At 45.5% G+C, this 61,696-nt stretch overlaps 1 protein-coding gene across 1 annotated transcript; it reads right to left on the reverse strand.

Moving 5' to 3' along the window:
• Positions 1-1,673: 1,673 nt before the first annotated feature.
• Nlrp4 (NLR family pyrin domain containing 4) lies at positions 1,674-38,697 on the reverse strand. The gene is made up of 10 exons (XM_057761798.1): positions 38,652-38,697; positions 24,559-24,859; positions 20,977-22,549; positions 17,359-17,517; positions 16,781-16,948; positions 15,285-15,452; positions 10,949-11,119; positions 7,190-7,360; positions 5,566-5,736; positions 1,674-1,916 (listed from the first exon to the last, which is right to left on the reverse strand). Exons 2-10 carry the CDS (start codon positions 24,833-24,835, stop codon positions 1,778-1,780), a joined length of 2,997 nt encoding a protein of 998 aa, XP_057617781.1. The 5' UTR covers positions 24,836-24,859; positions 38,652-38,697; the 3' UTR covers positions 1,674-1,777.
• Between the last annotated feature and the right edge of the window lie 22,999 nt (positions 38,698-61,696).

The raw sequence follows: 61,696 nt of genomic DNA on the forward strand, positions 1-61,696 counted from the left end.
GGTGTGATCAAAATGGGCATTTGCCTGATTTGTAGTTAGAAGGGATGAGTGGCTTCTACAAAAATGTTCTTCTCAGCTGGGCAGTGGTGGTGCACGCCTTTAATCCCAACATTCGGGAAGCAAAGGCAGGTGGATCTCTGTGAGTTTGAGGCCAGCCTAGTCTACATGAGCTAGTTCCAGGACAGGCTCCAAAAGCTACAGAGAAACCCTGTCTTGAAAATCAAAAACAAAAAACCAAAACAGATGTTCTTCTCACATGCAAAAGACCCATGTAAGCTCAACTCAGACCGAATGCTAGCACGGAGAGTCACGGTTAGCTGTTGGAACGGTCTGCGCTAAGGGAGTAGCCCCTGGCCATGCTCTAGGAAAGACCACATAACACATACTGGCACTGATGGGAGAGCCGGCTGACCACACAAGGGTGGCAAGAGGAGGGATGGGTCTTGGAAGAGTCAGAGGAACTATGACCAAAATGCATAGCATGACATCCTCAGAGAATTGATAAAACTAGAAAAGACATGCTTTTTAAATGCCTTCATCCAGAAAGAGAAGAGGAAAGAGTCCTAGTAAGACTCCCAGAGGACAAACAGAAGAATCAAGTCAGACCAGTGTTTCTCGGGCTCTCAGCATGGCCATCATCTTTGTAGGAAAGATGAGGGGTTAGAGACGGCCCAGCTGTTAAACTCAGGCACTGCTCATGGTGGTTTGAAAGAAAATGGTCCCCAAAGGGAGTGGCGCTATTAGTTGTGCTCTTGTTGGAGGAACTGTGCCACCATGGAGGCTGGCTTTGAGGTCTCATATATGCTCAAGCCACACTCAGTGAGAAAGACCACTTCCTGTTGCCTACAGAAGATGTAAAAACACTCAGCTCCTTCTCCAGCTCCATGTCTGCCTGCACACGACCACGTCTCACCATAATAATGGAGTGACCTCTGAACTATAAGCCAGTTATGTCAACGAAATGCTTTCCTTTCTAAGAGTTGCCATGGTCATGGTTTCTCTTCATAGCAACAGAAACCCTAAGACATTGCTCTTCCAGAGGGCATAAGTTCAACTCCCAGCACCTATGTTGGACAGCTCCAAGGGCTCTGATGCTTTCTTGTGGCCTCTGCAGAAACCAACACTCACATGCACTTACCTGCACAGGCACACACAACTAAGAAAACACTTGCATGTCAGTAAACTGGAATATGTAGATCAAATTCAGCTCTTAGCCTGCTTTTGTAAATAATTTTATTGCAACACACACAAATATTTGTAAAACAGTGAAAAAAAACATGACTGTGTATGCATTAACATCTGAAACTAGAAGTCAGTAGATTTGGAAAACGCGTTATTATTTAATACAAAACAGAAAACAGCAACAGTTTCCATTATCTGACTGTCGGGTCTAGGCCCTCCGCCACAGGTTTCTCATGCATAGCCAATTAGAATTTCCCCAACAACTCTCTAGGGTACCATTATTGCCTACATAACCTATCAGTGCTGCGGTAACCCAACAGGCAAATCTCCTTGTAAGAGATTTCCAAAGCATTCAAAGATAAAACACTTTATCGGGTGCTTAACATAAAAATGTCATTGTAAGGTAGCCATTTTAGCATGTAGGTCTTTGAATGGCCTGCAAATAAAACACCACATCTGTCTTATGAAACATCTGGATGGGACGGGGCGGGGAGGGGCAAAGAAATCCTGTCTCATTGGAATGTTAGTGATCTGTTAATTTTTGTATACAAGTGGGCCAAAAGAAGGGCCTCACTCTTTTGGAGGTTTCTTGGGGTCAGAATTCATCCGTGTGTCTTATATGGAAATGTTCACTCTTGATTTCCTCTTCGCTTACGATGAGCATGTAGGGATTCTTCTCCTCCTCGGCAATCAGAAACTCCTGTGTTTCCTTATCAAAGTCAGTAATTTGCAGCCTAGAAAGATACACAAAATTGACAGCTCTAAGTCACTCTAAGGTTTTCTTGTCTATGTATATGTGTGACAAGTTTATGTGCACCATTTGTGTGCAGATACCCGTGGAGATCAGACGAGGTCATTGGACCCTCTGGACTAGGGTACGGCAGTTGTGAGCTGCCATGCTGGGTGCTGGGGAACTGAAGTTGAGACCTCTGGAAGATCAGCAAATGCTCTTAACTGAGGAGTCCTTTCTCCAGCCCCTCACGCTTCCTTTTTGTGCTTTCCAACATTTCTTTTTCCCTTCATAATTTTTCTTTTCCAAGATCATGTTCAGGAGACTCTGATGTTGCCTCTAAATGGGGAGACATACCCATGATATCCAGATTTCTTCCATACAAACTGATTGGGGACTGGAGAGGTGGCTCAGTGGTTAAGAGCACTGGCTGCTGTTGTAGAGGTCCAGAGTTCAGTTCCGCACATGGCAGCTAACAACCACCTGTAACTCCATTTCCAGGGGACCTGAGACCATCTTCTGGCCTCCAAGGCTACTACATGCATGCGGTGCATACACATACATGCAGACAAAATACCCATAAAGAATTTTAATTGACTTGTTGCCCATGTTTGTATGTGCATGCACGCACCTGCCAGAGGTCAATGTCAGGTGTCTTCAATTGTTGACCACCATAGTTTTTTGAGACAGGGTCTCTTTCTGAACCTGCCAGTCACAGACTTCAGAGAGGCCCCTATCTTCACCCTTCTCTCAGCAGCAAGGTTACAGACATGAGAAGACAGTCAACTTTTGAATGTGTGGGCTGAAGATCGGAATTCAGGTCTTCATGCTTCTGATGAGAGTACCTTACTCGACTGAGCTTTCCTTCAGCTCTTACTCGGGCCATTTCTGTGGGATGAATTCTTCAACCCAACTGTGGTCTATTTCAGTTTGATGTCAACCCCCAGAATAGTGATTGGAAGCACGGATTCCATCTAAGCCTTAGGATTTTGGATAGAAGACATGGAAAAGGCTTAGGAGGTTTTTCACCCTTCAAGGCCCAAACAATTCTTTCCACGATCTGAGTGTCTGGTCTTAGCCCTCTGGCTGTTTCTTATGCATGAGCACACACCTACAATCACAGTCACAGACACCACAGATGAAAATACACATATGCACACACTCACGCACGCACGCACACACCCCCTGGTTCTGGTCTCTGTTTTGGTTCTGTATTAATTGCTTTTCTATTATTGTTATAAAACACCATGACCAAGGCAACTCACAGCAGGAAGGGTCTATTTGGGCTTAGAGTTCCAGAGGAATAAGAAGCTACCATTGTGGCAGCGAGACTGGTGGCGGCAGCAGCAGGAAGCTGAGTGCATTGCCGTAAGCATAAAGCAGAGAAAGCACACTGGGAATGGTCCAAAGCTTTGCAAGTTCAGAGCCCCCCCGCAAGAGTGATCACACTTCCTCAAGCAAGGCCACACCTTCTAAACCTACCCAAACAGCACTATCAACTGGGGACCAAGTATTCAAACACTTGAGCCTATGGGAGGCATTTTCATTCAAACCGTGACATTTGCATATTTTATGTTCCAAGTACCTCTGTAGGAAACAGTCATGTTCCTAGGGCATGTGTTAACTGCAGTACAAGTCTCTCTGAGACTTTCCATGGTGGTGTAGAAGGACAAAAAGAAACAGCTACAATGAAAACTTACTTGGTTTTGTAATATTACCACATTATCGGACACTTGTATATATTTGAATTTCCCATGTCAAATAACGACTCCTACTTTGCAGATCAAAGCCTGATAATCAGAGGGCCCCAGGGTGTGGCGTAAATGTGGCTGAACTGGAATCAAATGCAGATCTGGATGGCTCATAACATGATAGACAACTTACCTCGTTCTATACCTCCTACATTCACTCCAGCTGGGGCCACATGCAGCCAAGGACAGCTAGGAAAAGGTCTAGCACAAAATTACAAACTTACTCAAAACAGAAGATTGTTTTGTACACCAGCTACACAGGTTTGAGTGTGAACGGTGTTTGGTCATGTTGTGACGTCAAAAGCATGGACACTCCTTAAGGATTTGATTTTTCCAGAAAAGAGTGCCCTGACCTACCTAAAATAACCCGATCTTGGAGTCTGGGGAGGAGGGCTCTCTCAGTAAAGGGTTTGCTACACAAGCTTGAGGACCTGAGACTAACCCTCAATGCCCACATAAAAAGCTGGGAACAGCAGCACACGCCTGCGGTTCAAGAACCCAGGAAGCAGAGATTGGCAGGTTTCTAGGGCTTGCTGGCCAGCCGGTCTAACAGAACTGGCTAGCCCCAGGTCCCAGTTATTCAAAACTAACGGGAGGCAGATGGATGGCAGCAGAGGCTGTTCTCTGGTCTCCACACTCACATGTGCACCACACACACATGTAACTGCACACACATGTAACCTGAACTCACCTACAAGCTTTCACAAGTTACCTTGATCTACATGGGTTCGAAGACCATAGTGGGGAAATGAATCACAAAGATAAATGCTGAGGGTTATAAAAATAATATACATCTACAAACATCTTATGCTAATATAAAGTAGCCTGAATATATTTGATATATATTTATGTTTTATGTCATATGTTTATATGATAATTGCATAATACAAACCTTTATCTACACGCAGATCACCCTAGCTCGCTTAGCCTATCTTAAATATTCTCAGACCAGCCACATTAGTCCCCAGGTGGGCAAAAAAGTCAAATCACCTATCACAAAGCCCACTCTATATTAAAATGTTGAGTCTCTCATGTAACTATTGACTGTGTTGCAAGACAAAAAATGAATGGCTGTAAGGATATGCCCTCATATTGTAGAGTCGAATGATGTTAAATCCGGGCTGCCTGCATACACGTAAGTTATATTTACAAGAATCTTTATGCATTATTGTTAGAGCAATGATAGTACCAAATGTCACCAGTACTTGGGCACACACTAGTCACAGGGAAAGGAAGGGTTTTATACTTAATCTAATACTCCTGCTACACCCCCAGGTGAGAGAATATATTACTTGAATTTCTTTTTAATTTAAAATTTAAAATATTTTATGACATCTCCTCCCCAAATGCCAATTAACTACCCATAGTCCCTCAATTGAGAGACCCCTATCTGAACGATCAACAATGATCTCTGAGGTTGACACCTGTCCTCAATGAGTGGTGGGATTTCATGACAAGATATGCCTATTGCTACAGCAGCGGCATGGTTACTACTGGTGCAACCAACCACCTTATTATTGAATTCTTTGTGCGTACGTGTGTGTGTGCATGTGTGTGTGTAAGCATGCAAAGGACAGAGGTCAACATCAGATTATCATTCTTGATTTTTGAGATGAGGGTCCCCTCATTTGGCCTAGAACTCACCAATATGACTAGACAGGCTGGCCACTGAGCATTAAGGATCCTCCTTCCCGTTTTTACTTCTCCAGGACTGGGATTATGAGTGTATGTTTTTTTTTTTCATGTACTTTCTGGGGATAGAACCCTGGTCCTCATGTTTGTGTGGCGAGGACTCTACAGACTGAGCCGTCTCCCCAGCCCTTATTTCTATGTTAAATTATTATGTTATTAGCTGCACTTCAGATCTCAGTCAATTAGTTCTTAGCCCTAAGGACAGCTCACCCAAGTATACGCTGGATATTCCTGTGCTGTTGCAGGGCCTCGCACAGCATGGCCAGCCCACTGCGGTTCAAGGCATTCTCTGCCAGGATGACTGCCCGCAGGGTCTGACTCTGGACAAAAGTAGAAGCCAGATCCTCACAACAGGCATCGCTTAGCTCACAGGCTTGCAACCTGCAACAAAGAACAAGTCCACGTCAGGGTTGGAAGGCAGACAACGGGGGGAGAAGTGACTTGGTCGTTCAGCCTACACTTACTCCATAACCTTTAAGGACAGTCTCTTAAAAGCCCAGTGTCCATGACGTCGCATTGGCCCTTCTGTCAAATGTGCCCACAACTGCCCATTCTCTGTATCCGTGTCTGTGGTGAAGGAACTAGCCCTCTCCACTCAGTCTGCCGTCCCAGCCCTTGAACCTGGGGCGAAATTTTACCTGGCACAGTGGAGGGTTGGTGAGTTCTGAGCCTACACCTCAGGCACCATGATATCTTTTAATTTGAACCACTGAAGATTCATTTTGCTATGAACTAAACTATGTCCCCTCAAAATTCATATGTTGAAGTTCGAATCCCCTGTGCCTCATGAAACTGGACCTTGAGACACAGTTTTAGAGAGAAAACTAAGTTATAAGGAGGACACTAGGGTGGGAACTAATCTTGTATAACTGAACACACAGGGAGAAGACAGCCATTTTCAGGTCAATGAGCAAAGCCTAGACCGTACGCCCTGTCTGATCCTCTAAAGGAACCAGCTGACAGCAAGCCCTCACTTCTAGCCTCTACTCTTGTATCGTCACTAAGTCTCTGGTGTAGGAGCCATTCAGTCTATGTTTCTCATGGAAGCCAAAGCAGTTGCCAAATCAGTTAGTCCAGACAAATAAGTCAATGAGATGTGGGCTAGCCACACTTGTCATCACCAGTGGACATCCATCTGTGCATCCACATATGCACCCATAAATAAAACAGCTACCTATCACATGCTTCAATCCATTAATACCATATATCTATGTCTGCAACCTTCAATAACCTATCCATTCACCCACCCAGGCATCCATCTATACACTCATCCAACCAAACATGCATCCATCCATGTAATAATCATTCATTCCATGCATGCAACAATCAATCATCCACCCATCCCGGCATCCACCCGCCCATCCTGGCATCCACCCGCCCATCCTGGCATCCACCCGCCCATCCTGGCATCCACCCGCCCATCCTGGCATCCACCCGCCCATCCTGGCATCCACCCGCCCATCCTGGCATCCACCCGCCCATCCTGGCATCCACCCGCCCATCCTGGCATCCACCCGCCCATCCTGGCATCCACCCGTCCATCCTGCATCCATCCGCCCATCCTGCATCCATTTGTGTATCCATGTTATCTACCCGCCCATGCATGCACCATCCACTTCTGCCTCCATTCCCAACAGTGAGGTTGCCCCATTATCACAATTCCCTGGATGATCAAGTGTTATAAGGATGCCCAGTTGAGATAAATCATACCTGGCTAGACTAGCAATGAGCCAGTAGTAAGGCTAACTGCTACGTTGTCCCTATGGAATTTTGATTTTAATCTCCTACCTTTTGTCACCCTCAAGGACACAGCTATGACCTCGATGACACCCACCCGAGAATCTCTAAGTGGCAGTTGGGCTGTTTGATAGCATCACACAGAAACTTCACGCCAGCGTCTTCTATCTTATTGTTGGAAATCTGAAGGCTTTTCAGGTTCTGGTTGTTGCTGAGGACTTCCGACAGGTCTTGGCAGCTGCTAGCAGTGATGAGACAATGCCTCAAACTGCAAGAGAAAAATCACAATACGGTGGTTACTCCCTGTTACACAAGACTCAGCAATGCCCGAAACTGCAGACAGCACTGAGCCCTTCAGATAACACATCGTCTTCTCAATGGTCCACAGAGGACAAAGAAGTCTAGGCCCACTAAGATATTAACGATGGCAGAGCACATCAAATACAATGCACTGTAATAAAAGTTAAACCGGGACTGGAGAGATGGCTCAGAGGTTAAGAGCACATTGCTCTTGCAGAGGACCCAGGTTTGGCTGTCAGAACCCATGTCAGGAAGCTCACAACCACCTACTACATTTCCAGGGGATCCGATTCCCTCTTCTGGCCTCCTTGGGTACTTGCATGCCCGTGATACACATACATACACTCAGAAGCACAAACACATAAAATGAGGTAAATAAATCTTTAAAAGCTGGAACAAGCTGGGCGGGTATGGCACAAACCTTTAATCCCAGCACTCAGATGGCAGAGGCAGGTAGATCTGAATGCTAGGGCCAGTCTGGTCTACAGAGTAAGTTCCAGGACAGCCAGGGCTACACAGAGAAACCCTTTTCCAAAAAAATTACACACTGTTCCAAAAAAAAAAAAAAAAGGTGGAACAATATTATATTAAATAATGATTTTGAGCAATGATTGACTATGGGTGACCCCTGTGAAAATGGAGTGGGGTACTGACTATGGGTAACCCAAACCGTGGATAAGGCAGGAGTGGGAACAGCTACTGTGCAGCGTTCAAGGAGTCTACACATGGCAGCAAAGAAGAAAGATGGCGTGATGTTACAGCCTTTGCCACCCACACAGAAGGGTAGCTGACTGGGAACGCTTGAAGCCCGCTCTTTTCCTGAACTATCTTTGATCCACTTGATTTTATGAAACACCAGTGGATGAGCTTGTTTCTGAGGAGCCCATTTCTGATTTCTCAAATTCCCGTGTGAATCTAACACGGCTTTTAGAAAATGTTATTTGAGTGTGTGCCTGCCACACCTAAGGAGGTGTGCACAGAGGCCAGAGGCAACAGTACAATCCCCCAGAGCCGGAGCCACACACGGTTGTGAGCCTCTGACTCAGGTGCTAGGGACTGTACTTAGATTCTAGTCGAGAGAAGCAAGGGCTCCGACCTGCTGAGCCATCTCTCCAGCTCACACACAACAAATCTCTCAAAGTATTTGGAGTGACACTGTCTACCTCATATTCTTAAGGTGTTTTCTGTTTTTGGCTTTTTGAAAGTACCATATGAGAATCCCCTAAAACCATCTCCCAAGTGCTGGCGTTACAGGTGCGAGTAAGCTTTAGGATTTGCTCTTCAAGTACAACAACCCAAATAAACAAGCATATTTCTATTAGTGCTTCATTAAAACCACAGTCCGTCTATGGAGAAATGACTGAATACTACGTCAGTATTTGAACATCCATTTTTTCATTTACACTAAAACTTAATAATATTGTATACAAAAGTCTCACCTGTTGTGACGGTCTTATTTCTAGACAATTGCATTTTGATATTACATATGTAATTCTACAGCTTACTTCTTGTTGGCATACTGTATGTGGTGGTTTGAATGAGAGCTGCCCCCCATGGTCTCAGGTATTGGAACACTTGTTTTCTAGTTGTTGCTGGCACTGTTTGGGGAGACTTGGGTACACCTGTGCCCGAGGAACTATCTGTATATTTTTGGGATTATATATATTCATTCCTATCATCTGAATAAAATGAGTGGTTTCTTTGTAGTTCTCTTAAGGATGGGTTTAGAAATTCCTTCCCACCTACTCTCCTGCCTCAAGAAACCTTTAGTTCTCACTAGGATTTCCAGGACTCTCTTGAATGGAAGGGACGACAAGCAATCTTGTTTTGGAATGGAGTGAAAATCTCATCTCTATCGTTAAAAGCTTCATTTAGAGTTTCTTTATTTTGGTATTTGGAATTGGAGGTAGGACCTGGTGCACGAAGGGCAAGCATTCTGCCATAGAACTACTGACTAAGCCTCTTGTTACTATTGAGCTGGAACTGAGCTTTACTAATACATTAGATTTTTCTAGTCTCTCGCAATTTATGCATTTCTCTTGTCTGTCTTCTCACCCCGTCACCTGTCTTCAGTTCTGCTGACATGTAAAGTGTCTTTTTTTTTATAACTTGTCAACCCATGCCACTAGGGGTTTAATACTGATATTTATATATTTCTAGATGATCCATTTTATTATTTTTAAATTGTGTGTGTGTCTGTGGGGCTATGCACATGTGAGCACGGGTGCCTGTGAAGTCCAGGATGGAGTTACAGGTCGCCAGGAGCCACACGACACTGCCTTTAATCCATTAAGAAAACTGATACCTCCAACAGATTTTTAAACACATACTCAGTATTTTTAGAGACCTCAAGTGGTTTATACTTTTTAAAATACTTTTTCTTTATTCTTTACAATGTTGGGGAAACCTTTAATTTTTAAAATATATGCTGACATTTTCAGTTTCTAAAAATAGCCAAAGCCATCATTAGAGGACAAAAACCTCGCTTTACTATGTGTTTTCATTCTGTGCCTTAACCCCTTCTGGTGAGGATAACGTTGTGACGCTGAGGGGCCACAGCAGATTAAGTAACGTTGTTCTCCTAAGTCCCACAGGTCAGGACTTCTCACGGAAAAGCCATATGATCAAGCCATACTAATCTACTTGGCATGATCAAAACAAGAACCACATTACCCAGGCACCCTTGATCTTATGATCTGAAATAAAGAGTTCTGTCATTTCCCTTCCCATAACTGTTCATAACTGTTTCTTCTTCCCAAAGCAGAATTTTCACAAACATAAACTAATCCACACACACGTTTTTGGATCCTCTCCTCCATGTATTAACTCCTCCTTTGGGTTGAATGTCTTCTTGTAGGCTCATGCATTTAGACACTTAGTCCCCAGACAGGAGCACTGTTTGCGGAGGTTGTGGGACCTCTGGAATATTGGGTCTGACAGGCAGATGTGGGTCACTGGGTGTGGGCTTAAGGGTTATATCCTTATCTCTGCACTTTCGGTTCCACTCTCTGCTTCCTAACCCACAAAGACGTGAAGAATTTCATACACACACACACACACCGCCACCATGAGGTGTGAAAAATTTCACACACGCATGCGCCATGAGGCCACTCTACCCTTTCCTCCTCCACCAGGAGAGATTAGAGTATCCCATCCCATAACCTACAATGAACCCCGACTCTCTTAAGTCCCTTCTGTCAGGTATTTCATCACAGTCACAGCGATAGGAAAAATTACAACAATATCCTTCGATCCCAAATTTGGGGTCCAGTTTTCCATCTCTTGATATCTACTCACTGTCCAGTATCTACTCCAAACATCTTAACCATCTATTGGACCCAAGTCATAATTCCTCTCTTTCAGTCCCTTGTGTCTATATTCTGAGAAGCTGCCCCGCCACATACCAACTCTGCGACTCAGAGGTCAAGGTATAGGTTTGTCCTAAGGAACAGCTCATCTGGAACCTGATATGAGTGACCCTAACCTCCATATTCTCAGGTATAGACATTAAGGATTCCTAGGCAGGGCCTGCAAAGCCAAGTTGACAGAAACCTACTGTAGTGTCTGCAGGACACTGTCCGGAAGGCTCAGAGGCTTGCAGAGAACCTTCAGTCCTTCATCCTTCAGGTCATTGGAGCTGACGTCTAGATGTTCCAGGGTTCTGTTCTGCTTAAGAACATCAGAAAGGTAGTCCCAACACTGCTCACTGAGGGAGCAGTTAGCCAACCTGTGGGTGGGAGAGAATCATGTGAATGGGAGTGTAGCAATCCCACATACAGTAACAGAAGATTCAAGCAAGACAAGGAGCTGGCAGCTTATCATTTCTTCCGACTCACGTCAGTTCCAGTATCCAAACCTGATGGAGGTGGGTCATCTTTCTATCTGTTGTTTTATTGGTTAAGTAATAAAGAAACTGCCTTGGCCCCTTTAATAGGACAGAAAATTAGGTAGGCGGAGTAGACAGAACAGGATGCTGGGAGAAAGAAGCCGAGTCAGAGAGTCGCCATGATTCTCCCACTCCAGACAGACGCAGGTTAAGATCTTTTCTGGTAAGCCAGCTCGTGGTACTACACAGAATATTAGAAATGGGTTAGATCAATATGTAAGAGCTAGCCAATAAGAGGCTGGAGCTAATGGGCCAGGCAGTGATTAAAATAATACAGTTTCCATGTAATTATTTTGGGGCATAAGCCATGCGGGCGGCCGGGTGCCGGGGACGCAACCCTGCCGCTCTTATTACAACAGAGTGGCACCCAACGTGCTACCCAAATATGGTTTATAAATGTTCTTTTACATTTAAAGGGGGATATGATATAGATATAAATAATTTACATTGGTGTAAATTTAAAGGTCAATTTTGTTATATGTATATACATATTTCTAATCTTAATTAAGGTATTGTGATTGTATAGTTCATTTAAAAATGTAATGTATATAGGTTGTTAATGGATAATCATCAATAATTGTCAAGCTTTTAGTCATGTTAGTTAGATTTTCTAGATGTACATAGATATATTTCAGTTAGATAGGCATTCTTCATATCTTTCAAAGACTACAGAACATGGCATTTAATGTTTTAATAACTTAGGGCTTTTCATGATAATGAGACACATCTGCTCCTGGCAGCACCAATCTACTTCAAGAGGAAGATGGGCATCGAAGAGGCTCCTTACGGAGTTTGATAGCCATTTGGGCAAGAAACTGTTCTTGCCTAGACTGTTGCATAAACTGGACACAAAGAACCTACAGAGAGAGGACTACTGAACTTGCCTAAAGGTGAGATGGTCTTTTGGGGTTCCTGATTCATGAAAGAGTCTGCGAGACATTCTGCAGGATACAGCAGAAAGTGACTAAACTGTCTTTAAATTTTCCTGCTTCATGAAAATGTCTGCTGGATACTATAGGCCTGAAGGCTAAAGATGGATGCCCCAACAGTACAAAAAAACTTTGGGTGACTGTCCAGGCAGCAAGATGTCTCTGTCATTTCTAGAGTTTTGGACTTCTTGTTTGCTTAGATAATATTATATTCTTCTGGAGTCTTTGATGGAGTTAAAGAATGGTTAGTTATAGTTATAGTTTTCCTTAGTTATGATAAAAGATAAAATAGATATAAATATTGTAACTGTAATTCTTGCTTGATAACTGTTTTGTTATATGTAATTTTACTATGTCAAAGTGAACGCCTTTCTTTTTTGTTTAAACAGAAAAAGGGGAAATGATGGAGGTGGATCATCTTTCTATCTGTTGTTTCATTGGTTAAGTAATAAAGAAACTGCCTTGGCCCCTTTAATAGGACAGAAAATTAGGTAGGCGGAGTAGACAGAACAGGATGCTGGGAGAAAGAAGCCGAGTCAGAGAGTCGCCATGATTCTCCCACTCCAGACAGACGCAGGTTAAGATCTTTCCTGGTAAGCCAGCTCGTGGTACTACACAGAATATTAGAAATGGGTTAGATCAATATGTAAGAGCTAGCCAATAAGAGGCTGGAGCTAATGGGCCAGGCAGTGATTAAAATAATACAGTTTCCATGTAATTATTTTGGGGCATAAGCCATGCGGGCGGCCGGGTGCTGGGGACGCAACCCTGCCGCTCTTATTACAACACAAACCGAATAAAATTCACTGAAAATGCTTATGTTTCGAAGACCTTCCCCAACGTTAACCCAAATCATTTATATTAACAATGCCTCCATCACCTGGATTTATGATACTTTTTATAGCTACATGGTTACTGTCATGGAGACAACCACATCCACGGTGTCTTATATGATGAAGGATATGAAAAAGGTGGGTGTGCTTCCGTTTCATTTCTGTTGCTGTGACAAACATATCCTTATAGAAAGCAACTCTGGGAGCCGGGCAGTGGTGGCACACAATCCCAGCACTCAGGAGGCAGAGGCAAACAGATCTGTGAGTTCAAGGCCACCCTGGGCTACATGAGACTGATCCAGCTTAAAAGAGAAACAGAGCCAGGCGGTGACGGCTCACACCTTCTATCCCAGTATTTGGGAATCACATGCCTTTAATCCCACTACTGAGGAGGTGGAGACAGGAAGGGATATGACTGGGCAGAGACATGAATATAAGGCGGGAGGAGACAGGAGCTTAGAGCCTTCTGTCTGAGGATTCGTAGAGACGGGATCTCGCCACTTTAGGCTGAGCATTCCGAGAGGTGTAACGCTAGTGGCTGGCTGCTCTGCTTCTCTGATCCTTTCAGCTTTCACCCCCTAATATTGAACTCCAGGTTTTTATTTAATAAGACTAATTAGGATTGCCTTACATCCTCCAAAGCACCAATCCATCTGTTTTCTCCTCTGCGTTTAAAGACCCTAGTTTCCTTCTGTGTCAGCCTACCCACTTACTCTATCCACCATCACAAGAGAGGATCATTCCATGTGGAATGAGGTGCAGGGGCTCACTCACGGGCATCCTGCTCAGACTGTCCCAGCTTAGAGCCCACGCTGCATGCCAGAAACAAGTTACCAACACAGGTCCTGTGTCTGTTTCAGACACTGTAATTGAACCTAATAGCTTTTGAAGTTTAGTATATTAATCCTTTGGTATTTATGGGTAGCAGGGATGTGTATGGGAAGGCAAGAGGGCAGATTCACTGCGGATGCAAAATCACACAGGTGCTCAGAGCTGTACTGACAGTGGTTCAGATGTATCCAGATGTTGTCCACACTCTCCCATGCACCAGCCCCAACCACCTCTAGACTTCTTATAATATGCAATACAATTTAAACACCAACTGTTATGCCATGTTGACAAGGGAATAACTAGAAAAATGGTATGCAGATATTCAGGTCAAACCCAATGAAAAATTTAAACATTCTGTGTGTATGTGCCATCTATGATGTGTGCGGCACACCACAGTATGTATGAGGTCACAGAGCAACTTTCTGGAGTTGTCTCCTCCCACCTTTGCGTGGGCTCTTTCAAAAGTTGACCTTGCAATCCTCCTGTCTCATCCTCCTGAGCAGTGGGAACTACAGGGATGTGCAGCAACCAAGCCCGGTGTGTGTGTTGTGTGTGTATCTGTTTTACATCATGTGTGTGCCATGAGGGGGTTTGTCTGTATGAGTGAGGGTGCCTGTGGATGCCAGCAGAGGCTTTGTGATTCCTCGGGCTGGGGACAAGTTGCCTGACCTGGGTGCTGGAAACAAAACGATCCCTTGCATGAGCAGTATGCATGTTCTTACGCCGCCTCTCCAAGGCCTCTCGGCTTGTCTGCAAATCTTAGGTTTAGGCTTTGGAATTTCTGCTATGGGGCTCTTTCAATGGGCAGATATTAGGACTAATTAATTTCTCCGTCTGGTGTGTGAGGGCATGCCTTAGTCACCAGGCAGGATTCCTACACACACCTCACTCTGGTGAGTGGGTAAGCACAGGAAAGTACAACAATTCAGGGAAAGAATGTGGGCCCATCAAATCACCCTATGACTGCATCCTAAACCCAAACCTGGCTCCTTATGGATGCAAGCACCCCCCCCCCACTCCTGTGGAAAGTCACAGCTACCTATACAGGTGCCCGTTTTCCCACAGGAGACTGTCTATCCTTTGCTGTCTGTCAAGATTAGGCTCCAGTTTCTTTCTCTTCCGCCTGCCTCTCTATGCTGACTCAGGAATCTAACAGCGTATATGCTATATGGTGGCCCTGTGGAGGCCAGAGGCTGTCACTGCGTGTCTTCCTCAGTTGCTCTCTGTCTCATCTGTCACCAATATGGCCGGTCCTTGATCTTTAGGACGCACCTATCTTCGCCCCTCAGCTCTGGGGTTTCAGACAGTGCACACCATTGTCAGTATGGCAAGTACTCTTCCCCACTGAGCCATTTCCCAGTCACGGTTTCTCCACAGCACCCCTCCCCCCACCATGCCAGCATGGTCACTTACACTAAGTTCTTGAGAACACAGTCTGGCTGGCACAGAGCCTTGCACAGTGAGGACACTCCTTTTTCCAAGCTGTTGGATGCAATATTAAGATGATCCAATGTCTTGCTGTTGGTTAGGACGGAGGCAAAGATCTTGCAGTCCTCAGGGGAAAGCTGGCAGCCTGCCACCCTGCAGGAGAAGGAGGAGGTCATATTTTTCTCTGGCTTCACAACAATGTCCCCTTGCTAACCCCATGAAGGTTTGGAACTTCTCACACCTTGACACTGTTCTTCAAACAGACAAACAAACGATGATTTGGAATGTGTATGAGTGTTTGCCTGTATGTATGTATGCATGCCACATGTGTGCCTGGTACCGACAGAGACCAGAAGGGGGCATCACATTCCCTAGAACTAGAACTGCAGACAGCGGCATCATTGTGGGTGCTGGGACTTAAGTATGGGTTCTCTGCGCATGAGCAGCAAGTACTCTTAACTGCTGATTCATCTTTCCAGCCCAGTTTTTAAACTACATTTATTTATTGGGTGCGTGTGCGTGCATATGTATACACACGTTTAATGCCCTTCAGCTGTGGTACACGCTATACTGGTAAACTGTGATTTGCCATCTGTTGAAACTGGACTGTGGGAGTGAGGAGGGCTTTCCTGCCCCAGAGTCTAGCATGCTTATTGCAAATATCCTCTAAGACGCCTCCTTGTCCAGGAATGGGCTGGCCCCTGTGGGTCTGTAGGGAGAGGGGGAGAGCACTCTGTAGAAACACTGTGTTCTGGAACAGCTGGACCCGCTGGCCCATCCTGCTGGTTAGCTGTCATCAGTGACTAAGGTGACTGAGTTTGCGCAGGAAGGGTAGAAGGACACGGATGAAAGTGTGCAAATTAAAAACTGTAGTCCTCGTGTGACAAGGTGGCTTTTTTTTTTTTTTTTTTGTCTTTTTAAGACAGGGTTTTTCTGCGTAACAGTCCTGGCTGCCCTGGAATTTACTTTTGCAGACCAGGCTGACCTCAAACTTGCTGAGATCCACCTGTCTCTGCCCTCCCACGTGCTGGGATTAAGGCATGAGCCAGCACCGCCCAGCCCTCCTGTTGACAGTTTTAATCGTCAACATGACACAATCTATGATCACACAGAAAGGTGTCTCAAGGAGGGGTTCTCTAAATAGGGATGACCTGTGGGCATGGCTATGGGCGGTGTGGGGGGCACCAGTTCTCAGGAAGGACAGTCCTGAGCTCTGTACACGCAGGGAGAGTGAGCTGAGCACTAGCAAGCGTCCATTCAGCTACTGCTCTTTGCTCTCGACTGTGGATTAACGGGACTCTCTGCTGCCCTGACCTCCCACAGCAGAGCCCTGTGAGCTGGAATTTTGAATGCAATATCCTTTTACTCTGACGCTGCTTATGCCAAGACTTTTTTTTTTTTTTAAATCACACCCAGATGGACCAAACTTTGATGCCTCCTCTGCGGGGCGTGCAAGCTGGCAGACACACACAGGGACTCACAGCAGCTTCTCTACGATGCACTCTTCCCGGTTCAGCACCTCACACAACAGTTTCACATCGCCACGGGAGAGGGTCGTGAAGCTGAGGTTCAAGTAACGCAGGTTATAGTTCTGTGCCAACAGCTCAAAGAACATGTGGTTATTGCACAGGAAGGACACGTTGTTGACCCTGCAGAACAAAGAAACCCGTCAGTTCCCATCCAGCCGACCGTCTCCTCCTATGTACTGCAAAATGACTGGGTATTCTAATTTTGTGACCTAGTGATACCGCTCATTGGCTCTCAAACTGGGTGATTTTCCTCCTCCATGTGGAACTCTGAGAAATGTCTGCAAGCAAGGTTGGCTGTCAGAAGAGGAAGCATCTAGAAAGAGGAGCCCGCACACACTCTCGTCATCCTACAATTCACAGAACACCCCCAGTGAAGAATGGTCAGCAACAGACATTAGTGGTACCACAATGGCTAGACTGACCCGACCTTAGACGGTAAGCCTCCATCTGTGCAGGTGGTGGGAAGATGGCAGGGAGCTGAGTCCCTTACTTCCATGACAGGACCCGACCAAAGTCGCCCTTTAACTTACTCGAGTATTTGAGGGGTACAGTTGGGATGCTTGAGATGATCATACAAAATCGAAAAGGCCGACTCGCCCAGATTCGTGTCCTTCACCTGGAGTTCCTGGACTTGCTCACTGCTCACCAGCGCGGAGCATACATGTTGCCAACAGATGAGTAGTTTCTCCCTGTAGCAGAGGAGAAAGGAATACAGTCCGTTGTTGAAAAGTTAACTCAAGGGGCTGGAGAGAAGGCTTGGCCTTGGCGGTTCAGAGCCTTTGTTGTTCTCACAGAGAACCTGAGCTCACTTCCCATGGTAACTCACAACCATCCCTAACTCCAATTCCAGGGTAATGACTCCCTCTTCTGGCCACCACGGGTACTGTATGCACACGATGGACGTGCACAAACGTAGGCAAAACATTTATACACACAAAACAATGTACTGGCTTTTTGGAACCCTAGTCTATTTGGATGCAAAGCTTCCTAGGCCTGGATGTGTGTGTGGGGGGGGCTTGGACTTCCCACAGGGCAGGGTTCCCTGCCCTCTCTTAAGGAGGGAGGGGGAGGGAGAAGGGTGAGTGGAGGAGCAGGAGGGGAATGGGAGGAGGGGAGGAAGTGCAAATTTTTGAATGGAAAAATAAATAATAAACAAAAACAAAAATAAATAAATGATAAAAACTGTCAGGGCTTTCAGATTCTACTCATTTACAAAATAGTTAAGGCAAAACATCCACAGCACACAAACACAGCAATGCAACTCCCCGAACAGTGTGAGGGTAGCCAGCTAAGTTCATGCCTGCAGTTCTTAGCCAGACACAGGGCAAGGTCTGTGGGGTAGAGGTACAGCTCGTATCTATTGGGTAAGGGCTGGAGGTGTTTGAGAATCTTAAACATTTGGAACCAGGTATGTCTGGAACTTTGTTCTACACTCCCTGCTCCCACAGCAGAACAAGCAACCTGGATGGTTGAGAAAACCTGCCTTACAGACAACCTTGCTGGTTTCAGAATGGGAATGGGACAGGACGCCAGAGTCACCGAGTCAAAAGCTAGAGCAAGCGTCTCCTGGGCTCAGACTCAGCTGTGGCTACTTGTGTAGTATATGACCTAGGATAACATACTTGACTCCTGCTCACTGTCCTCATCTCTAACAGGACAATCAAATTTGCCTCCTAACATTCCTCCCCCTCCCTCCCTCCCTCCCTCCCTCCCTCTCTCTCTCTCTCTGTGTGTGTGTGTGTGTGTGTGTGTGTGTGTAGGTCAAAGGACAACTTGCAGGAATCAGTTTTCCTACCATACCGACTAAGGAATCGATCGTAGATCATCTGACTTGAGTGTGGCCACCTTTAACTGCTGAGCCATCTTGCCAGCTCACCTTACAAGATTTCTGAGTATGAGTCCATTTATAACAAGTTTTTGTGTATAAATGTGAGTGCATGCACACGTGCATGTGCATGTGTGCGTGTGTGTGCTTGCGTGTCTCTGCCTCCCTAGTGCTGCTATATACAACCTTTATTTTTTTTTAAAATGTGGATCCTGGAGACAAAACTGGAGTTCTCATATTTGTGCAGCAACTGAGTTAACCCCATATTCCCTATGACATTTCTCTTTGATGGTTTTTCAAGACAGGGTTTCTCTGTGTAACAGTCCTAGATGCTCTGGAACTCACTCTGTAGACCAGGCTGGCCTCAAACTTAGAGATCCACCTGTCTCTGCCTCCTGAGTGCTCAAATTAAAGGCGTGAGCCACCACCCGGAAACATTTAACTTTTAAAAGGCAGTTTGTAGTTAGGATGTGAAGAAAGTCTGAGGAGGAGGGGAGAGAAGAACCTGAGTGCGATGCTCAGATCTTAAGAGGGGCGGAAAACACAGGACAGGTGCCATCACACTCCATCCTCACAAAACAGTGGGTTAATACGACTGCTGCTCTGATAATGAGGCCACTGTCCCCGAGGAAAGCAAAGTCCCAAGGATAAATTCCCGAGCTCCTACACAGTCAACCCAGACTGCTTACTGCTGCAGAAGTTCGAGGGCAGCCTGGAGAACACGAAGGATACAAGGCTAGACCATGTCTCAAAAAAAACCGAGCTGGGGCCACAGTTCCTGGCAAAGTGCCAGCCCCGTATACACAAGGCCCTGGATTCTAACCTCAGAATACAAAAAAAAAAAAAAAAAAAAGCCAAGAGATCAAATTATACACATGCATTTCTACTGATTTTTTTTTTTTTGTGTGTGTGTGTGTGTGTGTGCGCGCGCGCGGAAGACAGGATCTCACTCTTTAGATCAGACTGACCTGGAAGCCACTATGTATGTAGCCCAGATGAGTTTAAAATGCTCAGAGTTCCTCTTACCTCAGTTTCCCGAGTGCTGGGGCTACAAATATGAGACGTTGCTCAGTTTGGCTAATTTTTTTTATTCCTTAGATATACTATCTTATGTATTCTAGGCTTGCCCTGTACTTATTATATAACCAAGGATGAGCCCGAGTTTCTGATTGAATCCACTACCTGAGGGACTTGCATTACAGGCATGCACCCCTATGGTTACAGGCATGCACCCCTATGGTTACAGGCATGCACCCCTATGGTTACAGGCATGCACCCCTATGGTTACAGGCATGCACCACTATACTCAGGTTTTATATGACGCCAGGGAGCAAATCCAGGGCCTGCATATTATTATAGGCACTATAGGCCCCGTATACCAGAACTGATAGACCACTGTTACTCTATAACTATGCACAACTAGTTAACAAAAAGGCACTGTGGCACATGCCTTCAGTCCAGTGCTCTGGAGACAGGCAGATCAAGACCTGAGTTCCAGGCTTGCCACAGCTACTTGTCCAAAAATATTAACAAAAATTGAATAGTAATAAGATCAAATAGCATATCTTTTAAAGAAGATTTATTATGTATGTGGTTGCTGGGAATTGAACTTGGGACCTCCAGAAGAGCAGTCAGTGCTCTTAACCTCTGAGCCATCTCTTCAGCCCTCCAACTGGCATATCTTTAAGTGAGTCAATCCAGGACTCACAATGGAGCCTGTTGGACTGGAGACAGTTCAGTGATTATTTAAGAAAGCTTATATTTCTTCAGAGAATAAGAATTTGAATCCCAGAACCCACATCAGGGCAGATTACAAACCACCTGTAATTACAGCTCCAGGGGATCAGATGCCCCCTTCTGGCCACCGAGATAATCTCCACATCCGTGCATACCAACACAGTCACATACACATAAAATTAAAATAAATCTTAAAAAGTGTAAGTCATTGACAGAAAGTGAATTTTTGCATTTTCACCCTTTTTAAAATTTTGATTTTGTTTTAAAATTTATTTTAAAGATATATTTAATTAAAATAGAATTCTATCACTTTCCCTTTCCCACTTGCCATGCCCTAACCCTCAAACCGATAGCCTTTTCTTTATTATATATATACATGCATGAACATATATACGCACACGTGTGTATATATATATGTACATACACAACCTGCGGAGTCTGTTTTGATTGTTTGTGTGCATGGGATTTCTGGGCTGGACACTCAGCACTGGACAACAGGATGAGTTTTGAACCAGGGTTCTATGTAAGCCGGCAATACACAGGGCATAGTCTGAGGAGACAGAGGAGAGAAAATGAGTGGACTCACATGTAGCTGTGTTCTTGTTCAAGCTGCAGGACAGCTTGCATCGAAAAGGAGAGTTTCTTCAGCGTAGAACAGTGCTTTAAGCAGTAGGCAGCAACCATCAGATCAGAATAATCCTTAGCCACGAACTTCACCTGCTGCAGGAAGTTCACCACCTGGACTACAAAGGCCTCGTCGTCCATCTCAAACAGACAGTAAAACAGCTTCATGCTGTCTACTTGTTCCTGAAGGTCCTCATTGACACTTATTGTTTCCAGGCACCGATACAACTTCTGCTTCACCTCCTGGGACAACTGATAGCCAAAAAACGCCTGTAGCTTTTCTTGTTCGGATTGGTGTAAAAGGCCAAAGATAAAACAGCCCCCAAAAATCCAGTGTACATTGACTTTCTTTAGAAATGTAAACAGGAGTGTCTCTATACACTGGACGTCTTTACTAGGGTGGTCTGTGTGGTTCTTCACCAGATAAAAGACAGCAGCGCAGAACTCCTGGACGGACGGGTGGAGGAACGTGTAAAAATTCTTGAAGTCCCTGCTCTTCAGAAATATCTTGATGTTCAGCAGCATGGGGATGTCCGAACTGACGATGCCATTTTTCCTGAGATCTTCCTCACTAAATGCAAACCTGTCCGTCCACATGCCCTCTGCGGCCAGGGAACACAGGCCCTGAAGCAGGTCTTGGCTTTTCTTACTTGGACCATGGGCGCTCTTGGGAATGAGCAGGTTTAAGATGTACGTGGTGTATATGGAGGTGGCGCGTCGGCAGACGGGAGCCGGGTCTCTTCCCTTGTCTATCTCGTTTTTCAGGCAAGTAGCCACCGCCAAGCAGAGCAAAGGGACCTGACACAGAGTGAACACCTGTTCATTTTCTCTCACCAACCTGAAGGCTTCCTGGGCTCTGTTCTTGTCGGGGAACAAGTCCCGGAAAATCGTTCTCCTGCTGCTCTCGTCGAATCCCAGCATGGCCCTCATTTCTGTGTAGTCGATCCTGTCCTCCAGTTTATCAAAAGTCTCCGGGGTAGCTGTGATGAGGAGAGAGGACTCTGGGAGTATCTTCCTCCTGAGCAAACTGCTCAGCAGTATATGCACCGGCCGTTTCTCGATCCAGTTATGACACAGCTCCAATTCTGGTTCAGTCAAATCACAATTCAGCCTTTCCAGGCTGTCAATGATGAACAGGAGTTTCTCAGGTTGGGATATTATCTCCATGATGGGAGCTGAGGGGCTGGGCCACTCTCTGGACATCAGTTCGGCCAGGCTGGCCGTCTTCAGCTGCGTCACTTCCCGACAGCAGAAGTAGAAGACGTAGGAGAATTTGTTCTGAAATACCAGGCCTTCCGACCAGGCCAGCATCAACCTTGCCAAAGTCAGTGTCTTGCCGATTCCCGCCATTCCCTTCAGGAACACCGTGTGTGGCTTCTTCTCAGTTGTCTTTGATATGAAAAGATGCTCGAAATGACTGTATTCGTCCTGGTTGACTTTCGGCTTCATGAAATCCTGAATTGGGATGTCGAATTTTCTGGACCAAATCCGGGTCAGCTTCTTCTTCAAATGAGCTTGATACAGTTTTGTGTATCCTGAGGTCAGTGAGCACAGGAGGAAAAAAAAATCCACAATGCATCAAAATTAAGCATTCACTCATATATGACCCGACCTTGATATTTTAATTCTCAGGAGGTACCCTTCAAAAAAAACCATTATTTTAAATTATGTGTGTGTTAGTGCACTCTCAGGGAGGTCAGAGGAGTTGAACTGCCACCTCATGGAGCTGGAGTTACAGCTGGCCATGAGCCAGCCCCCATGGGTGCTGGGAATGGAGAGTGCTGGCAACTGAACTCAGGTCCTCTCCAAGAGCAGGGCATGCTCGCAACCACGGAGCCATTTCTTCAGCCTGTTTATGATGGATGTCTTTAGGAATCGGTAAGCTGTGGGCCCAGTGTTAGCATCCAGGCACAACTTGGCCCTGCTCTTGGGAACCTGGCACAGTGTGTCACCCCTCTGTGCATGGCAAGCCGTTCCTTGGCTGTACACAGGTCTCTTTAGGAGACAAGTCCACCTACTCCCTCTTCCTGCTGTTCTGAAGAGGCAAGCAGGTCTTTCCCTCTCTTTCTCCCCTCCCCTTTCCGTTCTCTCGGTAATTGCATCATGCGATGGGACCCACTGGAGTCCACTTAAGGTCCTACCTCACGCTGTAACCATAACACCGAGAACAATATGCTGGTTAATGGGAGATTTTCACTGGTCCTTGAGCACAGCTTGCGTGTGTGCATGTGTGTTGTGTGAATGTTATAGTGTTAAATTGTCATGGGCTATTTCAGAAGCTGGCACCAGAAGTTCGGGGCTCCCTCTCCCCCATTTCAGCCCAAACTGGGTTTTAAAAAGATTCTTTAAAATGTTCAACAAGTATAATTTCCCACATATATGGCATGAATGCAAAAAGGAGTCTATTTAGGGGATCAGAGGGAATTAGTGTGGGGGGGAGGGTCACGGTGGGGGAATACCACAAGCAAAGCACCATGACATACATACACAGGCGTGCGTGAAAACTTTACACTGAAACTCATTTTGTATGCCAAGTATAATAATTTTTAAACGGTGTTCAATAAAAGTAAAAGGCAGGCTGGGCAATCAAGGGGGGACTGAGGAAAACCGAGGCAATCTGCATTTTGTGAAATGTCTTAAGTTTAAAGCTCAAAGGATGAGGGCCAGTTAGGCGCCCTAGGAGGTAAAGGCACTTGCCACTAAGCCTGATGACCCGAGTTTGGTCCCTGAGACCCAGATGATAGAAGCAGAATTAACTATCAAAAGTTGTCCTCTGATCTCCACTTGTGTACCATGGTGTGCAGGTGTACGTGCGCATATACAGAAAGAATTATGTCAAAAGAAAAGCCAATAGGTGGATGTGCAGTTAATCAGAAGGAGCTAAAGAGGGAATGAAGGAATTAAGAGGTTAGAAACAAAAAAGATACACACAAGACATCACATGAAGCTCTAACATGAGGCTCAAGACACGGCTCAGTGGTTAAGACTTGGGTTCAGTTCCAAGCATCCACATGGCTGTCCAGTACCAGAAAATCTAAATGCCCTCTTCTGGCCTCTGCTTCTTGAGTGCTGTCTCATTTTTTGAGCCAAGTTTCTTTCCAGCTGTCTAGAACTTGCCACGCTGAAGGGCCAGCTTGCTACAGTGCCTGGCTTTCATGTGGCTGCTGAAGTCAGATTCTCACGCTTAAACAGAGGGAGCCATCTCCCTGCCAACCATGATGTGATCTACACAGCAGGTGTTTTCAGTTGCTGCTGGCCCAAATCCACGGAGCTACCACTTCTCTCTAGAGTTAAGTTCCCAGTTTCGATGCGAGGGTGAATTACTGATGTCCTGGGTAGAGGTTTAACCATTTAGGCAGGTTAGGGCACAAAACCCTACACATTTGACTACAAAGAGCTAATATGTCTACATGAATCTGCCTCCTTCCTAAAGAAGAAAAACGTCCCCGACATCTGCTGGTCCATGGTAGATGGGTATGAGGAAGAGTCAAATCATCCAAACCATATGACCATCCTCACCAGAAAGCAGCTTAAACCAACTCACCAGCAATCTCTCTCGCTGCCCGCTCACTGAGATCCTTCCTATTGATCTTCTGGAAGATTCTGAAGGTCACATCCCAGGCTTTCTTCTCCTCGTAATATTTGACCAGTAAATTGGCGAGGTCTTCTCGAGACGCCTTCTTCACTTTGGTCCAAGGAATTTGTTTCAGCCCATACTGCACGATGTCCTCCTTGAGGAACTCTTTGAACTTCATGAATTCCTTCTTGTTCAGTTCTTCCAGGTACCACATAAGGCCATAGTCAGAAAAGAAAGATGCCATTCTGGCTTAAGAACAGATGGGAATCTGTGGGAAAATCAGGCAAGCAGTGAGTTATTAAAAAACGGGATCAGTAAACTAGACCCCCTGAATGTGGGTGACAGTTATGTGGCTTGATCTGTTTTGGGGGAGGCCTGGCAGTGGCACCAGGGCCTATCCCAAGTGTATGAACTGGCTTTCTGGAGCCCATTCCCGATGGTGGGATACCTTGCTCAGTCTTGATACAGGGGGAAGGGCTTAGTCCTGCCTTAAGTTGGTATTCCAGCCGTTGTTGACTTCCCAAGGAAGGCTCTACCCCTGCTGAGGAGTGGATGGTGAGAGCTGAGGGGGGCAGACCAGGCTCTCCTAGAAGCCTGACAGAAATCTAAGCCTTGTTTCAGTTCACTATAAAGGGACAGAGCTAAACAGACAGATCTTAGAAAAAACAGCCTTCTGCTGGCTTAGCAAGCCACCAAAGCCCCTTTGCTGGCTCAGCAGGTGTGCCCCCCCCCCCCCAAGTCTCCTGATATCTAAGGATAGCTTTCCTTACCCTGATGCTGAAAAGTTAAGTCTCTAACCACTAGGACCTCTCACCAATCAGCCCCAGATTAATCCCTCCTCTCTGGAATTCCCCAACTCTGCTTTGGGGTCACCAAGTGCCACCCCAATGTTGGAATTAATAAAGTACTCTTTATTGCATATGTGGCTGTTGGTCTTCTTTGGGGACCTCTCTCAGACCATAACAATTGGTGTGCTGTCCTGGAAGCCCCCCAGAGAGCCCCACCATGTTGAATGCATGATAACCCAGCCAGCCAGTGAAGTGAGCGCTCTTTGTCTTGGTCTGTTCTGTTCCTTGTTCTGTGTTTTTTCCCCCTACTTGGAGGCTCGAGCTAACTGAATCTGGAGGCCAAGGTTTGCCTGGCAGAAACACTAGAGGCACCTCCACCACATGGGCCAGGAGATATCTGATTCACTTGGTAGGGAAAACTGGGTCCCATTGGCCAAACTGGGACAGAGGGTCCCTTTTGGTTGAAGGGGGAACACGGTTGTGTCTGTTGCAAAATGGAACTCCCCAGGGAGACATACCATTAGCCTGTTCTGGTTCCCGGTTTCTTTTTTGTGTGCCCTACTGGTACATTTCTGCCAGTGTTCTTTGTGTCTTCCTGTCTGTTGGTAATGTTACCTCATTACTTCTCTTCAGAATGGGTCCGTCAAACTCAACCTTCTCCCTTGAGTTATTTTGGACCATTCCAAGGACTTTTAAACCTAAGCTGTTGACTTGCAGCTTACTGTCTGGAGGGGACACGCTTGATAATGACATGGTGAGACTTTGAGTACCTGGTAGAAAACCTGCAGCTGATCATTGTGGTGGCCCGTACGGGGAAGCTGACAATCTTTTTGTGTGTGTGTGTGTGTGTGTGTGTGTGTGTGTGTGTAGGTGTGTGTGGGTGTGCAGGATACTGACTGCCAGGCAGGCACTCTGCCTGCAAGCTGCCCATGCACATAACTGCTGCACACCCCATCCCTTCCTTCCTGAGCCCAATTCTTCACTGTAGACCAAGGTCCTTGCTGCCAGTTCACCCTTTCCTGTTCTGACACTGCCTAGGAAGAATTATGCTTTTGTTTCTACAAAAAGTGTGGGTTTTGTTCATTCATATCCAATGGGTTATGATTTCGAGGGGTTGGTTACAAATTATCACTGGTTAAGGTAAGAGAAAAACTGCTAATCTCAGGTGCTTCTTGTCGCTGCAGGTTTTTATGTGGAGTTATTTCTGTTACGGTATGTTTCTGTTCTTGTTTAAAGTATTATAGGCATACAATACTCGAGACTGCTAAAGGAAACCACAGAAAGGACTTTGATAAAGTTTTCACGTTGTCTGAAAAAATGCAGGAGACTAAAATAAGACTGAGTAAGAACGTCTGGCTGAAGCAGAGGAACAGCGATAGGAACCGAGAAGTATAGTGAGTTGTAGAAGGCCAGAGGAGGTAAGAGATTTGAGCATGCTATGCTAATTCTGGGTGGTTTTCTTCATTAAAAAACAAAGCTGATGATTCCCTACAAAATATTTGTGTTGGGAACGGGGTCATTCTCTTTAAAGGAGAGAGGGGGACAGGCCACCGCCTACTGCACCCCTGTACTGTCTTTCCTTCTCCAGACGAGTTGGAGGACTTCTTTTCTATCCCACCACCTTACCCCCAGGTCCCCCAGGATGAGAGGTCCTGGAGGACAGAGGGGGAGAATGGAGGAGCCCCCCACATATGCATGCATTCTTGGAGGAAGGAGCTGCCAGCCGGAGCTGACTCCCTTGTGGGCTAACCTGATGCTGAGGGTAGGCAGCAGCTAGCAACTAGCCACTAGCAACCTTTAAAATTAGAAATTACAAAATTCTAAGTTCTCTGAGAATTCTGACTTTTAATTCACCAGACCACATGGGATGACTGTTTCCAGTGCTCCAGGTCCTCTTTACTACTGAGGAGAGGGACCGGACTGGAACAGAGACTTGGAAATTGGTTCCGGGCCCAGATGGAAGACCGCCCACCAATGCAGACCTCATAAATGTTGGGTTTCCAACATGGAGAAAGGTAGGGAGAGGCTGGACATCTACCACCAGACCTAATGGGGGGAGGGTTTCTGGGCTGCCCCGAGGTGGCCCACAAATTTGTCCAAAGTCACTCAGATACGCCAGGGGCCTGAAGAAACACCAGGAGCATTCCTAGAAAGGCTGATAGAAGATTGAGACTTATCCACCCTCGAATCTGGAAGTACCAGAGAACTGATCTGCAGCTGCCCTGGCTTTTGTCAACCAGTCAGCACTAGCGATCGGCCTCAAGTTGCCGAGACTAGACGGTTTCAAAGGCAAGAGGTTGACTGAGCTCATGGTGGTTGCTGAGAAAGTATTCAACCCCAGAAGACAGACAAAGTTAGGGCTCACAACAGCTTTAAAAAGACAGATACATGGGGCTCACCAAAGTCCTTCTAGCTGTGTCAGGCATCCCAGAGGTTAGAAAACAGGCACTGGCCTTTGGAGACTCACCACGTAAAGGGAAAGGCCCAAAGCAGGGACTGCGCAATAGGCCTAGTACTACTGCAAAAAGATCAATGTGCCTATTGTAGGAAGTTGGGTCATTGAAGAATAAATGCTCTGAACAGGGCTCAAAAGTAAAGGTACTGAAACTGGGAGAAATAAGGGATTGAAGGGGGTGGAGCTCGGAGCCCCTCCCCGAGCCTTGAGTAACCCTAAAGGTGGAGGGGAAAGCCATAGATTTTCTGTTAGACACAGGAGCACAACACCCCATTCTAAAACAACCTAGGCAAAATGTCACCAGAACAACCCAGAGTGCAAGGGGCTACAGGGATGAACCGGTATTTGTGGGGCTACAGGGATGAACCAGTACTCATGGACTACTCAAAGATCAGTGGACATAGAAAAGGGCCAAGTAACCCATCCTTTTATGGTCATCCCTGACTGCCCACACCCACTGTTTGGAAGAGACTTAGTAACTAAGATAGGGACCCACATCCATTTTGACAAATGGCTTACAGGCCCTCCAAACCAAAGACGCAATAGAAACATGCTTCAAAATTGGCTCCAAGAAATTCCCCAAGCAGGGGATCACTCCCCATATTAAGCACCTCAGAGACCTGGGAATTTTGGTCCCTTGCCAGTCGGCCTGGAACACACCCCTGTTAATGTGGATGACCTCCTGATAGCAGCGGACACCTTGGAAGCCTGCAAAGCTGCCACTACAGGGCTGCTTAGAACTTTGGGAGACTTGGGGTATCGTGTATCAGTAAAGGTGGCTCAACTCGGCCAAACTGAGGAAACTTACTTGGGGTACATACTCAAAGGGGGTCTAAAGATGGCTGTCAAAAGCAAGGAAGGAGGCCATCCAGACCCAGCAACTGCCGAGAGGTGAGAGAGCTCCTGGGGTCTGCTGGGTTATGTAGCTCTGGATCCCTGGGTTTGCTGAATTCACCCGGCTTCTATATGAGGCCATGGTGGGGGATGATTCCCCTCGACTGGACCTCACAGACGGAAAAGGCACTCAATGAAATTAAGTCGGCTCTACTGAATGCACCTGCTCTGGCACTACCCGATCTACCAGGTGCCACCAAACCCTTCCACATGTATGTGGATGAGAAGAAGGGAATGGCCATGGGGGTACTGTTGCAAACCCTGGAGCCATGGAAAAGGCCGGTAGCCTACTTGTCCAAAAAGCTGGATCCAGGGCTACTGGTTGGCCTCCTTGCCTCTGCATAATTGCAGCATCAGCTTTACTAGGTAAAGACCCAGGCAAGTTAACTTTGGGGCACCATGCTATCGAGGGGGTCCTTAAACATCCTCCTGATAGACGGCTGACTCATGATCAGGCTTTGCTCTTTACCCACCCAGGATCCCATACACCCACAGCAGTGCCTTGAACCCTGCCGCCCTGCTCCCAGACCCGGACCTGGATCAGCCTCTCCACGATTGTCTGGACATCCTGAGCCATCTCCGTGAGATCAGACCAGACCTCAAGGACGTCCCTTTGTCATGGGCTGAGGTAACATTGTACACAGATGGCAGTAGCTTCATCAACATGGTATCAGGTATAGCAGGGCAGCAGTTACAACTGAGGAAGAAGTCATAGGGACAGAGGCTCCACCTCCTGGGACATCAGCCCAGAGGGCCAAGCTGATAGCTCTAACACAGGCACTGCAGTTGGGAAAAGGAAAAAGACTTAATGTCTATATTGATAGCTGGTATGCGTTTGCTATGATACATATCCACAGTGCCATCTACAGGGAGAGGGATCGGTGACTACAGATGGAAAGACTATTAAAAACAAACAGGAGATTTTAGATCTTTTACAGGCCATATGGCTGCTCTAGGAGATAGCTGTCATACACTGCCCTGGGCACCAGAAAGGAGAGGACCCAATCTCGAGGGGGAAACAGCCGGACAGACACAGCAGCAAAGGAGGCTGCCCTCCAGACAGCAGCCATCCTGCTGGCCACACCAAAGATGGTCACCCATGTTGCCAGAATGTCCAGCTTACACTGACCAAGATCTCCAAGGAATCTACTCCTGCACCAACACAAGGAGAAGGATGGCTCAGGACCCGAGGAATGGATCACCTTCCCACACTCTGCCACTCAGCCAGTCTAATACATCAGAGATACTTGAGAGAAGTAAAGATACAGGACCTCCTGAGAAGAGCACCTCCTAAGGGTTATGACCTTAGGGCCAAAACAGCAGAAGCTGCAGGCCGATGTCCTACAAGCCGTCTTGTCAGAACAAAAGGCGGAGTCATGAGAACTGGACACCGGGAGAGAGGAGCTCAGCCCGGCATCAATTGGGAGACTGACTTCACAGAGGTAAAGCCAGGCAGGCTACAAGTACTTTCCAGTGTTTATAGGCACCTTTCCAGGATGGGCTGAGGCTTTCCCAGCTAATCACAAGATGGATGCCATGGTGGTCAAGAAGCTCCTGGAAGAAATTATCCCGAGGTATGGCCTCCCTGTGCTCCTGGGCCCAGATAATGAACCTGAATTCCTCTCTCAGGTAACACAAAGACTAGTTACAGCTATGCGGACCAACTGGAAACTTCATTGTGCTTATTGTCCCCAAAGTTCAGGCCAGGTAAAAAGGATAAACCAAACCCTAAGGGGGACATTAACCAAATTAACCCTTGAAACTGGCGGTGCCTGTGTGTCTCTCCTCCCCTATGCTCTCTACAGGGTTTGCGATTCTCCTTATACCCTAGACCTGACCCCATCTGAGATCATGTATTGTTGGGTCCCTAGAGGACAGGCCTTCGCACCCCCACTTGGTCTGTTTTGCACTCTTGCGGTTGGTTGAAGACAGGAACAAAAACAGGAACAATCTGTTGTTTTCAGCAATGTTTCTAAGGATGTTCACCCCTAAGCCATTGAGTTACGGTGATGAGCTTCCTGCTATTGCTGGTTTGGCCTCCCCTGCTGAGGGCTATATATACTTGTGAGAAAGTGGAATAAAGGGCTTGTCTGCAGAACCTGAAGTTGTGTTGCCTGTTAATCCCGACGTCCCTCGCTCAGAAGAACGACAGTTGCCGTGCTGACGCGGCAATGTATGTCAGGCCACCGCCCATTCTGTGTAATCTTAGGGCAGAACTGGTGGCTGACTTTGATGACCAGAGATTTCTTTCCTACCTACAGGTTCTGTATCGGATGTTGAAACAACTCTGGCCAAGGCAGAGCCTCCTTTGCCCCACGGGTTCCCACCAGGAGACCTGGTGATCGTCACAGATCTCTATGTCCAGCTGATGGTTCTGAGACAGCGGTACAAGCCTGCAGATCCAGAGAAAACATCTCCAGGATTCGAGATGACCCACTACTCAAGCGGGGAATGAGAGAGCTGAGGGCAGACCTGGCTCTCGTAGTAACCTGACAGAAACCTACGCCTTAGTTTTGGTTCACTAAAATGGGACAGAATTAAACAGAGAGTCCTCAGAAAAACCACAGCCTTTTGCTGGCTCAGCAGGCCCCCCATGGTCCCTTCTGCTGGCTTAGCAGGTGTTCCAGGTCTCCTGATAACTAAAGACAGCTTTCCCTACCCTGCTGCTGGAATGAAAGTCCCTAACCACTAGGATCTCCCACCAATAGGCCCCCATATTAATCTTTCCTCCACCAATCAGGCCCAGATTAATCCCTCCTCTCTGGAATTCCTCCAACTCTGCTTTAGAGGAGCTTGTGACTTTCTTTGGGGGTCACCAGATATCACCCCAACATTGGAATTAATAAAGTACTCTTGTTATTGCATACGTGGATGTTGGTCTTCTTTGGGGGCTTCTCTCAGACCCTAACAATGGAGGGCGGGATGGGAAACTGGGGTTGGTATGTAAAATGAAAAGTAAATCTTTTAAATAAAAAATATGAAAAAATGGCATCAAGGGGCTGGGGAGATGGTTGAGCTGGTACGGTGTTTGCTGCACAAGTTTAAGGGCACGCGTTTGGCTCCTCAGCACTTGTGTAAGAAGCGGGGTGTGGTGGCATAGCCCTGTAATCCTAGCACTGGAATAACCAGAGGCAGGAGGACTCCCGGGGCCTGCTGACCAGCTAATCTAACCAAGAACCAGACTGGGTTCCCAGTACCCACACCGGTATGTACGTATGTCTGTGTGTGTGTGTGTGTGTGTGTGTGTAGGGGGGCGTCTCACAGCTTCCTGTAACTTTACCTCCAGGGCATTTATAGACTACTCAGGCATGACACACATGTGATATGCATACATACACTCAATCACATCCATACACAAAATAAATCTTAAGAGAGTTACTGTCATCTCTGACTCTGGCGGCACTGGGTGCTAGGTTAGTATACAGGACAGTATTTATGATAATGGTATAAGATATATCTGAGGCATATACCAGTTATTAATGTAAACCAGTAGATGAGTCCAGTGACATGGGCCTGGAGCCCAACTACTTCAGAGGCGGAGGATTACAAGCTCAGGGTCTGCCTACAAAACACAGTAGTCAAGGGGCTGGAGAGATGGCTCAGAGGTTAAGAGCATTGCCTGCTCTTCCAAGGGTCCTGAGTTCAATTCCCAGCAACCACATGGTGGCTCACAACCATCTGTAATGGGGTCTGGTGCCCTCTTCTGGCCTGCAGGCATACACACAGATGGAATACTGTATACATAATAAATAAATATTTTTAAAAAAAAAAAAACAAAACAAAACACAGTAGTCAAGTCAAGGCAAGCAACTTAATGAAACCCTGTCTCAAAAAAGTAGGGCTGGAGAGATGGCTTAGTGGTTAGGAGCAGTGACTACTCTTCCAGAGGTCCTGGGTTCAATTCCCAGCAACCACATGGTGGCTCACAACAAGGGTAGGAGCTTGGAGTTAAAGGAGGTAGGTGCAGCTAAGGAGTTAAAGGCACTTGCTTACCAAACCAAACCAAATAATAAAAAAAGGCGTCAGGTGGTGGTGGTGGCGAACATCTTTAATCCCGGAGCAGAGACAGGCAGATCTGAGTTCAAGGCCAGCCTGGTCTACAGAGTGAGTTCTAGGACAAGCTTCAAAGCTACATGGAGAAACCCTGTCTCAAAAACCCAAAGAATCAACCCCCCCCCCAAAAACCCAAAACAAAGAGTACCTGTTGACCCTGTAACTCCATTTCTAAAGCACCCAGTACCTCAACACACAAAATACAGAATTTTTAAAGTATATAAAAATAACAAAGAGGGCTGGGTTATGGATCAGTGGTAGAGAGTTTGTGTAGTGTGTGCACTGTACTAGGTTCAATCTTCAGTACTGCAGAAAAATAACCAAACCAAATCAAAGCAAAAATCCCCAAACCAAAGCAAAATCAGATATGCCAAAACCATCCAAAGGAAGGTTTAATAGAATTATGATGTATAAGACTTTTAGCTCTAAGAAAAAAGTACAGAAAGGATGACTCTCACCAGGTATTACATGCAGAAATAATATAACAAGAAAATATGAAAATCTTAACCTGTGTCCACCAAGAATATCTACAATCTAAAACAGACTTATCCATAATAGTGGGAACTTACAAGAAGGAGTGTCTTTTCCCCAGATGGTGCTACAACAGCACAGTCCACGTGCAAAACAGAAGATGAACTGGCACCCAAGAATGACTCTGGAGGTTGCTTTCTGGCCTGCATAGACACACACACTTACACACACTTGCGTGCGCGCACGCACACACACACACTTATCCACGCTCCCACTAACGAAAAGATGCTGAATATTTTCATCATTAATAAAATGAAAACAACAAACTAGCCCCGTATACCTATGGAAATGATCGAGGGACTGAGGCTATGACTCAGGTGGTAGAGGACTTGGTTACACTCTACACCACATCCACAATCAATCAATGAATGACCGATTCCTGGGTCGTCTTAGGGTTCAGATTGTGTACACAGTGGGAAGAGAAAAACCAGCTTGTAGAAGCAGGGTTCTGACTCCACAGACACTACATGGCATGTGTGCATCCCCACACATGTATCTACACATACACCAATGTAATAAAATTAAAATTACACATGTATTTTCAATTTATAATACTTTCCAACTCCACTGGGTTTACTAAGATACGACATCAGTATAAGTTGAGAAATTTACATATTTGAAAAGATCACTACTGGGTTCTCTGAAATGACTATGTTGTGATGAAATCATCAACTGACTATATTGAGAAGCCCAAGGAGGGAAATGAACCCACATCTAGGCTTGTAACAGGGAAACTGAGAAACTAACATAAAAAAATGGAGAGGCTTCCAGATTGTGTTTACTCCTGGCTAAATTAAATTAGGCTGTGTTTTCTCCTGGCTAAAATAATAATCTTGATTTTCTAGAACTCTTCACACCTGTCCTGGAAGATGGCCCTCAAAATGCCAGATGTGCTGAGAAAAAGCCTTTAATATTTAATCTTGTTACAAATAACATTCTTTTAAAGGCATTTTGAAATCCCCTTGTGTGTCTGTGTCGTGACATGATGTGTGTGTGCACACACGTGTCTGTGTGTGACATGACTGTGTGCATAAACGTACACACACACACACACACACACACACACACACACACACGACCATGCAGTTGTCTGCAGAGGCCAGAAGAGGGCATCAGATACCCTGAAGCTGGAGTTACAGGTGGTTGTGAGCCATGCTTGTGGGAACCAGACTCGGGTCCTCTGGAAGAGCAGCATGCATTCTTAATCACTGAGCCATCTCTCCAGACCACAAATTACACTCTTTGGGTGGTGCTACAAAGAAGGGGTATGGGGTACTTTTTAGCAATTTGAGCACCACAAAGAGCCTATGAATACTCACTGAAAGAAACCCGAGTCTCCTTTGAGAAGCCCATGTCCTGTCTGGTGTGTCCCACCCTCCTCTTGAGGACTTCTTTAGTTTAAACAAACCCAACTTTCTATCTCATTTGGTCTTGCCTGGTTGTTGGGGGCCTCTGAGAAGAGTTCCTCAGGCAGCTGCTGCAGTGTGGAGCTATGTTCCTATGGTTAGTGACAATCCAAGGGGATCGGACACTGTAAGGAGAGGTGACTTAGAATCCAGACCAGAGTCCTGCTCAGGTGGCCACGCAGGCAGCAGTCCTTCCTCTTGCAGGGACACTGAGAAATCGCTAGGGTCTATTTTCAGTATGCTGCTAACTGAGAGAGTATCATCTGGAAAAACAAAAAAACCAACCACAGATTGAAACCAGGGGGCCCTGTTCCCCATTCTAACTGGTGGCTGGGAGTCTTCCCTGTGATCAGAAAAGGGGGCACTCTCAACCATGAATAGCCCTTAGATGAGGCTATGCTCCCTGAAACATGATGCTGGGGGATTTGGGAAAGAATTTAAAGGCCAGGAGAGCTATGCAATGCGGTCTCCTGGACGTGCGCTTGTTACCTGCACAAACACAGCAGCTGTGCTGGTTGCCAGACCAAGTTCAAGCCAGACATTCTAGCGGGGAGGGGAGGGGGGTGATATCACCCCACCCCTGACTGAAGAGCCCTTGACAGTTACTGAGGAGACTCATTTGTCCTTGGGGTGGGGTGGCCTTTGGTAGGTTGCCCGTGTTCAAGCGAGTGACCCCACAGCTGTGCACATATGTGCAACACTAACTGCTCTACACTTAGCTTGAAATTTCAGGAGCAAACTACATACTTTAAGAGTAACAACAGGCAAACCAAAGTCAGAAGAAAATAACGAATGAGGTTGAGAGAGAGAGAAAGGGGGAGAGGTTGAGAGAGAAATAGAAAGCGGAAGAGGGAGGGAGAGAGCCTGACTCCAAGTCAGTAGATCTTTGAAAACACCCAACAGGTCTAATTAAAAAAAAAAAAAAAAAAAGAACAGGTAGTGGTGGTGCACACCTTTAATCTCAGCATTTGGGAGACAGAGACACAGGGAGCTTGAGCCTATCCTGGTCTATGGAGCAAGTTCCAGGACTGCCAAGGCTACACATAAGAAACCCTGTCTCAAAACAAAACAAAAACAAAACAAACAAACAAACAAAAAACCCAATGAAGAGGCAAAGGCAGTAGACTGAAAAGCTCCAAATAGTCTAATTAAGAATAAATATAAGGCCAGGTGGTGCTGGTACATGCCTTTAATCCCAACACTCGGGAGGCTGAGACAGGTCAATCTCTGAGTTTGAGGTCAGTCTGGTCTACAGAGCAAGTTCCTGAGCAGGTTCCAAAGCTACATAGAGAACCCCATCTTAAGAAACAAACCATCCAACAAAGAATAAATATAAGCACTTGGGAGGCAGAGGTATATTTCTGTGAGTTTGAACCCAGTCTTGTCTACAGATTGAGTTCCAGGACAGCCAATGCTACACAGAGAAGCCCTGTCTCAAAAAACCAAAATAAGTAAATAAGGTTACCATGGTATCTATCACACACTTTTAATCCCATCACTCAGTAGGCTCAGGCAGAGGCAGGAGGATCTCTGAGTCTGAAGCAGGCCAGGGTTGCAACATGAAATCCTGTCTCCTCCAAATAAATAATAAAGAGGCAGGAATGAAAGACAAAAAAGGAAAAGAAAAACAAGCAGGCATCAGCCAGCTTCCAGAAACCTCACCACCTGCCCTGCAGGAATTAGAAGCAGTGCCATTATAATTTTCAATTTGATCAAACGGAATGATTTTGTCCCGATATATGGGTTCTTAGAAAATGACTGCCCTCACCTTATTTCTTTCTATTTAAAGAGTTTTTGGTTCCAGCTTTGGAGATCCAACCCAGGTCTTTGAGCAGGCGAAGCAAGCCTGCTCTCCACTAAGCTAAACCTTCAACCCCTGACGATGGAAAGGTTGAAAAGCTAACTTTAACAGGTGAAACAAATTCCTCCCTAAGACTTCAGATTCCAACATCATCTTCAATAAGCCAGGTAAAAAAAAATCCACCTAATGCCACACAGAGCCTAGTGTACACCCACACCCTCGTACACAAACCCAAACATACTCATGCACACAACTCACAGACCACACACACGCACACACAAATACACGAGGTGGGGGTTGTGAGCAAGCACACAACCGAGTACCAGAACACAAACCGTTTGAGGCACCGGCTGCGTGCTGGAAGTGTTAAGTCTTTAATGTAAAAACACTTATGAAAACACACGTGACCATTTAAGAACAATAAACTATAAACATTAAAAAGCATTTTGTTCTTTCTCTCTCTTTTTAAGTCAGGGTCTTACTATATAGCCCCAGCGGGCCTGGAACTCACAAAGCCCGCTCCCAGGTGCTTATACTTATTTTTTTTTCGGTTTCCAAGACAAGGTTTCTCTATATAACAGCCCTGGCTGTCCTGGAACTTGCTTTGTAGACCAGGCTGGCCTCGAACTCACAGAGATCTACCTGCCTCTGCCTCCTGAGGGCTGGGATTACAGGCTTGTGCCACCAAAGCCCAGCGACTTTTTCGCCCCCATTCACTATTTTATCTGGTTTCAGGTGCTGGGTCAAGGGCATGCGCCACAACACCAGGCTAAAATAAGGTTTTGATGTTGGCCAATGGTACCCTGCTGGTTAGTCTCCTGACTTTGATAGACCGTGGCTTTGAAAAACAGCATTTTTAACTTTCAGAACATAAGCCTTGAAGTAACTGTGGTAAATATCAGAGGTAAATTTGCATGGGTCTCTGCATCAAAATGAGGTAAACTAAGTGGATTAAAACGACAGAAATCCGGTTAGGGGTATGGGCTGATTGGCAGCATGCCTGCGGAGCCCTGGGTTCAATCCCCAGCAACACAGAAAATCAGGTGTGCTGGGGCGCACCTGTAATGCCAAAACGTGGGAGGTAGAAGCAGGGGGTTAGAGGTTCTGGGTTGTCCGTGGCTATGCTGCGATTTAGGGGCTAGCCCACAGTACTCGAAACCCTGTCTAAAAAGTCAACTCCAACAACAACAAACATTAAGAATTGTATTGCCTCAGGTGTGTGAGGCTACAGCTTCAAAGCTACGGGTCAGCTGGGAGGTGGTGGCGCATGCCTTTAACCCCAGCAATCTGGAGGTAGAAGCAGGCGGATCTCTGTGAGTTCAAGGCTAGCCTGGTCTACAAAGTGAGTTAGGGACAGCCAGGGCTGTTATACAGAGAAACACTGTCTTGGAAAACAAAACAAAATAAAACCAAACAAAAAGTTTTACAAAGTCAGGAGTCAGCGGGATCACCCTCCCTCCCTCTGGGAACCCCTGGCCTGCCTGTTCTGACCTCCTAGTGTGTTGAAAATCTTTGTCTTTCTTTGCAGCTACTAAACTCCAGTATCTGCTCTGATTAGCACACTGCCTGGAGAGAATGCAATGGTGCCCCACACGGTTACTCTTAGGGTGACTAAGCCCACAACAAGCCTTCTGCCACCTTTGGTGTATCGGAGGTCAGATGTATTTGTTTAGCCCAGAAGCTACAACTGTAAAGCCAACAGTAAAGACCAGCGTTATTGATATGCAAAACAGCCTTTGCCCAAGCTTTTACCTCTGTAGCCAAAAAAAAAAAAAAAGAAAAAAAAAAAGGCGGGTCTTTGAAGGATTACACGATTAAGCGCGATTACGCCCCCCCCGGGGCCCCCCCCCGCGAATGGAACACAAAAGATCTCTCTGCCCTACCAGAGAGAACTCACGCGAACCGCTTAGATACACGGACAGGGTTTGTCCATACCCGCCTGCTTCTCTATGGGTTCTCACATCCACGAAAACAAATATAAACAGATCTCCACCCTCTAAATTCTCAGGTATCCAATCTTCACGATTACCTACGCAGGTTATTATTTCCTCTTTGTATCTCGGAGGCCTCACGAGCACCCGCTCCTCTGGTCCCTAGCTCGGCCTGCAATCTCTTGGGGCCCCTGTACTTACTTCGAAGTCGGTGGGGGTGGGGTGGGGGAAGCTGGATTAACTTCGGCGGGATAGTGGGTGGATCCAGCCGGAGCACGTTTTTGAGGGTTTGGTCTAGTAGCGAGTTTTGTTTTTCCTTAAAAAGAAAAAGAAAAAAATTAAATGTAAGTACCGCAAAGTGTCTTGGCTACCCTGCTAAATAAGTCCAAAGTAGCTATGGCATAGGACGCCAACTGCTTCTGGTGGGTCAAGGCGCGAGGGAGGAAAAAGGAGAGAAAAAAGGCAAAGCTTGCAATACCCCCTTAAGAAAATAAGCGTACAAGAGAAAAGCGGCCCCACAAGATTTGCTGACTCACCGCCCCGGGGCGTCCAGGTTACTCCTCAATATAAGGCAGCTGGAACTGGGCAGAAAGTCTATGGTGCCATGTGATTGGCCCATTTGTCACTCCCTCTCATTGGTCCAGGGGAGCTTTTGGCGAAAGGAAGAAGGATGTGATTGATGTTGGATGCTGGGTGTGGCTCTGAGCCCTTGGTTCCTGGTATTGTACAGGGTAGCGGATATTGCTGTGAATCTGGGAATAGGATCCCGGATGAGCCCCGGATGTGGGATCTCCGGGGGTTCTGCCTCTACGGAACCCCTTCAGCATCTCCCGAAGGGAAGCTGAGCTAGATCTCTTCATCATCTTTGCATGTTGTTACCATTTTATATGTGTGTCATCACTATCTAGCATTTAGATGTATATCAATGAGGGTAGGCAGTCTCTCCCCATGCCCCCAACGCACTACGTAGACTAGGCTGGCCTTGAACTTGGGTTTTTCCTGCCTCAGCCTCCTGAGTGAGCGCTAGGACTGTAGGTGTGTACGATCACTTGCAGCTACGTCATTGTTGTGCTGTGGCACTACCTCCCTGCAAAAAGCTGCTTTGAATCTTCATAGTTTTCCTATAGGTTGAGAGGATTTACATAGACTTTCAAATTATCTCAAATAACACTATTGCTTCAGATCCTGTCTCCTCTGGCCCAACAGAACTGGCTGCATGCACATTTAGCAATATGCTGATTGTCCGTGAAGTGAGAGAGCACGTTAGTCTTTGTTCTTTAAGAATGGCATCTTGAGCTGGCGAGGGCTCAGCAGGTAAAGGCACATGGCTGCCAAGGCCTAGGACCTGAGTTTGATCCCCGGCACTCACTTGGTGAAAGGAGGGAACTGACCCTTTGGTGTTGTACTCTGCCCCCCACAGATGGACAGATGGACACCCCCTCCCCACACACACATGTTAAAAAAAAAGGTATTCTTTAAAATGATCTTTTCTTTCATCATGAGGTTTTTTGATGTTTTTATTTTGAACCACTTTCTGGGGTTATTTCCTAATCTACGAAGACCTGGGAGTATGCACAGATGCTGCGTCTTCTTTCTCTCCCCCTTGTATGTCTACCAAGAGGAATACTATTCCTCTTTTGTTGTGTATGGTGGGAGAGTCCCAGTCCTCAGTGGTACCCAGAACAAAAATTACAATGATGAAGTAGTAGTGAAAATAATCTTCTGTTCAGGGGGTAATCACCACAACATGAGGAACTATATTAAAGGGTTGCAGCAATTGGAAGGTTGAGAACCAGTGCTCTAGATCCTTAAAATTCAGCAGGCTAGAACCACCTGGGTATCTGTAGAGAGGCACCCTCGTCCCACCTGCAGCAATCTGCTGAAATCAGCCACGTGTTCTGTGTTTATATAGAGCAAAACCATAGAATTATCATAAGCATATTTGGCTAACAGTGATTGGTCTAGCCGAAAACACAAAGGGACAGAGTTTGGGGACTTTCCATGAGCTCATTTCCTAGTAGGGGGGGTATTTTCTTAGAAAAACCACAGGATATCCTCTGACCATATCTGAAAGTCCTACCTGTTCTTGGGATGGTTATAAGTTCCTGGTTCCCACTGGCCCTAAGTTAATTTCTTCACCTCCATCTTGACCATCCCATTCCCCCGAGCTCTCCCCTTCTCCCTTCTCTCTCCCCGTCTCCCCTTCCCTCCCATCCCACCCCCACCCCCGTGCTCCCAATTTTTGCCCGGCAATCTTCTCTACTTCCAATATCCAGGAGGATAACCATATGTTTTTCTTTGGGCTCACCTTCTTATTTAGCTTCTCTAGGATCACGAATTATAGCCTCAATGTCCTTTATTTACAGCTAGAAACCAATTATGAGTGAGTACATCCCATGTTAATCTTTTTGGGTCTGGGTTACCTCACTCAGGATAATGTTTTCTATTTCCATCCATTTGCATGCAAAATTCAAGAAGTCATTGTTTTTTACCGCTGAGTAGTACTCTAATATGTATATATTCCATACTTTCTTCATCCATTCTTCCATTGAAGGTTGTTTCCAGGTTCTGGCTACTACAAACAATGCTGCTATGAACATAGTTGAACAAATGCTTTTGTAGTATGATAGGGAATCTCTTGGGTATATTCCCAAGAGTGGTATTGCTGGATCTTGGGGTAGGTTGATCCTGAATTTCCTGAGAAATCGCCACACTGATTTCCAAAGTGGTTGCACAAGTTTGCATTCCCACCGGCAATGGATGAGTGTTCCCCTTCACCACATCCTCTCCAGCAAAGGCTGTCATTGGTGCTTTTGATTTTAGCCATTCTGACAGGTGTAAGATGGTATCTCAAAGTTGTTTTGATTTGCATTTCCCTGATCGCTAAGGAGTTTGAGCATGACCTTAAATGTCTTTTGGCCATTTGAACTTCTTCTGTTGAGAATTCTCTGTTCAGTTCAGTGTCCCATGTTTTAATTGGGTTAATTAGCATTTTAAAGTCTAGTTTCTTGAGTTCTTTATATATTTTGGAGATCAGACTTTTGTCTGTTGCGGGGTTGGTGAAGATCTTCTCCCAGTCAGTAGGTTGCCTTTTTGTCTTAATGACAGTGTCCTTTGCTTTACAGAAGCTTCTCAGTTTCAGGAGGTCCCATTTATTCAATGCTGCCCTTAATGTCTGTGCTGCTGGGGTAAAACATACATATTATTAAAATATTTTTGCACTCGGGTCTTATCCATAAGTCACCATGCATAAATTTCATGTAAGGTGTTTGGACATGCAGAAACAAGCATTTGTTCTCAAAGCTGGCAGAGCATGGATTAATGATGAGTTAGTAAAACAACTTCTCTACAAAAAACTGAAACCACAAGATGACATGGGCGAAAGGGACCTTGGCTATAGAAGGGCCATCATCATATTCCTTCATTAGAAATTTAGCCCCCTCTATTGCTTTCTCATTCCTTGATGTGTATAGAATTTCTAGTCACATTTCTTCCTTTATTCCCCAGAGCCTGTGTAATTGCTGTCTTCATTTTTTTACTTTTACCCTCTTCCCCTATTTCAATTTAGCTACATTTATTACATTAATCTTTTAAAAATATTTTGGGTTCCTATTTGTTTGTTTCTTTTTTCATTCACTTAAAAGTTGTTTCAGGATAGGCTCTCAAGTGGCACAGGCTGCCCTTGAGCTCTCTGCACAGCTAAAGATGACTTTGAACAGATTCTCCTACAGCGAGTGTTTAGGCCACACTCGGGCTTTGAACTCAGGACCTCATGCGTGCTGGCAAGCCCTCTGCTGAGTTACAACCCAGCTCCTCGGGTTTTATTCTTCTTATTCACTACTTTTTCTTTTTCTTCATTCTTCTCTCATGTACTACATCCCAACTGTAGTTTTCCCCCTTCTCTCCTCCCGTTCCCTCTCTCTCCCTCCTCCCTGAAAGACCCCCGCCCAAGCTAAGCCGCAGTAACGCCATTTCGCAAGGCTGGTACTTTCATAAGTTGCAAAACGGAGTTGATGTTTGAAAAGAGCAAAGGTTCAGGGACAGGCCACCGCCCAGGGGGAACCAAGCAGGATATCTGTGGTTAGACATCTGGCCCAGGGGGAACGGAAAGTTCTGTTAAAAACCAGACTGTGCCCTAGATAGAGCGAGGGGAGCTGTTATCTGATTTCCTCGTATTGGCAATACCCTGACCTCGGGTGCAACATAGCCTCATTTAAACTAACCAATAGTAACTCTGTAACTATGCTTCTCGCTTCTGTACCGCGCTTTTTGCTATAAAAGACCCTTAGCCCAAACCGAGGGCGCGCTAGTCTTCCAAGAGACTGAGCCGCCCTGGGTACCCGTGTATCCAAATAAAGCCTCTTGCTGTTTGCATCCGCAAAAGTGGTCTCGCTGTTCCTTGGGAAGGGTCTCCTCAGAGAAAAGATACCCTTTAGGGGGGTCTTTCACTCCCCTCTCTCCCAGATCCACTCTTCCATTTCCCTTCATAAAAGAGCTGACCTCCCAGGGACATCAACCAAACACGGCATAACAAGTTACAATAAGACTAGATATACCCCTCGTATTAAGGCTGGATGAGGCAACCCAGCAGGAGGGATAGGATCCCGAAAGAAGGTAAAAGAGTCAGAGACAGTCCCCGCTCCCACTGTTAGGGGTCCCACAAGAAGACCAAGCTACACAACCATAATTAACATGCAGAGGACCTAGGTCCACCAATACAGGCTCCCTGATTGTTCATTCAGTCCCTGTGAGCCCCTATGAGTCATGGTCAGTTGGTTCTATAAGCCATTTTCTTGTGGAGTCCTTGGCCCCTCTGGCCCCTACACTCCTTCCTCCCCTTCTTTTGCAGAATTCGCTAAACTCCGCTGTGGGTCTCTGCATTTGCTTCCACCAGTTGCTGGATGGAGCCTCTCTGGTGACGACTATGCTAGGCTCTGGTCTTCAAGTACAGCAGAAAATCAAAAAGAATCATTTTGTTGACCTTTGTTTCTCCACTCCTGTTTGGTTCCAGCCTAGGTCTCTGGGCTACCCAGCCCCTGGTTCCTGCTGTCGCGTGCTGCGGCAGGTGTGGGCTCCCTCTTGTGACAGAGGTCTCAACTTGGGCCAGTCATTGGTTGGCCAGTGCAAAAAATTCTGTGCTATTAATCTTTATTTATTTCTATTTACTCTTTCATAATCTTTGATTATTAAAATAACTTTAATTGTTATATCCATTGTACTTGGCGGTGTTACAAAGGGACAGTTTCCCCTCCCTTCTCTTTTTTTCTCTTGCATTTTGTTTTCATGCAATCACGTAGCACATTAAGCATTTTCTCTCCCATACTGCCTTACCCTCTCCATTGTTGCCCCTCCCTAGTGTTTCTCAGTGTTTTTGAAATATTTTTTGAGTTTTAAAAATTTTGTGTGCATGGATGTTTTTGCGAGTCTCTGTACCCCTTGCATGCAGTTTCTGTAGAGACCACAAGAGGGCATTTTGAAGCCCCTGGGACAGGCGCTTCCTATATGGTTGTCCGTGTGGGGGCTGGGAATCAAGTCCTGGTCCTCTGCGAAAGAAGCAAGTGCTCTCAACTTCTGAGCCATCTCTCCAGCCCCAGGATTTTTGAAAACAGATTTATTTTATTATTTGTGTGTATGTACGCATGTATGTGCGAGGGGTGTTTGAACAATCGTGTGGGGGTGCCTGCAAAGGCCAGAAGACAGCATCGAATTCTCTGGAGCTGCTCTTACAGGTGTGAGAGGCCGAGATGGATTTTGAGGGCTGAAACCTGATACTCTGCAAGAACATCAAGTTCTCCTAACTTTTGAACCTTCTCCCTGGCCCTTTAAAGTAAATGTTTTAGTTAACATTTGAATACTGGGGTTCATTACAGCATTTTATACACGTGTGTCATGATCCTTTGTTTTGTTCATCTTCCTCCCCAATCCCTCCTCCCTGCCACATGCTGTCTCTTTCAGGTTACTTCATTTAGTCCAAAGACTACCTCCTGCTTGCTTACTCTCTCCCTCTCTCCCCTCCCTCTCTTCCTCCCTTCCTCTCTCCTCTTCTCTCTTCTCCTCTCCTCTACTCACTCTCTCTCTCTCTTTCCCTCCCTCCTTTTCTTTCTTTTTTTCCTTTTATTGAAAAGGATTCTTTATCTCACATAACATATCCTGATTATGGTTTCTCTCCCTTTACTTCTCCCAGCTCCCCCTCCCACCTGGATCCACTCTGTTTTAAAGGATAATAGTAAGGTATACAAAATAAAATATACTAAGATTAGAGAAAGAACCCATCAGAGCTGTTACACTGAGAAACCCTGTCTTCAAAAACAAGCCAGCAAACAAACAAATGAAGAAAAAAAAAGAAAGAAAGAAAAGGTGACTCTGTAAGATATACTGGGGCAACGATGCCTCAGAACTCAGAATGGCCGACCGATGTTTGGTTTAACTTGAGACCATGCCACAAGAGGGAGCCCACACCCACACTACCTGGATGCCCAGAAACTAAAGACTGGATAGCCCAGATACCTCGGGTAGATGCAAACACAACAGACAAAAACCAAAAGCCAGTGATTCTTAATGATGTTCTGCTGTACTCATAGATCAGTGCCGTGTCCAGTCCTCATCAGAGAGGCTTCCTCTGGCAGCAGATGGGGAAATAATAGCAAATCTTAAAAAGTGACATCATGGGATTCACAGGTAAAGAAATGGAACCAGAAAACAGGTCATCCTGAGTTGGGCAACTCAGACAGAAAGACAAATACGATATATATTCGGTTATATGTGGAAATCAAGACTTAACAATAACAATTAGTTAGCTGGACCTTGAGCCTGAATCACCACAACACCTGGGAGAATGACCTTGTGTGTTTGTCTCTAGGGTAAAGCCAGAATTGGATTCGCTCTGAAGTCTGAAGTTAGTTAGCTTGTCTGTGTGAAAGACTCTCTTTGTGACTGAGAACACTGTGCCGTCTGAGCGTGTAAGATATCCTAGTGCTCTTCCCATCAGTATTTCACAACTAAGCAGAGAATCATCCTCTTGCCATGCACAGCCATATGTGTGCCCAGCAAGTATAAAACACCACCAAAGGGCTGTGGAAAGAGCCCCACAGCTGTTCTTATTAGGGAGGCAGAGCCATGGTACCTGAGAAAGTTACGGGAACAACCCATTATTCAGTCAACAAGCTCACAGCTTTGCTAAGTAGAGGCCCCCAGTGATGTCCTGTAAGGCGGCTTCGCCAGGTAGGACTCTCTGACAGTGTCTAGTGCGTCGCCTTGTTAAACACTAGTTGTCACTGCTGTACGGTCCCACAGCCCTCAGCAGAGACTATTAACTTCTTCAGCCCCTAGTTGTGACACTGTCCTACCAACCCTAACTCTCCTACCTTTCCTGGCTTGTCATCTACTCTACCCAACCCTTTCAAACCCTTTCACAGGTGTCCATTGTGAAAAGCAAGCACGTGGCCATTCACACTCCTCATTCCCTGCAGACAAGGCCTGCCCTCGGGATTTTAGGCGAGACAGCTTCTTTGCAACCCTCGGTCTCCACTGGGTTCCAAAAAAGAGCGTATTTGAAGGAAGCATCCCCGTTAGTTCATCCAGAAGATGAGATTTTGTTCACAATGCTGCCAACTCAACTGGCTACAGTTGCCACTGTCATAGGCAGTCAAAAGACCATCTAACGACAGAGGCCTCGTCTCTGCCACCATGGGAACACCAGGCCCTCCCTTCATCCAAGAAGATGACAGTTATATTATCTGCCACAAGCTTACCTGAAGAGGATGAGAGCCTCATGAAGAAGAGAAATTATATACTGTGGAGAAATTGTAGAAGAGATTTTCTCCTCATGGTCGGACATAAAGGACAAAATGCTTCCCAATTTAGATAACGGGGCCCGAGGCCCACAAGGGGACTGATAGCCCTTCAGATCAAAAGAATTAAAGCTGTGATATATTGAGACAAGGGATTTCTTCCGTCAGAGGACAGAGAAATTTACAACAGAGACAAAATCCTACAACTCCTAGTTGATGTCAGCCTCCCCCAGCCCCTGGGCTGTGGCACTGGTGCCTTGTGAGGGTCACACAAATAGCCAAGGTGGAGTTTGTGAAGATACAGCAGCACCACAGTCCCCTCCATTACCCCTAGAAGGTATGTTTACACTCTGGCTGTGCCCAGAGCTCCCCTCATAGAAGCCAGAAGAAAGAAAGAAAGAAAGAAAGAAAGAAAGAAAGAAAGAAAGAAAGAAAGAAAGGAAGGAAGGAAGGAAGGAAGGAAGGAAGGAAGGAAGGAAGGAAGGAAGGAAGGAAGGAAGGAACAACGGAAGAAGGGGCTACTGGAAACCAGGAGGGCTGACTCGTTGTCACGAGAGGAAGCAGTGATTCCTGAGATGACCGCTCCCAGCCTTCTCTACCAAGCTCATGGACCAACCCATCTGGAAAAACTGCCGTATAAGAATTATTGCTGACGTACTTGGTGGCCTGGTGGTTGCCAACACTGACCAAATGAGTTGATAAAGCCTGCCTGCAGTGTGCTTGGAATGATCCCAAGCAGGGACCCAAGGTCACAAGCTGATACAAAAGTGGGGGTCCTTCTTACCCATCGAGACATCTAGCAGTGATTTCACTGACATCCCGCCCAGCACAGGGGCTGGTACTTGCTGGCTTGGCATGCACTTCTCAGCGGAGTAGGAGCCTTTCCTACCACACAGAGGATTAATTTGGATTTGTGGTCATGCTTCCGCTCATCATTAGGATGGGTTGAGAGAAATGTATAATTTTGAAATGACACCAATTAAACATTACCAAGAAACAGACCTCCCTTGGGCAGAAATTCTTCCACTTTTACTGGTTAGGGTACAATGTTCCCAAACACCTCAGGGGACCTCTGAGAGTATGGATATACTGGCTTCAGCAGTTCTTAAAAAACCTTGGCTGACATTGTACAAAACATTGCCAAATCCTCAGCCCTCCCTTAGCTCTTAAAGTTGCGGGTATCAAGCCATGGATACACCACACCCATGCCAAGGCTGCTGTAGACAGGAACCAGGAGAGGACCACGAGAGCTGGCTTAGAGCAGTCTCTGAAACTGGCCATCTCCAAACAGCCTCACAATGGGGACTATGGCTCAGGTCCCAGTCTGCATCCTGATGGCTTCCTGAGTCTGTGGATTTGCACCTATGCAGTCCCCACTCAGTCTCTCTGACCCTGCTGCATAAATCAGTCTGGAGAACCTTGTCCCAGGGCATCTCCAATTCCTGAACAGTCATCAGTGTCTCTTACTGCACCTTAGAGGGGTTCTGTCTTATCTCCTCCAGGAAGTGCTACTTGGGAAGATGCCAGCCACTTACCATCCTCAGACCGCATCATACTGTGCACCCAAACAGACTGGGATGTCTTTTGGAGATGACCCTAGCTGGTTTATAGACAGGTGGCCAGGGGACAAAAGATCAATTTCAGGGGAACCTGTTGTTCAGGAAGGCATAGTCACTGTGCAGAATCAGGTCAATTCACGGGCAGCAATGCGCCTCCAAAGCCATAGAGGACTTGATAACAGCTGAAAGGGAGGCTTAGCCATGGTTTTAAAAGCAGAATGCCATTTTAAGCTGACCAGTCAGAAATAGTATGAGAAAATGCCAAAAAGTTATAGGAACGATTAAGGCTTGAGGTCCAATTGGGAGAGAATGAAGTACAGTATGGACATCACGGGGACCCTGGTGGCTCTGCTACGTGGCCTCTTAAGATGACACTAGGACCCCTGTTAGGACCATGCCTCCTAAACACCTGTCCAGGTTCATCAGAACTAGAATAAAAACAGGAAAGCTGTAGAAGACGAACCAGGGTGTCAAACGTTTCTTTGAGGAATATTCATAAGGTATTATGAAAATAAAGAGGTGGAATGAAGCAGAATGAGGTAGAAAAGCCAAACTATTAGATGTTGGTCTATTGGATTATTTTCCTAATTACTTAAAAATTTGCTTGTATTGCTCATGTTCCAAAATGACTTCAAGTGGAACAAAATGACCTGGAGTTGTGGCTGTAAACAACATGGGTCATTGCCCTGAATGACCTGTGACCACCACGCAGCTCCTGTAAAATCTTGCTTGCTTGACTACTCCAGCGTGTGGTTCTAGAGTATAAAAAGGGAAAGCCAATTGGACTTGGGGCCAAAGCCTTTTAGGGGTTATCCTGGCTTCGGTCCACCGGGGACGCTCCTCTATTCCACCCCCTTTGCTGGTGGAGTGCTCCAAAACTGCTTTGTCACATTTAATTCTGTCAAAATCCTACCCGTCTCAATTCCCACACCTGTGTAAGTTCTGTTCTCCCGGCAGCTCTAGAGGACTGTGCATTGCCCTTTGCTCTGCATTGTCAGGTGGGCTCTTAGCAGCTTCCTCTGGAGCACACACGGGCCACTTACACACAACACCTGGGTGAGCCCAGTGACATGGAGTGCCTCACTGAAGCCCACAGCTGTGTCAAGACACAGTACCTTCTTGTTCAAGGGGATTGATTCCAATACAGGCTGATTTCGTTACTGAGGAATCTTCGTTCTTTGCTCAGAATTTTTTGGTGAAAGACAATGATGTCATCACAGTGAGCTACACTAGATCAGGTAAGAAAAGTGTGTGTGTGTGTGTGTGTGTAACTTTGGAGGGTTTGGAGGTTAATCTGTGTCTTAGTTACTGTTCTTTTGATGTTAATAGACACCATGGCTAAGGCAACTAATAAAGGAAGATATTTATTTGGGGACTCGCTTACAATTTCAGGAGGTTAGCAAATAATCATAATGGTAGAGGACATTGTGGCTGACCAGCAGGCATGACACTGTAGCAGAAGCTGAGGCTCACATCTGATCACAAATTTTCTATTTATTTATTTATTTATTTATTTATTGAAAAAAAAATTTCCCCCACCTCCCAGCCTCCCATTTCCCTCCCCCTCTCCAGTCCAAAGAGCAGTCAGGGTTCCCTGCCCTGTGGAAAGACCAAGGTTCTCCCCCCTCCATCCAGGTCTAGGAAGGTGAGCCTCCAAACTGGCTAGGTTCCCACAAAGCCAGAACATGAAGTAGGATCAAAACCCAGTGCCATTGTCCTTGACTTCTTATCAGCCCTCATTGTCCGCCATGTTCAGAGAGTCCGGTTTTATTCCATTCTTTTTCAGTCACAATCCAGCTGGTCTTGGTGAGCTCCCAATAGATCAGCTCCACTGTCTCAGTGGGTGGGTGCACCCCTCACGGTCCTGACTTCCTTGCTCATGTTCTCCCTCCTTCTGCTCCTCATTGGGACCTTGGGAGCTCGTTCCGGTGCTCCAATGTGGGACTCTGTCTCTATCTCCATCCATCGCCAGATGAAGGTTCTATGGTGATATGCAAGATATTCATCAGTATGGCTATGGGATAGGGCCATTTCAGGTTCTCTATCCTCAGCTGCCCAAGGAACTAACTGAGGACATCGTCCTGGGCACCTGGGAGCCCCTCTAGGTTCAAGTCTCTTGCCAACCCTAAGATGGCTCCCTTAATTAAGATATATACTTCCCTGCTCCCCTATCCACCTTCCTTTTTCCCAATCATCCCGTTTCCCCAAGTCCCCCCCATCCTCCCCTTCTCACTTTTCTCTCCCCATCTCCCCTTACCCCCATCCCGCCCCACCCCCAAGATCCCAATTTTTTGCCTGGCAATCTTGTCTACTTCCCATAGCCAGGAGGATAACTATATGTTTTTCTTTGGATTCACCTTCTCTTTTAGCTTCTTTAGGATCACAAATTATAGACTCAATTGCGGCGCGCAACTCTGCCAGCAGAGAAGACGACCACAACAGGATTCTTCTTGGAACGTACTTTATTGGAGAGCAGAAGACTGAAGATAAGATGGAGGCGAAAAGACCCCGAGCCTGACTGCGCGGGGAATATATACAGTGCCTGGTCCGCCTATGATGTGTCATTGCTTGATTGGCTCGGCCCACACTGATGCAATTGCGTGAGCAAGACGTGTGAGCAATTGATAGGTGGATTCAAACCACTCTTGGGCCGGTAGTGAGCGTGCGCAGAAGTTGTTTACTACTAGGGACACTAGCAAATGGCGGCAACGGGCTTAGTGCCAGACCCTGTGAACATGACAGCTGACAGCGCCGAGGTGCGCAAAGCGCCTGGCGCGCAGAGCGCCATGGCGTGCTACATCGGAACATGACAGCTGACAGCGCCACGGTGCGCAGAGCGCCTTGGCGCGCTACACTCAATGACCTTTATTTATGGTTAGAAACAAATTATGAGTGAATACATCCATGATAATCTTTTTGGGTCTGGGTTACCTCACTCAGGATAGTGTTTTCTATTTCCATCCATTTGCATGCAAAATTCGAGAAGTCATTGTTTTTTACCGCTGAGTAGTACTCTAATGTGTATATATTCCACACTTTCTTCATCCATTCTTCCATCGAAGGACATCTAGGTTGTTTCCAGGTTCTGGCTATTACAAATAATGCTGCCATGAACACAGTTGAACAAATGGTTCTGTAATATGATAGGGCATCTCTTGGGTATATTCCCAAGAGTGGTATTGCTGGGTCCTGGGGTAGGTTGATCCCGAATTTCCTGAGAAACCACCACACTGATTTCCAAAGTGGTTGCACAAGTTTGTATTCCCACCAGCAATGGATGAGGGTACCCCTTCCTCCACAACCTCTCCAGCAAAGGCTATCATTGGTGTTTTTTATTTTAGCCATTCTGACAGGTGTAAAGTGACATCTCAAAGTTGTTTTGATTTGCATTTCCCTGATTGCTAAGGAGGTTGAGCATGACCTTAAGTGTCTTTTGGCCATTTGAACTTCTTCTGTTGAGAATTCTCTGTTCAGTTCAGAGCCCCATTTTTTAATTGGGTTAATTAGCATTTTAAAGTCTAGTTTCTTGAGTTCTTTATATATTTTGATCACAAATTTCAGGGAGAAATTACTATCTATCACGGTCTAAGACTGATCCTGAGGCACAGATTCCTACATCAAGCAAACATGTAACTGAAAAGTCATCCGCACATTGCTATTCTGTCATTGCTAATTCCTTCAGCCCATCCTGTTTTAGGACGGTGTCTCCCAAACGAACCCCTGGCTTGTAGGTTTGCACTTACTCTCATCAGTTTCCAAATCTAGGGCTGCTCTCAAGAAACACACAGTTTCGCCTTTCCAAAGACCTGGGGATGGGAAATGTTGAGAGGGGCAGGAGATGAGTTTGGCTCAGGGCTCTAACTGTCAGACATGGAGATGGTCAAGTCCTCAGCACTGCTTGGTTTCCAATTGACTCTGCCCTTTCCAGGTGTGTGAGCTTGAGCACACTCCCTCCTCCGTGTCACCTTATTTTCAGACAATAATTATTTGTACTTCAAGAGTTAGTATCTTCCCCAGTTTCAATTCTTTTCCTATGATAATAAACAACTTTTGGGAAAAAGAGTTAACTAAAGTTTGAAGCCGCAGGCTTCAGTCCATCATTAAGAAGTCAAGGCTGAAAAGCATGCAAGCTTAGCCACACCACATACACAGTTAATGGAAACAAATGAACAGTCTCTGCCAACAGAATGGCCCACCAACGTGGTCTGAAACGTTTGGGACTGAGGCCCGCCTCATACTTTGGGTTCGGATGCTCATGTGCCCACTCAGGGTTGTGAGGAAAGTAGTTGAGACCATGCCTGCAGCTCAGTGCTCCCCACCAGGGCAGGAGCAGGATTGGGTCTGCTAGGAGTGCACAGGCAGGAGAGCATGGTGGATTCCCATCTCCATACACAGAGATATTTCCAGGCCACGCAGTGTGCTGCATGGCATATTTAGCTATTACTCAGATAAAAAGTGTTTATGTGCTGCACACTCCTTCTCAGAGTTAATGTGGTGAGTGCAGAAGGTTTTAACTTTTACATAGTAAAATTACATATAACAAAACAGGTATCAGGCAAAAATTACACTCACAATATTTATATCTATCTTTTATCATAACTAAGGAAAATTATAATTATAATTATCTATTATTCAACTCCATCAAAGACTCTAGAAAGATATAATATTGCCTAAGTAAACAAGAAGTACATTGTAAGCAACTTCCAAAATTCTAGAATCAACAGAGACATCCCACTGCCTGGACAGTCACCCAAAGTTCTTCTGTAATATTGACATTCAGTCTTTAGCCTACAGGCCCATAGTATCCAGCAGACTTTTCCATGAAGCTGCAAATTTCAAAGACAGGTTGAATATTGGCAGTTTGTCAGTCACTTTCTTCTGTGTCCTGCAGAATGTCTGGCAGACTCTTTCATGAAGCAGGAAACCTGAAGGAACCATCTCACCTTTTTAGGCAAGTTCAGCCATCATTTTTCTGTGGGTCCTGCATGTCCAGTTCATACAGCATAACATCAAGCAGTCCAGGAAAGAGCAATGTCTTGCCCAAATGGATAACCAATTCCATAAGGAGCCTCTTCAATAGCCATCATCCACTTGAAGTAGATTGGTGCTGCCAGGAGCAAATGTGTCTCATTGTCATGAAAAGTCCTAAGTTCTTAAAACATTTTAAATCTCATATGCTGTTAAGTCTTTGACAGGTTTGAAGTATATCTGTCAAACTGTAATACATCTCTGTACTTCTAGAAAACCTAACATGACTAGAAGCTTGACTATTACAGATGATTATCTATTAACCTGCATTTCTTAACTATATATCACACTTTTAAAGGAGCCACACAAACCCAATACCTTAATTAAGAGCAGAAATATACATATAAGGAAATTGACCTTAAATTTGTATCAAGAAACCAAGATCCATACCAATGTAAAGTATTCATCTCTATAGCATATTACTCTTTAAATATAAACAAACATTTATAAACAATATTTGGTAATTTGGTCTTAGTTCCCTCCAAGCTGCTTCCTGCTTTTTGTTGGGTGAAGTAATTTTAGACTTTGAGGAGACCTTTTGGGGGTCTTGGTCCATCAAACCACATTAATCTGGAAGGATTCCACAGGTTCTCATCCTTTGTGGAAACAAAAGCTGAACCTCTTTTACAAAGCAACATATCCTTAGACCCAAATTTTAAGTTAAGATACCTTTAAAACATATATGTTGGCTTATCTTAGCAGACCCCAGAATCAAATATCTCTCTGTAGTAAAAAAATGCAAAGTAAACACAATAATGTACATAATCCAGAATCTCTGTGTATAGTCCATCTTTACTCCTTTAATCTATGACTGTCTGTACTCTGTCTCTTTAAAGACTTTATTTTTTAAAAAAACCATTTGCTTCATTTTATAACTATTTCTTCTCTCTCCCAAGCCTACATACATTTATCCAACATTGTGACCCACTTAGAGATCTTTTTCATCTGAATCAGTCTTTATTTATGTGTCTGTAGTTATATTCTGACCAGGAGAGCTTTTTAAAAAAATGCTTAGTTGGTGTGGCTAGGACTAACTCCATGGTCCTGCCTGCTTGCTCCACCCAGTCCAACATGGTAAAGGCATGTTCACTGCCTCTGAGAGCCATGCACTCTGGGGTTGCAGCCTGTCTGTGTTACCATTAAGCAATTTATAACATGCTGCTCACAGACCCCATGTAAGTGTTCAGTCTCCTGAAAGAGCCAGAGCTGTTCCTGCAACTACATGAACCAGAATTTGCCATTTTGAAACTGTGCAGTTTTTTGTTGCTAATGCAGATCAGGAAGACTTCTCCTAAAAGAGCTGTGATGACCCTGCTCACTGCCAGCAAATAGAGCCCATCAAAAAAAAAAAAAAAAAAAAAAAAAAGGCTGGTTTCCAAGAAGCCATGCTTAACTCTGTTCTTTTGTGTCCAGAATTCCTTTCCAAGCTTTCTCAGGTTTTATGCGGATGTAGTCAACCCCACATTGGTGCGCCAAATTGTAGTCAGAGGCTGCTTGTTTGTTCCTGGATGCCCAGACCCAAATAATGACACTGAAACTCTATTAATTACAATACTGCTTGGCCAATGACTCTAGTGTATTCCTAGCTAGCTCTTACATCTTAATTAACCTATTTCTTTTAATCTGTGTATCCCCACTTGGTTGTGGCCTACTGGTAAGGTTCTGTCCAGCGTATGTCTCCTGCAGTGGCTACATGGCTTCTCTCTGACTCCATCTACTCTCTCTCTCTTCTCTCTCTCTCTCTCTCTCTCTCTCTCTCTCTCTTTCTCTCTCTCTCTCTCTCCTCTCTCCTCTCCCCCCCCTCTCTCTTTACATCTCTGTTTGGATATTCCACCTTGCCATATTCTGCATGGCATCAGACCAAAGTAGCTTCTTTATTAACCAATGGTAGTTCACAGTATACAAAGGGGACTCCTACATCAGAAAAGGCAGACATGTTTAAAATGATACAAATTGTGCAATGTCTACATTACATTCTGCCACAGTATTTATACATTCTTTAATATGTCAGTTAAATTTAATGCGAATGAGGAAAATAAGAACTAAAGAGAGGCAGGGCTGAAAAGATGGTTGCTCCATTAAGAGTGCCTGCTCTTGCAGAGACCTGGACTCAGTGGCTACATATGGTGGCTCATAACCATCTGTAACTCTGATGTAAGGTTTTGACTTGGGGAGTCAAGGCAGGAACTCAAACAGGGCAGGAAACTGGAGGCAGGAACTGAAGCAGAGGCCATTGAGAGATGCTTCTTACTGACTTTCTCCTCTTGGCTTACTCAGCCTCCTTTTCTCTCTTATACATTCTAAGACCTCTTGCCCAGGGTTGAACTGTCCACAGTGGGCTGGTCCCTCCTAGCTCATTAATCAAGACTGTATCCATAGGCTTCCCTATAGGCCAATTTTCTGGTGGCATTTTCTCAATTGTAGTTTCCTTTTCCCAGGTGACTAGCTTATGTCAAGTCGAAAAAAAGCAGACAAACAAGCAAGCAAACAAATGTATAAATAACCAGGCATGGTGGTGGGGTTAAAAGTGGAGGGCATAATAGAACAAAGGCAAAAGGAAAGTAGAGAGGGGTAAAACTGTGGGTGAAAAGACTCAAACGGGGATGTGGATGTGAGGATTAGGAATAAGAGAAGAGATGGGAATGGAGGAATGGAGGAAGGATCAACCAGAATTAAAAAGTATAATGAAGCCACGTGGCTTGTATCCCAGCCGAAAACAGATAAAGGGAAACCTAAGAATAAAGACAAATAAAAATACCTTCATCATTCAACATATGAAACATTTCCTTTACTATGTTAATGTAACACAAAATTTGATTGTTTCCCATTGTCCCACAACCAGGAACACACTGGATGATTGAGATAGTCAGTCTGATAGTCTCCAAAGGGGACCCTACTTGGGTCCAAACTGTCAAAAATTATGCCAGGTGTCCAGGGCTCGATTCTAAAGATTGGCAGAAACTATTGCTGGACCAGGATGGACCACATCTCATGTCTACACATCTGCCCGTACAACTGTTTCCCAAGCCTTACTTCACATCCAAGGCTAAGGTGAGTGGATGCTGGTCTCTGTGATGAAATCTTAGGAGGACCTTCTTTCATTTGATAAACTGGCACACTCAAGGGCGTGTCCAAATCTATGGCCTGTGTGCCCATCTTCCTAATACTCACATGTATGGAAACATAGCTGAACCCAGTGCTTCATTAACTGGGCAATGAATGATTAATGTTGACGAATGCTTGTTAACTCAGGAGTCAGCTTTCAGCTCTGCTTTCTTCTTTTCCTTTTCCATGTGCGTATATGTGGTGTGCATGTGTGAATATGTGGTGTGCATGTGCGTATATGTGGTGTGCATGTGTGAATATGTGGTGTGCATGTGCGTATATGTGGTGTGCATGTGTGAATATGTGGTGTGCATGTGCATATATGTGGTGTGCATGTGTGTATATGTGGTGTGCATGTGTGTGAGCAAAGGAGTGTGGGGTGCACACACACTTGTGGATGGGTGCATGTGGAGGCCCAAGGTTGATGTCTGGATTCATTGTCAATCACTCTTCTACCTTATTCTTTCAAAATCCTTGTTCTCTCTCTCTCTCTCTCTCTCTCTCTCTCTCTCTCTCTCTCTCTCTCTCTCTCTGTCTGTCTCTCTCTGTCTCTGTCTCTCTCTGTCTCTCTGTCTCTCTCTCTCTTTCTATGTGTGTGTTCAGATGCCATGGCTCACTTTCCTATTTTTTCTTTTTTAATATTTATTAGATTTTTAAAAATACCAATCCCAGTTCTCACTCCCGCCCTTTCTCCCATTCCCTCCACACACCCTCCCACCCCACCTCCTGTCTAGTCCTCAGAGAGGGTAAGGCACATTGCTTTGTGGAAGATCCAAAGCCCTCCCTACTATATGTAGGCTGAGCAAGGTATATGTCCAAAGAGAATGGTATCCTAAAAAACAAGTACATGCAATATGGATAAATCCTGGTGCTCCTGCCAGTGGCCCGTCAGTCTGCCCCAACAATTCAACTGTCAACCACATTCAGAAGGAGTAGTTTGGTCCTATGCTTGTTTCTTCCCAGTCCAGTTGGAATTGATGAGCTCCTATTAGCTCAGGTAAACTGTTTCAGTGGGTGAACCCAACATGGTCTTGACCTCTTTGCTCATATTTTCATTCCTTACACTCTTCAACTGGACCTTGGGAGCTCAGTCCAGTGCTCCGAGGTGGGTCTCTGCTTTTGCCTCCATCAGTTGCTGGATGAAGGTTCCATGGTGATATTTAAGATAATCATCATTCTGACTACAGAGCAAGTCAAGATTGGGTCCCCTCTCCTCTATTGCTCAGAGTCCTAGGTGTGGTGATCCTTTAGGATTCCTGGGATTTCCTCTAGAGCCAGCTTTCTGCCATCTCTATAATGGCTCCCTCAGTCAAGATATCTCTTTTCTTGCTTTCATCTCTGTCCTTCCTCCATCTTGACTACCCCATTTCCTGAAGTTTCCCTCAACCCTCCCCTCCTTCCCTTCTCTTCTCATTCTACCCTCCCTTCACCCCCACCCCCATGCTCCCAAGTCAGGCGATATGGTCTGTTTCTAATTTCCAGGTGATTCTATATATGTTTTTCTTTGGGTTCACCTTATTACTTAGCTTCTCTAGGATCATGAACTATAGGCTCAAGTTTATAGCTAGTATCCACTTATGAGTAACTACATACTATGTCCATCTTTTTGGGTCTGAGTAACCTCACACAAGATAGTGTTTTCTAATTCCATCCATTTGCATGCAAAATTCAAGATGTCATTGTTATTTATTTATTTATTTATTTTGGTTTTTTTCGAGACAGGGTTTCTCTGTAGCTTTGGAGCCTGTCCTGGAACTCCCTTTGTAGACCAGGCTGGCCTCGAACTCACAGAGATCCTCCTGCCTCTGCCTCCCGAGTGCTGGGATTAAAGGCATGTGCCACAAACGCCCAGCATTGTTTTTTATTTTTTTGTTTGCTTTTTTATTTTTTCATTCAAATATTTACACTTCCTCCCCTCCTCCCATTCCCCTCCTGCTCCCCCACTCACCCTCCTCCCTCCCCCTCCCTCCTTAAGAGAGGGCAGGGAACCCTGCCCTATAGGAAGTCCAAGCCCCTCCCCACTACATCCAGGCCTGGGAAGCTTTGCATCCAAATAGACTAGGGTCTCAAAAAGCCAGTACATGCAGTAGAAACAAGTCCCAGTGCCTTTATCAATGGCTTCTCAGTCAGCCCCCATTGTCAGCCACATTCAGAGTCCGGTTTGATCACATGCTTGTTCAGTCCAAATCCAGCTGAATTTGGTGAGCTCCCATTAGATCAGGCACACTGTCTCAGTGGATGGACCAACCCCTCACGGTCCTGACTTCCTTGTTCATCTTCTCCCTCCTTCTGCTCTTCAACTGGACCTTGGGGGCTCAGTCCGTTGCTCTGATGAGGGTCTCTGTCTCTATCTCCACCCTTTAACAGACGAAGATTCTATGGTGATATTCGAGATAATCATCAGTGTGATAGTGGGACAAAGCCAGTTCAGGCTACCTCTCCTCTGCTGCCCAAGGACCTAGCTGGGGACATCCCCGTGGATACCTGGGATTCCCTCTAGAGCCAAGTCTCTTGCCAACCCTAAAATGGCTCCTTTAATGTAGATATCTTCTTCCCTGCTCCTATATCCGCCCTTCCTCTATCTCTACCCTCCCACTCCCCCAAGCTCTCTCCAGTCTTTCCTTTCTCCCTTCTCTCTCCTCCTCTCCCCTTCCTCATCCCCACACCCACCCCTACCCCCACCTCCATGCTCCCAACTTTTGCCTGGCTATCTTGTTTGCTTCTAATTTCCAGGAGGATCTATATATTTTTTTCTTTTTATTATTATTTGTTTTTGTTGAAAAAAATTTCTGCCTCATCCCCGCCTCCCATATCTGTTCCCCTCCTCCCACTCCACCCTTCCTTTATCCCAACCATCCCATTCCCCCAAGCTCCCCCCATCCTCCCCTTCTCACTTTTCTCACCCCATTTCTCCTTACCCCCATCCCACCTCACCCCCAAGGTCCCAGTTTTTCCCCGGCAATTTTGTCTACTTCCCATATCCATGCGGATGACTATATGTTTTTCTTTGGGTTCACCTTCTTATTTAGCTTCTATAGGGTCACAAATTATAGGCTCAATGTCCTTTATTTATGGCTAAAAACCAATTATGAGTGAGTACATCCCATGTTAATCTTTTTGGGTCTGGGTTACCTCACTCAGGATAGTGTTTTCTATTTCCATCCATTTGCATGCAAAATTCACGATGTCATTGTTTTTTTACTGCTGAGTAGTACTCTAATATGTATATATTCCACACTTTCTTCATCCATTCTTCCATTGAAGGGCATCTAGGTTGTTTCCAGGTTCTGGCTATTACAAACAATGCTGCTATGAACATAGTTGAACAATGCTTTTGTCATATGATAGGGCATCTCTTGGGTATATTCCCAAGAGTGGGATTACTGGGTCTTGGGGTAGGTTGATCCCGAATTTCCTGAGAAATCGCCACATTGATTTCCAAAGTGGTTCACAAGTTTGCATTTCCACCAGCAATGGATGAGTGTACCCCTTACTCCACATCCTCTCCAGCATAGGCTATCATTGGTATTTTTGATCTTAGCCATTCTGACAGGTGTAAGATGGTATCTCAAAGTTGTTTTGATTTGCATTTCCCATTGTTTTCTTTTTTTAACTGCTGAGTAGTACTTTAATGTGTAAATGTGCCACATTTTCTATATCCTTTCTTTGGGGGGCATCTTGGTTGTTTTCAGGTTCTGGCTATTACAAATAATGCTGCAATGGATATAGTTGAACAAATGCTTTTATAGTATGATTGAGCATCTTTTGGCTATATGCCCAAGAGTGGTATTGCTGGATTCTGAGGTAGGTTGATTCCCAATTTTCTAAGAAATCGCCATACTGATTTCCAAAGTGGTTGTACAAGTTTGCATCCTCACCAGCAATGGATAAGTGTTTCCCTTACTCCACATCCTCTCCAGCATAAGCTATCATTGGTATTTTTGATCTTAGCCATTCTGACTGGTGTAAGATGGTATCTCAGAGTTATTTTGATTTGCATTTCCCTGATGGCTAAGGATGTTGAACATTTCCTTAAGTATCTTTTGGTCATTTGAGATTCTTCTGTTGAGAATTCTCTGTTTAGCTCAGTACCACATTTTTTTATGTGGGTTATTTAGAATTTTAATGTCTAATTCCTGAGTTCTCTATACATTTTGGAGATCAGTCCTTTAATGTGGGGTTGGTGATGACCCTTTCCCATTCCTTAGGCTGCCTTTTTGTCTTATGGACTGTGTCCTTTGCTTCATAGAAGCTTCTCAGTTTCAGGATGTTCCATTTATTTATTGTTGATCTCAGTGTCTGAACTACTGGGGTTATATTTAGGAAATGGTTCCTGTTCCCATGCATAGAAGACTACTTCCCACTTTCTCTTCTATCACCTTCAGTGTGGCTGGCTTTATGTTGAGGTCTTTAATCCATTTGGACTTGAGTTTTGTACATGGTGATAGATATGGATCTATTTTCATTCTTCTACATGTTGACATCCAGTTATGTCAGCACCATTTGTTGAAGATGCTTTCTTTTTTCCATTGTATAAATTTAGCTTTTTTGTCAAAAGCCAGGTGTTCATAGGTGTGTGGATTAATATCTGGGTCTTCGATTAAATTCCATTGGTCACCTTCTCTGTTTTTATGCCTCCATAGCCCACTTTCCACTGTGTTCCAGAGATTTTTCTTAGCTCATCAGTCTTGGTGGCAAGTGCATTTACCCACTGATCAACCTTACCAGTCCCGCCTCATTCTTCTTGAGGCAGGGTCTCTCAATGAAACACAGTTCACTGGCATGAGAAGTCTTGGAAACCAGAATGCTCTAGAGAGCTCCTGTCCTTACCTTCTGAGGGTGGAATACAGGAAGGATTTTCACTCACCTGGCATTTATGTGGTATATTAGTTGGGGTTCTCTAGAGTCACAGAACTTATGGAATGAATCTCTCTCCATATATATAAAGGGAATTTATTGGAACTACTTATAGGCCGCAGTCTAACTAATACAACAATGGCTAGTTATGAGTGGAAGTCCAAGAATCTAGAGTTTCTCAGCACCACAAGACTGGGTGTCTCAGCTGGTCTTCTGTATATGTTGGGATCCTGAAGAAGCAGGCTCCAATGCCAATGACGAAATGGATGAGCTGGCAAAGAGAGGGCAAGCAGGTAAAGAAGACGCAAGCTTTCCTTCTTCCACTGTCCTCACATAGGCTTCCGGCAGAAGGTGTGGCCCAGATTAAAGGCCTGTCTGCCGGTGGCCATGTCGGAGGAGCTGCAGAGAGCAATTGACTTCAAAGAGCAGTTTCCACCCGGACACATAACCCTGATGGATGCATCTTGATAGGCAAGTTCCCTAGAGCCTCAGTCCCAGAATGTTTCTTGCTATTTCTAGGTCTTTCCATGCTTGCCACTACCATCTTTCTCTCGTATCTGCCACAGTGTGAATGGGCATGGGGAGACCCAACTGCCCTTAATGCACTATGAACACCTCTTGGAAATATCCCATTATGCTGGGCATTTTTACCAGGGGATTATTATGAATATGATTCCTTCTAATCTGTACTGTTTAACTGAAGCAATGATTTTATACAATAACAGTGTTAGTTTAAAGAGGATTTTGATGACTGAAGGTTTTTGATAAAGCATTATGCATTATGATAGAGGTTATTTTAGTGAGAAAACTAACATAGGTAAAGGTAGGATAAAATGTTGCCCCTGCCTGTGATAAAGCCGAAGGTGCAGAGGATAAATAATAAAGCAAGAAAGTGTCACATGGCTAG

This window comes from Chionomys nivalis, chromosome 2 (genome assembly GCF_950005125.1).
Source record: "Chionomys nivalis chromosome 2, mChiNiv1.1, whole genome shotgun sequence".
Lineage (NCBI taxonomy): Eukaryota > Metazoa > Chordata > Mammalia > Rodentia > Cricetidae > Chionomys > Chionomys nivalis.

Bases quoted from the DNA above. Each gene is read 5' to 3' on its own strand.
- Nlrp4 (XM_057761798.1), bottom strand. From the start codon at position 24,835: ATGGCATCTTTCTTTTCTGACTATGGCCTTATGTGGTACCTGGAAGAA. The intron at 11,120-15,284 runs GTAAGTGACCAT...TCCCACCCACAG, and splicing joins TGTGTTCTCAAGAACTTAGT to GTTGGCTAACTGCTCCCTCA. The intron at 7,361-10,948 runs GTAGGTTTCTGT...TTTCTCTTGCAG, and splicing joins AGTGTCCTGCAGACACTACA to TTTGAGGCATTGTCTCATCA.